Source organism: Diuraphis noxia, unplaced genomic scaffold, assembly GCF_037042655.1.
Source record: "Diuraphis noxia isolate RWA-SAM2 unplaced genomic scaffold, SU_Dnox_SAM2 contig0002, whole genome shotgun sequence".
Taxonomy (NCBI): domain Eukaryota; kingdom Metazoa; phylum Arthropoda; class Insecta; order Hemiptera; family Aphididae; genus Diuraphis; species Diuraphis noxia.
In genome coordinates this window covers 68,848,710-68,906,968 of record NW_028301712.1, presented here as the reverse complement: position 1 = coordinate 68,906,968, position 58,259 = coordinate 68,848,710, and the positions used below count along the sequence as shown (strand labels likewise).

The following is a 58,259-nucleotide window of genomic DNA, read 5'->3' as shown; positions in this document are numbered from 1 at the left end:
GTAACCTATTACATTTTCTCCAAGTAAAGAAAAACCATTCATTATAAAGTAATGTGAATTTTATATGAATCATTCCACAAATCAATTTACTAAACGTCTTCGGCAATCAGTTCAATTAAAAACGAATATAAATTTAGTTTTTGTAGTTCATGTTATAAAGTTTATATACATAAAGTCAAAATATTTAGAAAAATGTTATTGTTTTTATTATTTATTATAAAACCAACTCATGTACAATCAAAATGATTATTAAAATAAACATTTATTTGTACTACATTTTATATTATGAAATGGCTCAGATACAAGAAAACCTTTTATAAATTGTTGTATATATGGAACTAAGATGACAATAATTAGGAGTTAAAACCAAGTGACAGGTGCTTTCATTAAATCGAATGAGGCATATTGTATAATTGATTAATTTTGATTAGGTTTGGTAATTTATAAAGTGGCACTGTATTGAAGTGGTCAATTATTAAAATCAGTAATTTACTGCACGCTGAAATAGTGCAATACCATGTCATGTTTATTTAAAACTCATGATAGCATATAGACTCGAAATGAATTAAAGTATTATATTGAGTAATACAATCATTAAACGTATCAAGAGAAAACATTGGGCTACATGGAAACAATTTATCGTTGTACAAAGGCAATCAAAATACAACATTAATTAATTATAATTATAAGTTATTGGTTTCTGCTTTTATAAAACCGTCATGTTTTAAATTTTTAAATTTATATACATTTTGTGTTTATTTTTGATGAGTCAATAATTGACCAAATCTGGTAAACAGTGATCTACAGTACGTTTCAGTTGAACTTTTAGAACATAAATTATTAGGTAGTTAATAATGTTAGCCGTTAGGTAGGTAAGCAAAATGCTTTAAAAAATATTTGTTCACATTATTTGTTTAAAAACTTTCGAATTGTTTTGATAATAGTTAGAGTATAAATAAATCATTATTTTATTAGATTGCATGCCATGGACAAATATAGAACATAACTTCATATGCGATCAAAAAAATGTCAAATATAACATTTTCCGTTACATGTCAGCGACGGAGTTAAATATTTTTAACTTAAAACTTCTATGATGCTGTTAAAATGAACTTAATTTGCATAAATATTTCCTCTGCAAATCATATTCGTCGTGCACTTATGTGTTATGTGCAGTTTTATAGTACCTATATGTTTATTTATAAATTTTTAATACGTAGGTACACATTTATAATGTTGCATGTTGTATTGAGAAATACGGTCCATTACCATACCTTAAGTACAAAATAATATTAAGTTTCCACGTTTTCTCATGAATCGTTGATTTTGTATAGTATTTAGGTAGTTATCTTAAAACTGGTTATAAAAAATTATGATTATAGATATATGATTACAAGACGATAAATATTATCTATGTAAATTATTGTTGTTATTTGAGACGAAAAACCTAATAATAATAAAATATAATATAATAATATAACAATAATTATATTCTATAGCGGCAATTTAAAGCTATATTCTTCAGTTTTACATTAACCTATTTTCATCTTTGCTGATCGTTTATTTTTCTACAGTTTTTTTTATGATATAACTCGGTTATATAACTTTGGCAACAGCTAGTATAGTTAATGTATAAACTTTAATATGTATATTATATTTAAAATGTTTTATACTTTGTTGATAGAAACTTTAAAAAATAAATCTGTACAAATATTATTAGAAATTTAATTCAGTTTCTATTCTCTTTTAAAGCAAAATTATAAATGTTTTAAACTTTCTCAACAAACAAACAAAATAAAAACTATTATAACTTGTAAATCTGAATAAATTTATTGATTTTCGATAAATTACGATTTTCGGATTTTCTGTATGGTTTGACGTATTGAAACCATTAATCCTGTTTATCGATTAAATAAAAGAATAATAAGTTTAGATCAATATTACAATAGGAGTAGGTATATGTTAATACAATTTACATTAGGTACGATTTCGCAAACTATATTATCAGATTTATCAGATTAAAAGATATTCTTAGCAGAAAAAGTGTTGTTTGTTATCTGTATTCATTGTAATAATCATAATGATAATAATATGTAATCATAAGGCAAAAAATTATAAGAAGCATAGCTGATTTTCTTCATCGAAATTATTGAATGTTTTACAACATTTTTTTCTTAAATATTATTTATAAATTATAATAATGTTTGGACTTTGAATATTTGGAAAAAATACGTGTATTGTCATTTGTCAATATAAAATATACTAGTTTTCTTATAGATAATGCTTATGCACATATTATCCACGATTTTGATATCGCATCAATAAACTTTGAGACATCATTAATATATATAATATTGTATGTAAAATGTTTTGTTGTCCATTAGCTTACTAAATTATTTTGTTGCTTGTTTCTAATATGTCTTATAGCTTATTATAGGCGTCTTATCGTCGAAAGTCAATTTATATTCGCAATCAAATATTTTACTAAAAGACTTAATTTCAAAACTGATCTATTTTATTATATACAGTAGGTGGATAATAGTTGTATTCATATAATATAATTTATATTTTTTTAATAATATTTTTGTTAGACTTAATAAGATATATTATACGAGTAGCATGATTTTTTTTTTAAATTTGTTTTTCAAACTATGTATTGTACTCATTTACCTTTCAAATAATTTACGAATAATAAACATATGTGAATATAATTTAGCTTTACTTGATGTGTTTCGTAGAATTATATCATTAGTGAAAACATATTAAGTTGGTATTAGGTACTAATGGTACTATCCATGTTAAAATGATCCATACTTTAAGTGCACCTATTGTTTATAAAAAAATAAATATTTTAAAGACAAATTAATAATTACACAAAATGTATGTAGCAAAACTCATGTATAATACTTACAGAAAAAAAAAATTGTAACATTTAGTAATTTAGAGTTTAAACTGTTTAAAGTAGGGAATAAATGATATTTTTTCCGACACGTTTAGAAACAAAATTTTTAATATTTCATATTCATAAACAATTTTTTTTTTTGTATATTAATATTTTTCAATACATACTTTACCAGCTATTTTAAATCTCAAATAATTATTTTTATTTTTAATACTATTTCATTTTTGATTTTTAATTTATAGTATTTTAAGACGTCTAGATAATATACTTATCCAAAAGTTCAAATATTAGTTTATGATTAGTTTTGTTTGTGAACTGATATCTAAATTAAATACAAAACTATTTATTAGAACTCAAATCACTGTGGAATTTAGACATACCTAAACTACATTGCTATGTGTTAAATAAAGGCGTAAGTGTATAGCCTTGGTTGAAGTAACTTGGTAATATCCTTTGACATGTCAACTCCGTTTCATGCGAATTATACAAACATTTACTACCAAGTGCAGTTAATATTTTTTGGTAATACAAAATATAAAAATGCTTTTTAATTTTATCATGCCATTTTTTAATTCATAACTATTTTTATTTCTATTTGTCATTAGTACATTAAAAGTAGATATATATCTGGAAAAAGTTTTTGATGTCATAAAGAGTTTTTTACCATGGAATTGTAACTTAAATATATTTGTATAATTTTTGTTTGTACAAAAATAAAATACATAAAATATTGTCTTTGGTCATAGTAGATTACACTACAATAAGTACAATGGTATGATAAAGTAAACAATATCACCGACTCAGTATTATATTTAAATCGAGAACCATGATTATAAGCCTTGAGGCTTGCTTTTAAAATTTTTTATTTAAGTTAAAGCTTGAAAAACAATCGTATTAAAAGTTGATGTACAAGCATGTACATTTTTTGTTTTGTTTTGTTTTTTTTTTAAATTCAACAATGAATAATATAAAATGAAGTGATGTAATATTAATATTGTATATTTACAGTACACCTATATCTGTATAATTTCTAGATTTTTTTTAATTGCAACCATACAAAATGTAATCTGCATTACTTTTTTTTTAAACTGTAATCGCTACCAGCCATACTTACATTTCAACAAATTAAAATATTGAAAGTTTACTTTTAAAATAATTTTTACTCGTGGTTATTTAATTTTATATGTTCTTTAGTTATAAATTACAATTTACCTACAACAGTTAGAGTCTAAATAGTTTATAAAATGGTATAAATCAGTGCTTTATAAGTTTAATTAACACTAATCTATATTGATTCTACCAGTGAAAAAAACCAGACCAATGTAAAGAAAGTATGTGATCTAGCATTTATGCTGTGGTATTTTTTTTTTCGGTAAACCCAATCGCCTGAGTATGATTTATTTTGTATGAGTAAAAAAAAAAAAAACGAGCATTTATGTAAAATTATACAATTATATATTTCATACAAGATATTTAGTTAATTCTTGAACAAAAAAAATCTATATACTGAAAAAAAATTAATTTTCCTCTACAACTACATAGAGATAAAGTGCGATCAAGTTCAATTCTCGCCTAAAATTAGTTATTATATTGTTGTAGGTACGTGATTATAAATTAGTATTTTATCGCTATAATATGTTTTTACATAGGCTCCGATAGCATACCTGGACTGCAATCAATTTATATTATCGTTTTATGTGACAATTGAATGCATGTATGAATGTATGATGTGCATGTTTGTACAGGGTGTACAGGGTGAACAACTTTTCAACAGTTAGACTTTTTTAATAATCTCCCTTTGTCGATTGTTATGTTCAACACTTGTCAAGCGTTAATCTGTCTCGAGTGTTTATTTTACTTGGTTTTTGATTTATTACAAAGCTGATTACAAAATCAGTCGACCTCAAAAATACTCATTGTGATTGGTCATTCATTTCTGATTTCCGTTATCTCTCGGTTTACGTTTTGACGGTTACTGCTATGATAGAATCAAAAACCTAAAAAATCAAATTTTATCAGTTTTTTTTTCTTTTGAACAAGATAAAAATCGAGTGAAATAACTACCTATTACAAGTTTTGATTAAATAATGTAAAAATAAATTGTGAACTCTACTCTTCAAAAAGGAATGTACTAAAAAGTTTCGCAATCTAAAAATAAACCATCCTGTATATAGCTGTATTTCTATAAATATTACAACACAATGACCGAAAATTTATTAATTCCTACCTTACCACAGTTATTTTAAACACACATTAAATATACAATCATTTAAAATTTAAATTATTTATAGGTCAATAACACCCAACTTAAACTAAATTCGTTCCATTCCGCTTATTTGAAATACATAGATCTTTATCGACAATACATTTTTTGTTAAACGCCTTAAGAAGATTGGAAGCAGTGACTTTATGTCTTTGTATAGCTTCTAGCATACATACAACATAGGATTAAAGATGTGTTCTATTTCTAACGTACCGATTGATATAATAAAGTGATAAGAAATCTACGGGCAGATTTGAATTTGTCGTCAAGTCTTCACCAGACATTTATTGATATTATCCCTCAAAATCCTAAAACGATACAATAAAAAAGAGATATTAAAGAAATTACATATTTTAATTTTTGAATGAAGATTAAATTAAAAAATCAAAAACGCGAGAAAGTAGATCTCAATAAGGCTTGACAGCGAATTCAAATCTGTTTTCAGAATTCATATCACTTTATTATATCAATCGACACGTTGGAAATAAAACACGTCTATAATCCTATAATATGTACATTGTACGTGTGTTAGACAAATACACAAAATCACCGCTCCCAATCCCTTTAAGTGGTTTTTAATTTAAAATTAACAATAAATAAATAAAACCAAGAGGAGTATATTTGTGTATCTTACCACTGAGTTAAAACTAACTGTAACGGATGAATTTAATGATAAATCATTGAATACCTCAGTGGAGATGACTAGACAAGTCTCAGCCTTAATTACTGAAAATAAATATTTTATGATTTTCGTTTATAGTTTCTATTATTTGTATACGGAGAGTTGAATTAATTTTTACTCGTTTATATTTGATTTGATAATATTATATTATTACCTTAACTTTTTATAAACTTATTACTTATAACTCAATATACCAACAGCATGGGCATTTTTATCATGATTCATAAAAAACTAACAAAAAAGAAAAAATTTTAAAATTTTAAATGCTTATACATGGTTTAAAATGAGTGTGAATACTTCGAAATTTCTACGATCTATCGAACATGACAATTTTAGTTTCACGTAATGGAATGTTTCAAGTTATTACGATTAATATATTTTGAATCGCAACAAAATAATAAAATATGATGATTCACGAGAAATCGTTATTTTACGTTGAATTTCCAATTTCATCATAATTAAAATTTCAGTTGATCATGAGAAATGTATTTGTTTACGCCAAACTTGTTTTTAAAAGTCTTTTAAATTTTTTTAAAATCTTTAAATGTTTAAATAAAAAAAAAACATTTATGAAGAAAAAAATTGTGACTAAATGACGAAATTTTTTAATTATTGTAAAAACAACTTGTGATGTACATTATACCTACTAAATATTTAATCTTTTTAATTAATAAACAAAAATGTTTTTAACATACACTTGAAAAAGACGATATTATGTAGATTATAGGCACTATTTCTGTTTTTTTAAACGTACGATTTACAAACCTATATGTTCAAATAATTTTAGCTTATCAAATTAAGCCACAATTAGCTTCTGTACATAATATATTGCGCGTATACCCGAAACTGTTGAAACTGAATAACATTTTTAACTGTGTTTGACATAGCACATAGCTACATCAAAAAGTTATTAAAAAGTGCAAACTTATGAAGTTTAAAGATAAAAACTTTATCGCATTATACTAGCTCTTCGAAATGTAAATTTATATTTCTCAAAAATGATTTTAATATAATAATAAATTCAAAGAAACACAATTGATAATATATTTTTAATGTTATTGATGTCGATTTATTGAATATAAATTGTTTGATCATTAGTATAATTATCCAGGTAACAAATTTCAATATTTTTAAAATTCGTACAGTTGAAAAAATACGAATAATTCGTCCCACAACTTAGACATTTAAAAAAAATGTATTTATTAAGCTCTTAAATAAAATATCTCTACACAGAATATAAATAAATCTGCAGTACATTTTCTTTAATTTAAAAAAATATATCCAATTAGTTGTTTATAATCACTAAAGATTTCATTTACCAGTGTTTTATTTAAGAAAAGGCGGAGGTGTGAGTTACATTGTTTTGTTTTTAGTATTATCTTTCCAGGTGAACAATTTAATAATAGTTATTCGAAGGTATTTGATTGAGTTGGAAATTGGCAAAATGTTACTGCTTAAAATTAGTGTAGGACGAATAGTTAAATATATTATAATCAACTATTCTTAAACAGCGACGAATGAACAATAATTAATCGATTTTTTTTAACCAGTAGTACTTAAATTTAACTGATATTTGCAGACGACACATTTCTGTGTATTGAATACATATATTTTTTTTGAATTATCAAGTATAGATAATAGCCATATACAATATACATAGTATATTATCAAACATAATCATCGAGTTTAAATATGTTATCATAATATTTAAATGTATGGTTATAACTTATAATACATTAATACTGTCGAAGCACGTTTTACTAGCTGTAAATAATAATATTACGCTATGATATAAGAAAAATGATTTTGTAGACTAGATCACGGAATTTAAGCGTGATGGTCAAACCGAGGCCGTATGTATTTTAAACCGCGTTGGTACTTGGTAGTCCAGAAACAGTAGCTTTGATTCGCTGAAAAATATACGTTAATCGCAGAGTTTTAAAGTTCGTTTATTTCTTAGAAAAAAGTCATTCCAATGATAAGATATAGGTTTTTTTTAAATACTGTTGGAATTTCAAATTTGATTGTGCAGGAAAATGTATAAATAGATTAATGCATTATTTGTAATTTTAGATTCCGAATGTATCGATAAATGTATTGGATTTATTCAAAGATGTGTATTGCAGTAATTGCTTAGACTTTTAGGCTTCCGATATTTTCTTTATATTTTGCCTATTTTTTAATTATTTAGTATTAATATATATTTGAGGTATTTGACTTTTTCCAAGTAAAAAAGCTTGCAACTTAAAGTAGATTAAAAATATCGAAAATACAAATTTATATTTTTCTTATATTTGTGAAGTTATAATTTTGACAAAATTTGGTATTTTTTATTCACACTGTTCTACCTTCTACTTTTTGTTGGTGTCTATACAATAATTTTAATACAATAATATAATATATAATTTGATATTATAATAATAATTTGATAATAATAATTATTATATTTGATATTTTTTCAACATAAATACTATATACTACTAACTGTTATAAATTAAATTATAGAATGTTCTCAGAACTTATAGGCTTGACATCTCTGTTCAGAATCGTTACAAATACATACTTCGGTTGTATTGGTTTTTAATTTTAATTACTTACCTATATTTTTATTGTATTTATTAAAGTGATTTAATATTTAATTCTTATTTCAAATGTTTCAGTATTATCTGGATTTAATATGATATGTAATAGATTTTAAATTTTAGATTCTGAACGGAGTGATGAATGCATTGATTTTACAATGATGTGTGTTTATTTTTTGTGTCTGTGTACAGCATAATTAATCGAAATAATGCTTCAATTTCAAACTTTGGGGGTGGTTTCTGATGTAAAAGTGAATATCCTTGGTGCATAATAGAGGTCAAAAGTAAATATTTTCCAACAGTTTTCAAAAAAATCGAGAAAAACAAAAAAAAAATGACAGAAAAACGGGAATTTTTACACAAAACCAGTTTTTGACATAATCGATTTATTTATATGGTTGTAATTCAAAAACTAATCATTGTAAATACTTGGAATTTTCAGAAAATGTGTATGTTAGTGTTATATATAAACAGTTTAATTTTCAAAATTTTTTTACTTTTTTTGAGTTATTTATAGACCACTGAAATTTTCAATTTTTATGAGAATTTTTTTTGAAGTGTTGATAAAATAATTTTGGCCCAATCAAAATACTAGAAAATTTAATACAAGGTTTCTTATGAGTTTTTCTTATTGTAGCTAAAAAAAATTAAAAATCGTTAGTCACAATTTTTTTTTATAAGCGTTTATAGTTCAAATTTTTACGAAATCTGTCGAAAACGCGAAAATTTGCAAGTAATTTTGAAGTTCAAAAATCATAAACTTTTTTGTGTTTATATCTAAGGTTATAAAATTCAACACTAAGTTTTCCATAAGTTTTGGTTCAAAGAGCTATAGAGAAAATATGAAGCGTCATTATAGGAAAAATGTTTTGAGCGTTTGAGTTTTAAATTTTTATAAAATCGCGTAACGATAACGATTTATTCTCAAACCAGGTATATGTATATCTATGATAATATAAGGTAATATGAATTATGATAACTACATGCAATGTTTTTGGAAAAATTGATTAACCATGCCTTATTCAAAATGCGTCCTAATTGAAAAATGAAATATTTGTTTCAAAATAGAATATATTATGACAATATTTAAATATAATATATCCTAGACTGACAAATCATCTCCGTTCAAAATCATTTTTCGTATACAATGATACCTATCATTGCATTCAAATTTAACCTACCCTAGTCAGAGGTCCACCCCACCCCCTAATGTACAGCAGAGTGACATCCACTTGCCCGCTTTTTTACTTTGTTATTTTAGGAAAAGTTTTATAATGTTATGTCATATATGAATTAATTTATTGATACCAATACGACTATTGTCACTTATTTAGAAAATTAAAGTTTTTTGTTATTCCATTTAAAGTCAAAACTTTTAATGATGCTATTTTTAAGGTGCAATGCATACTATAATAGAATGATAAATATAAATTTGTAATAGAATTTAAAAAAAAATTTTCATCAGATATAAAAAGTGGGATAATTTAAATGTGCATGTTGTTGCCTATTAGTGTATAAACTTCAATATAAATTTAAAAGTATAATACTTGCAAATTATTTATGATTTCCGTGTAAGTCACTTCACTGATTTGAAATGTCTGAGTGGCGGATATACCAACTTTACGTATCCCAATTACTCCGTATATTAGTATATTTTTACAGAACTGAGAACACTATAAGCATGGGCGCAACTAGGGTAAAATTTATGGGAGTGCTAAAATCTAAAGCACAATACGAGAACCCCCCCCCCTTGTTTTAAAATTAGAAGTGTTACTGTCACCGATAATGTAAAAAATCGGTACAGAAAATTTGGGAGTGCTAATTTTGATTTTGGGAGTGCTAAGCACTCCCAAGCCCCCCCTCCTAGTTGCGCCCATGACTATAAGTACATGATATTTTAAGACAAGTAGGTACCCTTATTGTGTACGAACATTTTTTTCTCATTTTTACAAGAAGTATAGGTGTTATGCCTAAGACAAGGTAGGTAAGATACATTATTTTATATTAAAAAACAAAAATACATAGACAAATGAGAGAACAAAAGTTGATAAGCACTACCCAATGGTATAACCCTTCACTCAAAAGAAAAGAAGAAACAGTAATAAATAGACTACGGATAGGACACACTAGATTCACACATGGTTTCCTCATGGCCAAAGATGGATGAAATGAAATGTAATAAAAAAAATAATTAAAAAAAATAATAATAATAAAATAATAATAATAATAATAATAATTATAAAAACCAAATGCACAACCTGTGGAACAAATCTCACTGTCAAGCACATCATATCGGACTGCATGAAGTATAATCAAGAAAGGATCAAACACGGGATATCACACAACCTCGATGCAGCCCTTGGAGCCAATCACCAACTCAACGCAGATTTAATTAACTTCCTCAAGCAAACCAATATTTATAACCAAATCTAAACATGTAAGCAAACATAATGTAAAAAATAAAATAACTGATGGCCTTTGTTGCCGAAGTTGTAAACGATCAATAAAAAAAAAAAAGTTGATAAGCGAAGTCACTTATTAATGGCACTCGTAGATTCATTTATAAAACAATTCAATACATAATAAATTTATTTCCACATTGATTTATTTGCTCAAATTACCTAAAAAAAAATATCATTGTCAACTATTCATTTATAAAATTATGAAATTTAATCAAGCATTTAATTATAGTTTTTAATAGTTCATTGAATTGTTATCTACCAAGATATATGTGTGCAATGCGTATATTCATAGCAATATAAAAATATTAATTGTATTACAACTTTGTTATATGCTGCGTAATATACCTTTTGCATATCATTTTCAACAATTTATTGAGTTTATAATGACGCCATAATCGCATTTGGTGTATCCATCTTGCGTAGGTAACATATCAAATTGATGATTTAACAGTTCCAGTTTAATTTCGTTGGTTTTAATATTTCAATGGATAAATCTGTTATAAAATTTAGAGGTAACAATATTGCTGTGATTTATCATTGGTATTTTTTTATTATTTTAATTTTGAAGAGAGTTATGAGTATTTTTTATATATTTAACACATTTATAACTCGTTATAAAATTAAAGTATCGAAAAAAATGGCTCAAATAAAATACAGACAAGGCTGTCAGTCTTAAAGCTGCTTCGCTCTTAAAAACTTAATATGAAATCAGTTAAGATAGTGATAAAAATGTTATGTTACGAAACTAATTTGAAATAAAAACTATACGAATTCAATTCTCTAATATAATATTTTTGTTCATCAAATTTTCACTTCTAGGTACCTATATAATTGTATAGATAAAAGAAAATATTCCATTACATTATTATTTACCATATTTTTATGCTAGCAACATGAGTTGAATAATAGATTTTTTTTATAGAACATTAGGAAATCCATTATTAATTTTATTGTATACAATATCAGTATATCCATTGTTACAAATTTACAATATAAAATGCAGTAAAAACTATAAACACAAGTTTACAATTCTTAAATTAAAATATTTTTTTTGTTTTATTATTAAACGAAATATACCCTCGGGGACATAGGCCATTGGGTTACAAAATTTTTATTTCATTGGGTTAAAATATTTATTCGTTTTTGAATCTGACATTATTAGTGACATTTGAAACCTCTAAAATTGTTAATTTATAAATCTTATTTAACATAATATATCTCATTTGTTCTGGCTTATCGGCATATTTAGTTGTTAATACCTACTTTAAATTTATGATCAATATCAACAGCGTGGCACATGCCTGTTTTTAATTAATTTGTTTTGTTTTGTTCGAGGCTTTGCACCTAAATTAACCCATAACACCCGTATAAAACCCTCAAAAATCATAAATTCAAAACCCATATAACACAACCCGAGTGACTCGTAATACCCGAATTAACTGTATAAAGTCGTGTAAATTTTGACAAAATATTATTTTGTCAAAAGTTATATTCATATTTTGTTGTAATTTATTTCATTGTTAGATTTAAAACTATTATTACGTATCTCATTATACGACTTGCAACATTGAATTAAAATATTATGTGTTGATATTTAATAGATAATATTATATAATACATTTTTGATATTAATTCAACGGTCTATCTATTTTATGCAGAGACATTTTTAAACTGTAATGATATAAACATTATATTGTTTAATGATTGTTTATAATACAATATTATATAAGTGAAATACTAATTAGTGTTATACAACTTGAACGATATGTATCGTTTAAAATACAAGTAAAATGTATATAAATATATTGAATGCTGAATGTTCTACCTAAAAGGCTAAAAAGTAAAAAGTAATACCTAGGTATAATTGGTATGCATTTAGAATAATTAGTCATAAACTCAAAAAGTGTTAATTTAGTGGATTCAGTGATTTCTATTTTGTTATCTATTTACAATATTAGATTTCATAAAAATTAAAATAAGACAAATATATCATCCTCGAGATTAATTGTTTTTAACTAACTAATCTTTAATTGGTGAATTTATTTTATAAATGTTACGTAAGGAGAACAAAAAAAAAATGGACTCATTAAAGAAATATGCGAAATGCGATCAATTTCAAGGTAAAAATAAATAGTTAAAACTTAGAACACAACAAAAGAATATAAAATACATACATATATTTCTCGTGGAATGACTAAATAAAACTATTGAATTCATAGCCTATGTTTGTAATATCTGTTGACTGTTTTCTATATTTAGGGTAAAATGTTTACTATTAAAACGCTAATTTTCTATGTACGCGTTTATGTATGAAAAGATTTTAACCACCATCTTATTGTTCTTCAATTTTTGTCAAGAAAACTTAAATATAGAACTTTAATAAAATTAAGCTATATTAATTTTACCTTAAAAATGATGTTAAATATTTGTCTACAACATTGAATAATTACTTGTCGATTCCCTTTGAATAATTTAAATGCAATCCCTTCCACGCCAATATTTTAATTGCTTGAACAGATTGAACATTCTTAGATTTACCCTATAGTAGTTATACAGTTAAATTAAAAATATAAGTACCTATTAAAATAATTAATTAATTTAAAAGGTATAATATATTTTATTATAAAAATACATTATTATTACTTAGATAATTAAAAACGTAAAAACTGTGATCAAACTTATGTTTTTATACTTTATTAGGTATCTACTACCTACCGTAATAAATTAGATAAACATTTTTAATACATCATAAACTGTGGTTCTTATTGTTTTTAACTTTTATAGGCCATGAATCCTTATGGAGAGCTTTTGTAAGGTATAACTGAGAATTTCTTATCAGCATAAAAAATTTCAAACAAATAATACAAAGCAAATGTTCAAAGTTACACGATAAAAAGTTCTAAAGAACTATAGATAAAATTACTTTTAACTTTTAAATTTTATATTCAATTATAGACAATGGTAAATTCTTTAACTGGAAGTAAAACATGTTAAAATATAATAGAATTAGATTAGGTTTAAATTAAATAAGTTTGATGTACAGGATGATTCAACTAGAATATAAATTGTACGCATTTTTTTATTCTTAAATAAGACTTTTAGAGCGTAATTCTTATTTTTAAAGTTTTAGGTACTTATATGTATATATATATATACTTATATACTTATACTTATTTAAACATATTTAAAAACACATAAATTGTTATTTTATACCGTTTAAGAACTAAAAAAGAGTCCTTTGATAATATTTTTTTTAAAGAGTAATAGGTATTTAATTGTCGATTATTAATAGGCATTTTTTTTTTAAATGTGGTGCACATATAAATATAAATTTTAATAAATAGTTTCTGAATTATTAAATTGTGTGTGTTTAGTATAGATAATAATTCTGTATTGTAATTTACAATATCACCTGTGTTTCATAATGACTTAAAAGTTATAACGTCATATAAATGTATAGTAGCTATTGATACTTATAATTAATATTCAAAGTTAAATAATAATAAACAAATAAATCGATGTTTAAACTAATTTAACTAAATTTGAATTAAAAGTTATAAGAATACATGTAGCTAGTAGTTGATTAAGGCCACTGTTTCAGATGGTTTGGATTTTGACGTAAACATTTTTAATATTAAATCGAATACTTGTATTGCAGTAATAATTTCATGGTTTTTTTTAACAATTTCTAGAATACTACCGGGAAATCCAAAACTATTGATTTAAAAATAAACGTATATATTTAAATCTATTCAATTTTGAATTGTCGGAGTGCTTTATTATTTTAGAATAATTACTTTACCACAAACAGTTTTAATCAAAAAGCTGTATTTTGTTTAATTTTTAATTTTTAGTGAAAGCCGATATAATGAAGATTATAATATTAGTTTATCATATTTTATTCTATTTTAGGATTTATCATGCACTTTCTGGTAAAGCGTTTCTGGAAATGAGTTTCTATAGAGTAGATGAATATTGTATTACACAATAGTGTCCCAAAGTATAAAAACGTCTGTTTTCACATTCTCGGAATCACTATAGTCACTTTTATAATAAGTTTGATACTCTGTATATATATACGTTGTTGACAAATGATAAACTATATCGAGAGCAAATATGTGGTTATGACCAAACATAAGTTATTTAAATATAACTATTCTTTAGAGATAATAATGTTTTTTATTACATCACAGAAGAAACAGAAACAAAAATTGACAAAGTTCATTGGCAACACTTTTTTCCAAAACGGTTTATATAATTCAAAATATGATATCTAAAATACTATAGTTGTAATGCGTCATCTGTGTATAACTTTAGAAACCTTGGCAAACAGATGTTTATTTTGAAAGTTTAGGTGTTGTCATAATATAATGTATAATTATTAATTTATTATTAAAATTCATAACTACTGCACGTGTTTTCCGCCACGGGGCACGTATAAACACAAATCAAATCGTGCAAAACGAATCTAATACACTTCCAGACAGAACATATTTTTTCACCATCGTTTACATGTTTATTATAATACGTTATCAAATAGTATCAATCAAATATAATATACATGCAAAAAACCGTGCGAGATCTGTCAATAAATTGTGCGTTGGTAGACGAACAATACATAATAATGTATATTTATTTTCATCCAATCGTCCGAATCTTATTTCGTTTGCCGTTATTGTAGACTGTTTTTTTAACGTTTTATTTTTCTATCTCGTTGTGTCTGCGGTGAAACGTAAACGGTGTGGCGGTGGCAGCGATTCGGCCCGGAAAAGCAATTTACCAAGAAGAATAGCGAAGAGAAATAGTTTTTGTTTCCTCTCTCTGTTTGGTGTATTTGGTTTCTCGTCCTCCGCCGCCATAGGACGGTTGAAATATGATCATAGTTGCGTCACGGGTCGGCTGCTTCGACGACCCACACACACACACACATACACACACATACACTGAGCCACTCAGGTATATTATATCTTAAGATTGACGAGTACACGAGTCGGACGGGGGATGAAACATTTCGTCATGAATTACCAATCGCATTATTTTTAATATCGAATTTGTTGTTATTATATTGTTTCAATGTTCAATTCACGTAGGCGCCATGCGTAATAGGCACCTACTCCAAATATTATGTTGTTGGAGAATAACCATATTTTTTAAATATACACTATTTAACAATAATACTAGAATAATGTAGGTAATTCACTGTAATTGTATGACTTGTTGCCCGTAGAGTTTGGTGTGATGCGAAACTGCAATGATTATTGAGGGCGGGGGGGGGGGTTGTGTGGGAACGAGTAGGGGTGAAAATACCTTCAAGTCTATAGTGTTGCAATAGAGATCACGTAAAATATGCATAATATTATCACACACAAACATCGAAAGCAGATACGAGTGATCCAGCGGCAGTGGCGCCAAATGAAATTAAGACTTACAGTTCAAATAGTTCGATTGACTCACCCACTCTTTCAATCGACTGAGAAACATGCTTAACTAATTACATATTATCCATGATTTAACGACATTCTTGTTTTTAATAAAATTATAGCAGCAAGAATACGAAGTATACTCTTTTATTATACCCACCATCTACTGATCTACTCAATTTTGTAAGCAGTTCAATTGAATTATTATACTTGAGGTACGTGTTCGGCGCCACTGCATGTCCTGCGGTGATTTGTTTATGTTTTCCTGTAGAGAACGTTGACACCGTGCGAACTGCACGTACCAAGATTTACGATTTTCATATAAGTACTGTATATATGCCCTATGCGCAGTGATGTATTCCTAATTTTTTTCTAGGGTATACGCTCAGCACATAGACGTATATTGTGGGGAGAGGGGTGGGGAGCTTTAACCTCTCTCTCTCAATAAAAAAAAAATTTCTCACCAAACCTAAAATTAACTTATGGTGGGTCTTGGGCGTATACCACTGTGTTTTTATATTTAAATTTATTTACCTATCCCCTCCCCCCCCCAAAAAAAAAGATTATTAGACATATTTACGCCATGCAATAGGATAAGATGGAGTTAGAACTTACTTTTTATCACATAATTTAGTTCTGTTTGACATGTATGCGGTAAAAAAAAATTGATCTTATGCATTTTTTCTAACGATTATAACTATAAGACAATTGGTTATTCAATAACAATTTTTTGAAGGTATACGTGGGTATACGCGCGTATACCTGCGTATCTATAGTCATTTTACAGGGTATACGCTAAATCAGTAAACTGGTGGTAGGTTATACGCCGTAAACCCACGTATACCCTCCATACACCACTGCCTATGCGAAACGGACAGCTCAACAGCGTATCAATAATAGCAAAAGCCAAAAATGTAAATATTATGGTCGCTCCACCGTTTCATGTCCTTTGTAATTTGTAATCTGCGGGAAACGGTCATCTGCTGCAGTTGTTAGCACGTGGCGGTGGCGGTACAATCGATTTTCCGACCACCCTGTATGACGGTGGTGGTGGCGGCAGCAAAAGGGTCGAGCGGGACATTCCGGCGGCGGCGGTGGTGGTTGCGGCGAAGGGCTCGCGCCGCCGCCGGTTCGTCCATGTGCGCAGGTACAACCGCACCCGGTAATATCGAACCCTCTCGGCGAGGCCGAAGGAATCGAGCTGGCGTCGTCGTCGTCGTCGTCGCCATCGCCATCACCGCCACCGACGTCGTCGTCGTCACCGCCGCCACTGCCACCACCGTCGACGTCGTTGTCGTCGTCGTCATCATCATCGCCGCCGTTGCCGCCGTTGTAGTCGCCACCGTCGCTGGCGCCGCCGTGCTGTATATCATATATTCCGTATCCCGCCGGACGACCGACCGGAGAGTGTTCCCGGCGATCGCGCTCGACACACGCACCAGCAGCACGACCGCGACGAGCGCCCGCAGCAGTCGTCAACCACAGGGTCCTGTACGGTGGCCGCCACCTAAGGTAAGAGCCGACAACGATAATATATTTTATATATAGCTTTAACAATAATTTTCTATTTTTGTATTGTTATATCGTTCTCCGCTGTGTACATACATTGAATAAGTTTTTTTATGGGGGAGGGGTACAGAAAGCAAACGATTTACTAAAAATCGTTTACTGATTACTAAAACTTTCACTTCTATCACTAACAATCAGCTTTTCTCCATAGTAGTTATTAGTTTTCTGGTATCTGGCCAATCTCGACCACGATATTTATATCATTAATCATTTTAACAATAATTTCTTATTTTTATATCGTTATCGTTCCGCTGTGTTCATCGACCAAGTTTTTGTGGCGGTGCAGATAACAAATGGTTTACTAAAAACATTTGCTGATAAGTAAAATTATCACTCCATCACTCATAATCAGCTTTTTTTCCACGGTAGCTTAGTTAGTTTTTCGATACTACGTAGGCCTATTGTAGACCTTTGAGGTTTATATTTTCATTTTTTTAGATTTATAATAATAATATAATCCAGAGTATATCAGCGTCTGTTGTTCTCATCGTGCCTTCGCAAAAAACCAGCTTATTATTATCACACATAATATCGCGTAACATCGTCGATCACCGGAGATGTCACGATATACTGCAATGATGTCCTCCTCCTCCTACCACCTAAACATATGGTTTACAATATATTGCCATTAATAATAGCCGGTGATAATATAATAAATCAACCAGCAGTCAGCACCATTTCCTCGCGATCGGTCGTGACTTTATCGTCGATCGTCGACTTGTTATCTCCGTTACACTCGCACGATAGATAGGAAATACGTAAGCACTCACGTCAAGTCCCGACGATGATACGATAATATTATGATAACAATATCAGTGCCATAGCCAGAGGGGCACTTGGGTGTTTAATCGCCCCCCCCCTAAAAAAAGTCATTTTTTCTCCTGATAAAATATGTATCATGTACATTATTTGTATACGAAAACTGTAAAAAACTTGGTTTAATTTATACTGAACCTCTCCCGTTTCATAATCCTGGCTAAGCTACTGATTACGATATAGTTCGTATACATTATACTCGTTACTCGTATACGATCTAACGGTGGGTAGGTGCACTTGCCGTAGATCAGACGTGTTGGCTGTCGGGTATAAATCTAACGTAATATTAATTATAATATTAATGCAAATTATAGGTAGTTATAAATTTATAATAATAAAATCAGATGACGTCCCACGCGACCGTGAAACCTACTCTACGGGTGTCTAATAAAAGTCATCGTAATTTTTTTTTCCCATTTCGATTCGCCTCCGCTATGTTGTACTGCATAATACAATATCATACATGTATAATATAATATTACATTGAATATACAACAATTATATCTGTATCGTATATGGACTCGACTTAGAGACTACAATTATTAAATAGGTAAATCCGATAACACGCATAACGTCTGACGGAATTTTTCAAGAAAATTATCTGCTGATAATTTAACGACGTCGTGTGTTTACACGCCATTATGTCACGATTATGTCATTGTTACAATTTACGAGTATACTCGTTTATGGTTTTTTTTTTTTTTTTTTTTTTTATTGAAACTTTGTGGTTTTACAATTTATTTCAACATTTACATATAATAATATTTTTACAATTAAATTTATGAATTATTATATCTGTACAATTAAAATAGAAAAAAAAATGTACCTATATCATTTAATATAATATATCGACATAATTTGAAATAAAAGTATTACATAATTTTAAGGAGAAGATATAGAAAGAGAAGATGGAAGTAGATGATTGACAACTGTTGTTAATAAAGGTAATAAAGGGTTGATTGTGGCTTTAAAGTCCTCGAAAAATTTGGAGATCAAACTTTCAGGCGTAACTATTGGGGGAGAAGTGTTGGCAGTAACATTGGCGTATGAACGTTTTTGTTTCTGGTTGGAGCTGGAGGTTTATTTGTTTATAGCCGGTGTGGTGTGATTGAGCGTCGAATAACGATAAGGTTTAAACGTTAAAATAATTTACCTAATATTAAAAAATTCGGTTAAATGGCTAACGTTAAGGCAATTTAAATAATCGAATCTGTATGACGTATACTTAAATAGCTGCTTAAATACCTAACAAAATATATCATAGCAATCATTCTCAGATATAAATACGTAATAATCAAATCTAAAGTTTACACCATTCAACTTTTAAATATTAAGCCTGAGTGAATGCGACATAAAGTAAGTAAACAGTGTTTGTAAGTACTTTAACTTAGAACACGCCACCGTTGTTTTTCAATTACCATTTTATTGCAGTCAAATAATTTATTATGTTAGTATTATGTTAATGTATTCAATTTTAACTTGGGCTTGAAACAACTAGGGCTTATTGATTTTCATATATTTTTTGAAAATAATTTTCATGTTTTATTTTCAGCAAGACTTGTAACTCGTGACAGTTTTATTGCTTTTACTGATTCTTCAAACAAATTCTATCATAGTCTTTATGACTTAGATCTTTGTTTGAGTTTTTTTTTTAGGAGAGGTAGTTATAGTTTATTTAATTTAATTTTAATTTTGATTTCTTGTTTGAAGGAAAATTTTTAATTTTAAATTTAAATTTATGATTATCAGAAACATATTAACGTATATCCTTATACATTACATACATTGTGAAAAACAAACAAGTCACAGTAAATACTCACAACTACACTATGTATATTAATATATTACTTACATATCATGTGTATTTTTCTTTATGGCTCATATAACAGGAATCATTTTTTTCATTCTTAGTAGTTTACCAAAACAATTATTCAACTCCTCGATATTAAACGTTTTCCCATGTATTTCTTACCAAGCCATTTATCTTTGATAATGTTTCAAGCATTTTTTTCTTGCTGTTTGTCTTTAATTGTAAATGTTTACCGATTATCAGTTACACCACATATTTATCTGTGTTTTTCGTTTATTTTACATTCTCATTTTGTAGAAACTAAATGTGATGACTAAAACTCTCTACCACCAATAAATCTAAATAAAATATTTATGAAATAAAAATAAGCTGAGAATCTTTAAAACAAATTCGATAATTTATGACAATATTTCTTTGTATTAATTAGGCACTAATTTATAATTATTTTTATTTTCATATATTATACAATAGTACTTAATACCTATTATATCTTAAAACATAATTATGAAGAAATTGTAAAAAAAGTATAATATTACGTCTATTATGTACAACACGCAGATACCATTCGATTAATCTTAAACCTTAACTTTATTTTATTTCTTACGTTGGCGCATTAAATAATGGTTTATCAATATGAGTAATTCCCAATCGCGATATAAATTTAATTTATTTAAAAACTGACATTGATCGACTCATCCGGAATTACAAAATCCAGCCTTATCCTTAACGACGTCGCCAAAATCTGGGACATAATTCATGATAACATTTAAATGTGTCTTTTATTTATTATATGGATTATATTTTATAGGCAGGTATATAACATTTTCGTTATATTCATACAGTTATTACTGTTAAGTATTTTCAAAACGATGATCAGAAATCATATAATAAACGACGTCATCATATTTTGACACTTCGCTATTCTAATAAACCTGTCTTTATTTATTTTATTTTTTGATGGCAAAACTTTTATACATACCTACATTTGAATACCGATTTAGTATTTATAATTAGCAATTGCAATCATAAAATATAAACATAATAAATTGAAGTAATATGAATTTCTTTTGTTTTCATAAAGTACTATTATCGAACAAAAAATATAACTAAAATAACTAAAATTTAGTATTTAAAGAAATTTAGAAATGTATATTGATTTAAACAACATTTCAATTAAATTTCATTGTTCTTGTTGTTTTTGTACTTAACTTTTTGTTTACATGTCAAAAAAGTTTGTAATAATGTTGTATAACAAAGTTTATGAAATATTAATTGATTACGCCCAAACAATGAATCATCAAAGTAAATTATAATGGAAAAGTTTTAATTTTCGGTAATATTTCTTTTCGACAAACAACATAATTTTAATAAAACTAATCATTTCAAACTGATTTTACAATACATTACTCTTTTATATGTGGACCATTATTTATTAGTATTATTTGACGTTGTACCCTAAATGTAAATTAAAAAAAATACATGCGTAATATTTGTGCAAATGTACACTAAATCCGTTTGACCGGATCTCATTTTTCACAAGGGTTAGAGTTCAAAGTGTTCGGTTTTCCTGACCTTTTTTTCGAATCGGCTGCTGGTCAGTGAAATATGTTACTTTTCCTAAAATGAAGAGAGAAAAAAATTATATGGAACCGCATAAATTATTCTAATACGGGAAAATTCTCCGGGGATAGTATAACGATAAATAACAGTCCTGAGGTAATTTGCAGCCAGTAAAATTTTTAAATTTATGAAGCAACATCCAACTGCATGTCAACGACATCGCAACTAATTTTTTAACGAAACCATAAAAACTAATACATATACCTGTCAAGAGTACAAGATTCTGCAACTTGGTTTATAATATGTGTTTGGCTATGTTCCAATGCTGCAAAGACGATAAAAACCCACTAAAGTATACAAAATGATATTATTTACCATATTATAAAGTTGATAGTTGTTATATAGATAGAAAAAAATTAATAATGTTATCGTGGGAAAGTATAAAGAAATATAAAACCACACAATACAGAAATGGATGCAGTGTAAAATGAACTCGGTTAAATGGTAAGTTAAACTGAAAGATAAGTAGGTACCTAAATAACTGACAAGACCATTCCGTATCTCTATATCAAGTTTATATGTGTTTTCTATTTTCCTTGAACTCATTGAGTTTGTTTGAAATTTACATAAAACTAAATTTGCAATTAATTTAAAATAAATACATAAATAATTCTTAAGTTTAACGTACTATTTTATATTCATTTTATAATTAACAAATTACGAAACAATGAAAATTGTAAATACCTAATAATTTAAGTGGATACGTATTTTTCCATGAGTACGCAACAACGCGAATTGTGCTGTATTTTCTTTTATCCCTCTACTAACCTCAGTGTTTGTAAAGAAAGAGTATAATAAATACCCCAATGCCACATATTATCAAAAACTCATAGTGACTTACCTGCGTTATAACTTTAATAAAATGATTATTAGGATATAATTTAATAAAGAGTATAAATAAAAGTACCAATAAAATAGGTCTAAAGTGACTTAACGTAACCGTTCCTGAAATATTAAACATTATAAAGCGTTTCCATAAAAAATTCTTGATTACCTTTATATTAAATATCCAGACAAGGATGTGATATTATTATTGTTTTTTAATCTAAGGTGTACAACTGTACAGTATTCGTGTACAACTGTGTTTTGTTTAAATATAGCTAATTTGAATTGTATTAAAATAATAACAGTACCGAGTCATTGGTCATAGTATATAATTGGTCGTCATAATAAAAAAATTATCATAACGAACCCGCGTGTTAAGATATATACCTATATACCAATAATTCTTACACTCGCACGTGATATTAAATTTATGTTGATAAATATTATTATATGACGTAGATGTACAATGTTAATCACAAACCATAGTTAATATTTTACTGTATGTACCTACACAGCGTATATAATATATTATAATTGACTATTTGGTGATATTGACATATCAAAACATTTATATCATTATAAAATTACATAATATTATTATTAATTATTTATTGTAATGTTATTGATTGACATACTTCTATTATGTTATCGGTTTGATATTAATAGATACTATAATAGAACAAATTACCTAATAGTGATCGTAAAAGAGAAATAGGACACGAGCGCAAGTGTTTACCACCTACAAGTTATTGACAAAATTAATTTGAATTCATGCCTACTATATTATATAATATTAAAATAACAAAACGTTTTATAGGAAAGATAAAAGCGACGTTAAACCGAATAATACATGAAACCTTAACACATGACATATGACACGGATTTATAGATTCACATAAAATAGAACGAGAAAAAATGAAAGAGAGAAGCTTATCTACCTCAGTGATAAATGAACGTGAGATTGGACGAAAAGCGAGAGAGGAACCAAAATTATTTGGACCCAGGTCCCAGAGAATAAGGGATGTATTGTGTGGCCAGTGCCCATTGCGTTAAAACGGTTCTACAACCCTGAGTCAACGATTTTGCCAACAATGCGTATTGTCCGCAGAATACCACACATGTTGTATTATAATATAACCAATTATTTTCTGAATAAATAATATCTCCAAAACCTTTTTATCGTACGGCTATGTCATAATAATGGGCTATAGGATTTATACGCCATCCGCATGTTCACTATTCTCTAGCTTTTGTGCTAACATATTTCATGTAGGAATCCTATATATATATATATATATATATATAAATATATGCTATTATTTGATTTTTGACAAACGAAACGGACATTATATGGATGAAGTTTATATTATAATATTCGTGTATGGATATCATTGATATCCTGTATAACCCGTGCTCATTTTAAACGACTCAACAATGAGTACACACTAGTTATCTATAATGACAAAATTCCAAAATAGAGTGGTACCGACTAGGTACTAAAATGTTTAACGTCAGAAATATTATTAATAACATAATTATTATTAATTATTAAACAAAAAAAAATGTGTATAGTATACCTATTTATATGAATAATGATCAGTACAAAAGATAAAAAAAAACTTTTCTCAGCCCAATTTTTTTGTTTTAAACAAATTAAATTATAATTTTGTAGGTAACAAATAAATTAAAGTAAGCTGCAATACAAATTACAAGCAAACTTGCATAAAGACTGTGTTAACACTATATGGTATAAAATATTTCCCTAAAATAGCTTTCATTTCTTATTTTCAATTTTGTTTTATACATTTTATTTGAAAATTAATTATTTAAAGAGAATTTATTGTTAGAAATTCTATTATATTAGGAATGGTATCAATTACTTTTAATATCAATATATTTAGTTTAATATACATAATACATAACACAAACATGATTTTACTATTTAAGTTATAACAAAGAAAATAAATTGAAAGAAATCAAACCTTTTCATTTAAGATATCCATTGGCATCGTGGCCATTAGGAGAATTTTTTTTACATATATATATGGAAATATTACATAATAATAAAATAATCATACCATAAATATTGAATAGGCTATATGAGCTTAAATATTAAAATATTTTAAATACAATTTGTATTACCTACCTCAATTGAAATAAAATAATTTAATACATTTAAAAACTAATACTAATTTTTACTTTTCTTTTTGGTTTTAAATATACCTATAATGCAACAACAATGAAATGGATAGCCCCTTTCGTCGTTTGATTTTGTTGTTACTATTATTATTTAATGCCTATAATCATGATTCATCGTTATTATCGATTAGAATATTATTGACTATCGAGTTATAAATGTAAAATGTATAAATATTAAATAGATATGAAAATTAAAAATCTCTTCAGTTTTAAATTATTTTAAAAATATAATATCAGTATGATAAATAAAATTGATGACTTAAATAGTCTTAACACTTGTACTCAAATACAAAGACTTAAAATTTAAACGTGAAAAGAAACATTAAAAAATCGGGTAAGTAGTAGATGTCGCTCTGCAGTACATGCAATAGGTTACAAGTGGGTTACTGTAATGGATGGAATTAAATTTGAACCCAATGATACTATATCATTGTATACGAAAAACGATTCTGAGCGGAAACGGTTTATCTGTCTAGGATATATTATAGATTATTAAAAAAAGAAAAATTTTTATGAATTTTCTAGCTTAAAATAATTTGCGAATTTTAGTGATTTTTAAGTATGTTGTCAAAATTAAAATTTGAATGATTGTAAAAAAAATTGTGACTCTATATTTCTTTTATTTTTCAACTGCTATTGTATAAATATGTTAAGAGCCTTGTATTAAATTTTCAAATCTTAGATCTAAAAAGAAAAACATTTATGAATTTCTATCTATGATAATTTGAGCATTGCCGTAATTTTTACGTATTTAGTCAAAATTTGAACTTTTAATGCTTATAAAAAAAATCGTGCCTATATATTTTTAATATTTTTCAACTTCTATTGTTACAATGTGTTAGAAGCCTTGTATTAAATTTTCAAGCTTTTCTACCCAACAAATAAATTTGTATCAATACTTATAGAAAAAAAAACCAAAAAAGTTGAAAAATTAAAATGTCAGTAAACAGCTCAATTCAAATTAAAATATTTTGAAAATTGTATCAAATATAAAAAATGCCTATATAAGCAATCAGTGAAAATTTCAAATATATGCGGTCATTTTTTTTAGAGTTACACCAAAATAAGGAAATCGCTAAAAGTGAAAATCCAATGTTGTAAAAATTTAAATTTCAAATGCTCATAAAAATTTAATTTGAATTTCCGGTGGACATTTTTTTTGTGATAAAGTTTGACAAACTTATAGCGAATCTTGTATAAAATTTTAAAATCTTGGATTTGAAAATAAATTTTTTTTATGAATATCTAGCATAAAATAATTTGCGAATTTTCGTGATTTTTCCGTATTTTGTCGAAATTCAAACTTTGAATGCTTATAAAAAAAAAATTGTGACTATGAATTTCTTTAATTTTTCAACTGCTATTGTAACAATATGTTTAAAATCTTATATTACATTTTCAAGATTTTTTACCCAAAAAATAAATTTTTATCGATATTTATTTTAAAAAAACTAATAATTATCGAAAATTGTATATGCCTATAGCCTATGAATAGTTCAGCTTAAGTCAAACATTTTTGAAAATTGTATGGTGGATAGAATGTATTTATATAAACATTTAATGAAAATTTCATGTATCTATGGTAATTTGTTATAAAGTTACATCAAAAACCAAAATTGGATTTTGTTGAAAATTGATTGTGCGTAAAATTTCTCGTTTTCCCCTTAAGTTTTAGTTTGTTTATCCCGATTATTTAGAACAATATTAAGAATTTTCTGATCGAACGAGGTAATGAAGTCAAAAATCGAAGCACTTTTATTGCCCCAAAACGTGATGACAGACACAAAAAAAAAAATAAAAAATATAAACACACATCATGGTGAAATCAATACATTCATCGCTCCGCTCAGAATCTAAAATTTACAAAAATAATTTTCATGTTTCAACACGGGAATGTAATACTAAGAAACTAATATTAAATTAAGTGTAGTTAAAATATATTTTATGGAATGAGAACACTTGAAATAAGATTACGAGTACTGTTTTAAAATATAACCACCGTAAATGAAAATAGATATTTGTGAAGTATGAACCAGCAATTATTTAGGTAACTATAAAGAATTTTCAACGCAAACCAAGTATGATATACATTATTTATGAATTTATTTATTTTTTATTAAAATACAAGTAAACATTTTCACATGTTCTTGAATGTTGAACTATCCGTAAGTGTGCTTCAGTGGTTATTATTCTAATAAATTATAAATGGGGAGTTTCCACCTACTTAATATATTAAAATATAGTATATCATATTTTCGTCATATTATTAAGATATCAGTTATATTTTGCGATTATGTACCATAAACAAAATCACGTACTTATCTCGAACACCTTATTTTAATATCTTCAGATAATTTATGGTGCACAATATACATTATAAATTATATAAAAACTATATTATTATAGTCAATTTTAGCGAGTTTATTGGGAGGTGTAAATGTTAAAATAAAGATAATTTAATATAATAAACAGATGAACTGCAAATAATATTATAGACGATGCAGATATAAGGAGTTCGTCTCACTTTGATAACCTTGGAGACTTCCAGTTAATATCCGTATATTTGAATGATAATAATTATAAATTCAGAGATGTGATAAAAAGTCATATTTTTAAAGAGATTCTGATAAAATGTGTCCATTGGATGATTTCAAAGTTGATAAAAATTGAATAAATAAATAAAAATTGTGGAAGTTTATTTGGTATGGAAATGTAATAATAAACATGATAATTATACTATCTCAATACTGTAATTAATATCTTGTTTCCTGGTATCTAACATCAACATTTAAAATTTTTTTTTTTTTATTAATGAATACCCTCGGCAACATGGGCCATTGGGTTTAACGTGAGAAATTATTAATATAAAGGGGGGAAAAAAATTACATGAATTGTATCTATATCTAAATTAAACTAAATTTTGGTAAGAAGATTGGCTGTGAGAAGGCGGCTGTGATGAATCATTTAAAATTTATAATTGAATAAAGACTAAAAACAATAGTTTTGTCAATTGGTATGTTAGATTTGGTTATCAAAAAGTTGTAAAATAATTGTTTAAACTGATTGTTCTTATTATAATATATTAAAGTTTACAGATTTTTTTAATTCATTAAAAATGTGAATAAAAAATATGGAAAATTAAAAATAATATATTCGTATAAAAGCATAGCAGTTTTAAACACAATTTAAAATGATTTGTTTTTAATTTTGATTATATATTTTTTTTAATTTCAACTAAACTTGCTATTTTATCTGTATTTTCATCACTACTCTAACTGTTAATTATTATTTTTTTATTTTTTGTGTTTATAAGATATGATGAATTTCAAAAGTCTAATTCTATAGTAATTTGCATACGTATGGTGCATGGTCTACTCTCTAGTTCACTTATCTCAACTTTAAATACTTATTTCTAATTAACTGTTCTTTCAAAAATTTATTTTGCATGTACCAAAAATCAAAATATTTCAAAAAATACTCTTCATTGGAATATGGAAATAAAAATTATGTTGCCAGTATGAAAATAAATAACTTTCAATATCATAATAGTAAGAGATTACAATTTTGAATTTTTTTTTTCCTAAATATTGTTTTTATGAGCGTTTGATGTTCGAATTTCTACTAAATTGGACATTTACTCGATTTCTCAAGGAACGAATATTTCTATTTTATTGTAATTCAAAAACGAACGACTGTAGATATCTACTTGACAAATTACATCTTGAATAATTACTTGGTAAATATATCAAATGTTTATTCAATCATCCCTTATAATTTTTAAAATATGTTGGACTTGTTTTGAGTTGTTAACTTACATTTCCAGTTTCAGCGCATTCCTTAAATGGTACTTCAAAAAACCTAAATAAATCTGTTTAATTATTTAAAACTATATTCTTTAAGTATATTTTAAAATTCCAAAAATCAGATTTTGAATAACGGCACCTTTAAATAAAAGAAGATGATGAGCATGTTTCTATTTATGTTTTTACCCTGTATATTCTGAACCATTTTATTTTTTAACAAGATTATAAGTTTTATTTTCCGAATGACTACATAAAAACTTGAACACTAGCTGAAATCCACGCAAATGGAAATATCCCTTCGAAATATGTCAACCTGTCATACCAGTGACAAGAAATACCACTAATATCCCTCCTTGTCATAACAACAATAACAATTGAATTTAGAGAAAAAATACAATTTGTAATCCTTAGGGACATCATTATGTATACAGCTCTCTGATACTTGTATTTGAAGCATTATAAAAACAATTATACCAATTATTCGCTCATATAATTTCATAAACTTTCGTTAAATCAAATCAAAGTATATAACACAATATCATAATAAATAAATAAACTTAACAAATGGTACTTTATAAGATTTAAAAAATTACCAAATTTCAACATTTAAATTAAGATTATAGTTTTTTGATATTTTTAAAGTTACAATACTGGGCACTAATTTAAAAGGATAGGTATCTTTTAGATAATTCGAATAGCACAAATAACAACAGTACATTTAATTGTAAATTTAGATAAAAAAAATTCGCTAACTCCTGAACAATTTAATATTTTCCTAACAGATTAAAATGTTGTAGTTATATCTAATAATTGTTGGTATTAATAATATCGTATTATACTATGATAAGTCCAAAAATTAAAATTCTAGTAAAACCTGAAAACAACATATATTAACAGTACCTAATAACAAAACTCCATTTCAACATTTTTAAACCATATAAGTTATAAGATATAGTTAATATTAGTGAATAAAAAACATGAGAAATATCAATCATAAAAAAATCATTTTAGTTTTAAATTACTTACTTTTATAGTTTTATTGTATTGATTTTACAAATTTTTATGGAATAGTCTTCATTTATTTGTTTACAAAATTTTTCAAGAACTGAGAAATACTATAAAATGTATATTTTTAGAATAGAATATACATATTTATGTAGTTATAAAAATTAATTTACTGTATCGTATCTATTGACCTCATATGGAAAATATTATATATTATAAAGAAATTTATTTCCAAACAAAAACAAACATCATGACAAACTGACAACATAAGTATTACTTTTTGGTATAATGCTCGACATATGTTATCAGCATAAAAAAAAAATTGCAATAAAAATAACAACAATGACAACGACGACAAAGAAATGGTGCAGATATTATGCATTAAAAATAAAGGTATGTAAAATCTTTAAAAATGCTATATGCTTATAATGTCAGCCGTCAAGAAACAGCAAGGTTTCAGAAGAAAGAAAAAATAATTACAATTTCAACTGAAAAATAAATATTCAACTCACAAATTTCTAATCAGATTTTATAAGTAATTAAAATCTCAAATACTGAGTAAACTTTTGACGTCTTCTTACACTCATTGAGATATAAATAAATCAATCAATGATAGCAATTTTAACGCCGATTACATTTCGTGGTAAATAAAAATATATGTGACATGAAAAGTTAATTAATCGAAGTGTTGATAGTTGGTTTTAAAATTTCTAGTGTAGTTTTATTTTATTTTAATCTTTGTTTGCGTTTTATTTTGTATTCATGATAAAAGGACAGTTTATCAAAAAAGAATGATGGTGATAATTTTAATACTGTTTTATGTGTTATTGATAGTTTGCATCTAAAGCCTTACTAAATAACATTTACTCGACGAGAAAAGTAATTGCCTATTTAAAATACCAACATTATTCTACTTTATTAAATTAAATATTGATATTTTGTATGGGAAAAGATTAATGGTTAGCTTTTAGTGCAAATAGTCCTATTAAAAAAAACAGCTGTGGATAATAATATATCAAATGTGCTTAAACTGTTTTATATATTTTTTTCGAATAATCATGTTTGATTAGTTTCAAACACACAACACGACAGTAAAATATTATTAGTCAAATTTATCTTGGTATAACTTTTGTGGATCAAAATATACCATATAATGTCAATGTTTGTATAAAAAGTATACATACACATATACATTCATATTATACTCATAAAAAAATATCTAAAAATAAAATATACTATGGGGTACACTCAATTTATTTTATCATGTTTTTTTTTTATAAATAAATAAATAAATACATAAAGATATTTATGGATTTATTTATAGATATTATTTATTAGCTTTGATCAAATTATAAACAGTCCATGCATAAGTATTGGAATGGATTGAATATTGGATTTATTTTATATTTGTATTTTTTTTTTCTATAGCAACTACATAAAAAAGTTGAAATAACCACGTTATTAATTATTTGAAGCATTCCACAAAATATTCGATGTTATTATTAGATTATTTAAAACAACCTGGGTTTTATTTATTAGTATATATCATAAATTATAATAAACCTAACTAAGACCAAACCCACAGGACGTTAAAAGCTTAATCTTATTCTTAAAAAAAACAGAATTGTACAAATTAATTTAATGTAATCATGTAAATACTAAAATACTAACAATGTAATCAAAAATTCGTGTACTAATGGCCTAGTTGTAGATGTATATTTCAGATCAATAAAAAAAAACCTAACTAAATTAGTAAAATAAATATTTCAATTAAGTATAAAATATACATACATATAATATTATTAAACCAACTTTTATGTCATTGGACCTGTGGACTGGATGTAATACTTAAAAAATATATATACATAATATATAAGAATTGATATGTATATGAAATAAAAAGTAAAACAATCAAGTATAACTGAGCATTATATACCAGCATTATATAATTTTTTATTAATTAAAAAATTGTCCTTAATTTTTTTAGGCAATCATTGTTTTAGGTGTACCTAAATTGCCTATACATATCGCCGTGTTAAAAAATTTGTTATAATACGAATTGTATCTACAGTAACATTTGAAACGTTAAATACATATTTACACGTTTCATTAATTTTATATTTTTTAGATTTAACTGTTGGAAATCTATTCTAAAATATCACACACAATTTAAATCAATATTATTTTATTTTAGAATAAAATTTCACTTACAGAATTATCATATAAATAATCACTACCTTTATAATATTATCTATGTTTAGTTTTTAATTATTTATGTATGATAATAATATACATTTAATTCAAGCGCTATCTTATTTTTCTAAGATCTTAAGTGTTATTTATTTTAATCATTTTTCGCACGAAAAAAATTCGTTTAAGATTGTACCATAACACTATAATAGCAGGAGGTATTGATAGGTTAGACTTTGATTGAAGAGAATTTTTGTTTGGAACAGTAGAAATTTTATAATTCTTGGATATTTTGAAGAAAATACTTGTACGTTCTTCATCGTTATATTATATTGATTTATAAAGCTAATGAATCTATCGATTTTCTGTCACACGCTAAAAACATATTAATTATATTTCATGTTTAATTTTTTTTCCTAATTCAAAATGTAATTGACAGTCTCAAAAAAACGTGATCATAAAAAAATAGCTTTTGTAGTTTTTCGTAACGGATATATATATTTTTCTTTTCAAAAAGTTAATTAAAAACCAAAGTGTTGATAATTGGAAAACGAATCGTGGGAAACCAATTTCTACGAGTTACATTTTGTTTGTAAATTAAAACGGAAAGCGCTTAATTATAAATACTATACGGACTCGTTTTAGGCTTTAATTATTATTCTTTACGCGTTTTATATAGCACAGAAGACAACCCGCGTAAAACGATTGAAATACTCATTAGTTTACATCGGTGTTTTCACATTGCACATAATATAAATTACAACATTAATTATTATTCGGTATATGTACTCAAAATTCCACACGGATGCACAGTGAATCGACCTATACACGGCGATATTGTCAAGATAAAATTCCACTGTGGTATAGTATCTAGCATCTAAAATTTCTTATTATTGAAATAATGAAACTTAAATTGTAATTTATTCATGGTACACATCGAATCGTTGTTCTAATCGAATTAGTCTCGCATTCACAATGATTATATTATTTATACGCGTTTTTAGCCCCAGACATAATTGGTGACAATCAATTGGATCAACGACTAGTTACACGTCACACAATAATAATAATAATAATCATAATATATATTACAGAAACTCGGCACGTCAAAGTTCCAACGAACTTGATTGTTATTCAACGGATGACGGTGGCTGGCTATGCACGCGACGAGCGTGTTAGCGCGAGTATAATAATATTTTCAAAAGCGCGATACGCCAGACGAATACCGATCGTCGAAAGTTAGTAGTTTGATACTAACAGTAATCATGTTTTATTTATTATTACTATAAATTATTGAAAAAAAAACTGTCAATGTTTCACGGTGACAGGCCCACGGCAAACATTTATAAACGAGGTCACCGAGTAGTAGCACGAAACCGTTGGAATAGGTGCAGTGTGCAGTTGTTTCAAAAAACATATTATATATGCAGAGTGATCCTTTTCAAATGTAGATACCACTATCTTCATCTCTGTTAGTTTTTGTTTTTAGAAAAAGAAGTCTTACTACCACTGTATTTTTGTGAAAACAATTTATTTTGAAGTCGTGGAGATGTGATGATCTAATTACTTATGGATCCTTTGTTATCTAATAATATGAACTAAAAATCTTTACAGTTAAATACAATAAGTTCAATTTTCGTAGATTACCGGAATTTCCATAAAAATGTTCTGCTTCAAAGTAGGTACTCTGAAAATAAAAACAATATATAATTTAAAAAACCAAACCTCCTCCGCCCAAAACATATAAAAAATAGTGCTTAAAATATTTCAATTTTTTGTAACTGTAAACTATAATCTGTAAGTCTATATAAACGAATGGTATAATTCTTTTTATTTCTACCGGTTTTCCGAGTCAACCAACAATTGCATGTGCAGAAGCTTACACCAACTGTACCTACACGACGCGTTAGGCGTCACCTATACTTCGTCGCGATCATCCGTCGCCGTTTATACTATTCCCATCAGCACTCTAGCAGTATACACCACGTGCAGGTCGATCGTGACAGATTAAAAAAATTACAATTACATTTCGTCATTTTTAAAAAAAAAATACATAAAATTATGTATATCTAGCAATAATGATAATAATATACGGACGCAACGTGCCATAAAACATGTTCCTATCGATTTTGACGGTCCCCATAGTAACGAAGTAATTCGCATTTTCACTGGGATTATTATCTGGTGCTCACGGCAGCAGCAGCTCCATCACCATGTAAAATATTATATATTATATATTATTATTATTATTAGGCGTGCCTCCACATCGCTCTCTAGGCAACACGCACTCGAGTCAAACGGACCGTGTGGGTTTTAATCGACCTATACCTGTGCACGCACGCACGCACACACTTTGCACTCACACTACCGTCATTGACACTCGCGTTATAATATAGTTCAACAAATTAATATAAAACAATGGCGGAAATGTGCCTACATAATATAATATCGTACGGCTTATTATAGGTGAGCTAATACCATAGAGTGTTGAGTCCGAGTACAGCCTATAATATTGTACATAATATACATGGTATAAATAGTGAGCTCGTATTGTGTAGGCACCTACATAATATTATATACCTACTACGATAGTCGCGGGTACTTGTTTGCCGTGCGTACCCGAATCCCGAATGTCCGTATAAACACGCCGTTGTCTCATCTATCTGCGCCTATGAATATGATGTTATAATATAATAAGTATTATTATATATGGTGTGATGGATAGACACGTTGTCTCTTAGTGTTTGATGTGCACCGAGAAAACGTTAGATGATACTACATAAAGTACATCTTTTTATTTTAATCGGGTATATTATCATCAGTAGTAGAGTACGTCATGTGGTTGAGACTTTGTAATAAGTTGCCTCGTTCGTGATTAGATTTCCTCTGATGTTTACATTATAAAATCCCTCTATTCTCAAGTTGTAATATTTAGGTACCCGTGCAGATAATCTGAAATAAATATCTTAATTACATGCATATTATTTTACATAATTACGTTTTAGTATTTGAAAATATTCAACTAACAGCACACGCGTATTATAACAATTATTTATAATTATTACAGTTGGACTGTTTCAATTAATTTGAGTATGAATTATGCGCGTACTCGTATACACTAAAACAGGCATAATATAGTGAATTATATTATTATAGTACATCAAAAATGTTAAATTAAGTTATTAAAATGTTCATGATTTTGGGTTCGTTTTTTTTTAATCATTTATAACGAATTGGCACGGAACTAACTATGTGCATGTTAACTGTGTTTAAAGAACCATAAGGTCGTAATAGTTAACATTCAAAGCTTTGGGAATTGAGTTAGACCATTGCAGGTTATTGTTATTATTTAGATATCCAGTAATTATCAACTAGGTACTATATTATTATGTAAATTTGTTCATAAGTTGACAATTCAGCATATATTTATAAATTTATAATATATACATAGTAGTTACCTACTCAGTAGTATTCACGGTGTTTTCTTTCATCAAGTCAATTTCTAATAATTAAACTTTATTAAATTTTCCTATTTTGTTATAAAACTCACTCAAATAACAAAATGTGTACAAATGTCACACGATCATTCATTAATTTATTCAAATACAAATAAGTACCAAAATAAAATACTAAATAATAGATTGAACTATCTAGGTAAATATAAAAATTATTTTTCAGTACCGATCATAAGAAATTCCTCTTCTTTTAAAGTTAGACAAATTATACGGTATTCAAGTAGAAAAACGTCTGAACGAGATGAAAACACGGAATTTAACACGTTTTCGTCTCAAGTGCGATCGTTATTTTTAATTTTATAAATTATATTTTACCTGCTCGTAAAGATTACAGACAATATTTTAACAGCAGTGGGCATTGTACAAAATTTGTTACTTTTGAGAAAATATTAGTTTACAGCCCAAACCTATGCTTAAAAACTTTATGCATGTCCTTGTTGATACATAAAAAAAACACAATGCTCGCTTTCTTCGGTGTTGTGTTATTATTTATTGTTATGTCTACGCACGTGACAGACTATACTAAAAAGAAAAATAATAATAAACAAATAAATAAAAATAATAATGACAAAAAACATAGTTAAGAGATAAAATAAATTATGCGAAAACAGAATCATCACAAATAAGCGCGTTACACATTTGGGCACATAATATTATACACATATATAATATATATTGCATTATTGAATATACGTACCTATAATATTGTTAATTTTTAAAATGTCTATAAACACGTTTGGTGATTAACTATAACTCATAACTCATAACGCTCGCCATATTATAATATTATATTCTTTAACGGAATAATAGAATTATGATGACAGAGTATGTATAGTAACCCAACCACAAAATATAATATAGCGAAAATGTTTACGTTACTATCATACTACGCAGTGTATTATAGTGCCACTATGAAACTATGTACGTACCACATGTGTGTATATATATACATATATAGCCATTAAAAAATAATAATATTCATTAGTTTTGAATGTTGTTATAATATAACACATCGGTGGTTAACAATGCAATTCAAAAACGTTAACTCCATGGTAATAACTAATAGGTAATATATTATCCCGGCATAGCGTTACAAATAAGTCACATTCTCCAAAGGCACGTCAATGTGTTGTTGTGTACAGGTTGTATATTATTATAAATCATTACGTTAACCCCCCCCCCCCCCCCCAGATATGCAGGTAGCGCTTGGCTGAGCACAAGCTGAAATACTGATTATGTACATATTTTATAACGGATTTATTAATGTGTATAATATCAAATTTAGTGATGCAAAATACGATATATATTTTATTTTTATTTTTTGTATTTTACGTAAAATAAACCTTGTCTAATACCGTATTACCGTGTGTATTAACCAGAGTATAATTAATATTTTTATTATACCTTTGCATTATAACATACACAATTTATACGGTGGATTATGCGATATTATAAAAAAGTTCCATTATTTGAAAAATTACACAAATTACATTAACATCGCTTGTTCAAATGCAAATGGATTAACGTTTAACAACGTTAAGAAAAAAATGACGGTTAATTTTGTATTCAGTAAATGTGTAAAGTAATAACTTTAAATAACCAAGAAATTAGAACATTAACAAAATAGTTAATGATTGATAATCAACACCAAATTTAAGATAAATATTAACATGCCGAGATCAATAGTACTAAAGGTATAATTTTATTAAAAATAAATCACAATAGGTAGACACTTTTGTTTAAAATAATTGTATTCATCATGAATAAATAATACCATTTGATACATGTGTATGTCATACTAATTCACATCACTAATATACCCTCAGTTTAATAGTTGTATATATTGTAATATCGAACTTAATATATGCTACAAAAAAAATAATATTTTAAAAGCTATTATGTGATTTTTAAATATACTAAATTAATGTATTCACACCATCAAAATAATATCATATAACAATCTTTCTATATATTAATGTAAAATGTAATATTTAATGCATTTTTTATTACATTGGTGGATAATGAAGATGGAAATTTTTATATTTTAAAATCCAATTCATATTATAAAACTGTCACTAATTATATAATATTTTCATCCCTTTTCGTTTTATTAATCGAAATTAATGAGTAATAAAACCAGCTCCTGCTGACTTGCTATACAAACAATAACTGCAGTTTAATATTAAATTTAATATAAATTAGGTAATAGGGCATACAAAATAATGGTTACAGTGTTACAAATCAACATTTAACATTAAATTAAATTTAAAATTTGTATTAAATAAGTCTAAAACTCTTAAAATAAGAAACAGCTTTAAACATAGTTCTATAAAACATTATTTTATTAAACGCAGTAGAACCTATTAAACCTAACCTACTTAATTTAATTTCAACATAAATAAATTATAATACAAAAATCTAAACTAATTTGTATTTTAAAACTAGGTAGTTTCTTTTTTTATACTAATTATTCATTAAAAGTATAGTTGAACTAAAGGATCATTGAGTAAAACTTTTAAGCTTTACCTGTGAAATTTGCAATATATTAATTACAAAAAGAGTCAAAAAACTTATATGGATATTTAGTGTAGGTGCCTACTTAGTGAACTTAATAGTCGTAATGGTTACACAATGAAACTTTTCGTTATACCTAGCATATTTTACGTGTTCTGAACATTTTAAATTTATACTTGAATTCATTTTCAAGCAATTTATAATTAATTGTTTTCATTAAAATCCACCAAGAAGGCAAGAACTGTGTGTAATATTAAATTATGTTAACCATAATGTATAACCTACTTAAAATCAATTATTAACCGTTAATATTATATCCTAATTAAACTTAAAATTGCGGTTTTATTGAATTAGGATATGAAATGCCTCAAATTATCTTCATGGATAATATGACCTATAATCAGTCACTAAACGCATAGGTTCGTTCACCTCAATACAAATATACTATCTTCAAAAATTCTGATTAAAATCTATTAAAATCTATTAGATAAGTTTTTTGTAATTTCCAAACGTATAAGTGAATCTTTTATTAAAATAAAAAAAAAAAAATATTGACTCTATAACATAATCAAGTTTCTATCAAAAAAAGGGAACCAAATGTAAACATTTTAACTTTAAAACTCACGCCTAATTGAATGAATTTAACCAACAGTATTCAACTTTTATATTTGAACTTTGAACAGCTTTCAACTAGGATGTATTCATGTGATGTATCGCTCTTTGTCCAGAATACGAAAATGAATTATATTTCTTTGTATACCTCCAAGATCGAAAGTAAAAGCATTTTGTGTGATAATGGATATACGCGTTCGCGCACAGGAAATAAAAGAGATGACTATTTCTCTTTTATCGTACGCGGGTGTGTGTGCTTTGGAAATATAACAAAAGATCGACCTTATGTATATATCATATATACACAGAAACTGTATCCGTATGTCCATTTATGGCCATAAACAAGGAATAGTGATTTATTATTGCAAACGTATTCTCACCAGAAATAATATTGAATATATTGAGCATATCGTATCTTAGAAAACACGCAATGTGGAGCTTAAATCCACAAACTTATAGACGGCAACGATATCATTATATCTTCTATTATATATGACACCAAACATAACCATTTGTTCGACAATTTCATGGTATGGTAAAAATAATGTCTTATTTAAAAAAATATATTGGCTTATTCCACACCATACTATTTCCACCATAGAAAAAAAACCACTCTATCTAAAATTGAGTAAGTAAAGCCATAAAACTATTACCTTTTTATTTAGGCCATTGTTATTAACTATCAATAAAAATACTGTTTTGAAATGGGATGAGTTGATGATCTGGTAAAAAGTTGAGTGTTATACGTAGTTAATTGGGGACATTTTTATCATTTTTTTTTTTTTTGCTTTTGTAGGGGTTATGAACTATGGTAAGGGTAAGGTTTTGGTACTGTAGGTTGTTTTTACGGTTGTTACGGTAGGTAGCAAACACGTGTATGTGTGGCAAGGTTTTTAACTACTATGAACCCGGGTGGTTCACCATCCCGAAGCTAGTATAGCTGTGGTCGTTACTTATTTTCCAGTCACATTCCGCGATTGGTAGCAGCCAACGCGCCACGCCAAGCCACATTTTTATCTTATTTATATGTATTTAATCATAACCATCAATAATAACTTTGCAATGTCACATATCATCATATTAAAAGTGGTGTCACACTACGACGGTATTATGCCACACGGCGAGAACCGTAGTACGATCTTACATTTCACCAAAAATGCATAATTTTGACGTTTAGTGTCACACTTAAGTACTGAAAAATACATTTAAAACTAAATATTATGAAAACAGAAATTTTGTTGCAGCAATATAATTTTATTTGTCTAGACATTAGTAGAAAATAATTGATATTATACTACTTAATTACAAAAATTAGAATAGGTTGATTCAGGGTCGTATTTATATAAATTATAAAGCTATATTTTTTTTAACTGCCGTGGTTTAAATCGTCTCCTAACTGCATTCATTTATTTTATACATTTAAAATTTTATTTTATATTTTTAAACTCGTTATCATAATTTATAATATTAATCATTGTTATCAATCAACATTGCAACATGGAAAGTGATCCAACATTCACCATTTCTATTAAGAATTTTTCCGAGTCACCACCTTGAAGACAATCGACATTTTTATTTGTTATTTTTTTAAAGCACTTGGGTTCATTTTATTGAAACTAATAATTTTTTTGTTTTGTATAATTGGGTGGTTATTTTTGACGCCCCTTTATGGCCGAGCATATGAATAATGATTGCATGCCATACAAATTTAGTAGATATTGAATGATTTTAAACAATAAATCATAATTGAAAATTGAAAATTACGATTAACGAACGCACGTTATGATTTTAAAATTATAATATAATTATTATTCATGTTAAAATATTTAAAAAAAAAAAAGATATAAAAAAATTATGTTATAGGTATTAATAGTAATTTTTATTCGTATAAAACTTACATATTATTTTAAAAATTATTGAGTATCTTACAAAATCCTTCGGAAATGTTAGCAGTATAATTTTCCGCTATTGGTAAAATAAACAGGTATCTATCTACTTAAATAGATAAAAAAATGTGTTGTATTACACATTCTAAAGTTATTTTCTTATGGAGCGCGTAGAAATATTTAAAGATTATATCATGAATGTATATTTTGTTTTAGATGTAACGTGGCGAGAACAAAACGCGGAACAAAGAAGCAATACAGTATTACAATACAATAAAAAAATGAAGGGAACCAAATGCTTAATGCAGACATGTTCTCGCCAGCAATCATTTCATCATGCTGGCGTCGCGATGTATTTAATTTATGCGCAACTGATGATGTCCATTGATTCCGCAGCTCTTGGTTCGTATTCAAAAATGCATCTCGTTTAATACGCACATTTAGTCTATAGTTTATGGTACACATTATGCAAATTTCATCGTGTAATACTGTTCATACGCACATGTACGGCACTGTACTCGTGTGTCAGTGGATCGTAATATAATAATATTTAATCATAACAATATTATATAATAATATGAGGTTGAATAATAATTATCGTCATTTATCCCACACACGTTCTTCTACTGGTGTCTGGTTATCTATAGGATGTGTAATTATTTCGCCAGTTTTTCATAATATCCATATCACGCAATAATTATGAACATTGCATCAGAAAAGCATAACGAAATACATAACAGTATTTATTATATCATACTAAACATAAAGAGAGTCTATTACTGTAGGGAATGATAACAATTTGAAATTTATACTAAAAACTCTATAGAAAAACACAACATAAAAATAAAATAAACACAAGTAAAAAATATTTATATATTAAAAAGTATAATTTTTTATATTATATAATAATTATAATATCATCAAGTTGGAAATAAAATTATTTGAAATATTATCACTTCTTTAATACTGTATTGTTAATAATTATTGAACACTTAAACTTTCTGTGTTATTATTTCCCAAATTGTAGGAAAATAAACAACATTTTGTTGTAAGAGAAAAAGAATATAGCGTAAATGTTGCACTTTTGTGGTTTCCTAGCTACATGGTTTCAAAAGCGTACGGTATTTCGGTATATTTGCTGTAAAGCTACTGAAAAATTACTTCTCAGAAGACTAAAGTATTTTCTATGTTCAATTTTCAATTTATTGATTAGACTACATGAACTTTTAAAGCTACTATACAAAAAGTGATAACATACTTTAAAAAATGAAAACTCTTTTTTATATAAAATCAATACATTCTTCTATTTGTTTAGTAACTTAAATAAAGAAACACAAAATCTACATCATCATCATCATTAACTTATCACACGCTGTAGTAACTAATTTTAATTTATTAGAAGTTAGTAGATAGACATAAAATCAAAAATATTATTTTGATATCAAACTCTTAATAAATCCATTGAGAAAAAATAATTAGCTACTTAAAACGAATTTAAACGACTATAGAGGTTGTTTAGTATAGGTACCTATGTAGATGGAAGATTGGTCGACCACTTTTCCGGTTGTCTTAACATTTTACAGTAGTGATAAATAATTGTTTATGAATTCAGAGCGCATTCAGGATTTATGCGGCATAACCTCATTAAGTAAGGGCGTCGTTTAAAATTTGTTTGAGATGAATTGTGCGTGATTACAGTTTGTGTATGGAACTGATGATAAAATATAATTATATAGAAATGAGTGTCTGCTAAAATTAAAATAAGTATTTTTAGGATTTTTGTTGTGTTTTATTCAAATATAATTTAACATATCCACAAGTACTCGAATTAAATTAAAAATTAATTAAAACAGCTTTTTGTTTTCTAAAAATATACCATAACATTATTAAGAATCTTTGAATAAACTTTTGTAAAAGCGTAAGAAAAACTTTTGAAAACACGTCTTTTAGAGAAAATTCATTTTTTAAATATTCTGAAATGCTTTAAAAAGTGTCGTTAATATTCTGAAAATAAACCAAAGTTATAAAGTTCTCGTTATTTAAAGTGTGTGAAAACTGAAAGAATTGTAAGCGACAGTTACTTTTCCAAAATATATTATTACATTTAAAATTACAAAAAAAATAAATAAATTTAAACTGCTCAGACTGAAAATGTATTATTATTTTTTCGTAGTTTACTCAAATCATATTTTTACAGAAAAAACTCTTAGAAAGACAATAATACTAAAAAATAAAAGTAAATAGAAAGAAGTTTAAACATATAGACGGTAAAACTATTGTTAACGGTAAGCTCATTCACGTGAATAATAATAACAATTTATTTCAATTTAATATCAACAAAAGAAACAAAAACTTGCAAAACTCCATCATCACAAGAACCAAAAAAAATTTTACTTGAAAGTTGAAATACATTTTATATTTGTTCACATAATAATAATATCGTCTCGATCAGATTATAATCTAATATATTATTTTTTCGTCGGTTGGTTGATAAAAAATACTATTTATTATATAATATAATTTTCTAATCACTTATCGGAGTGACTAATAAATAATAATATAGTTTATAATTATTGATTGTTGATTGTTCACCATTGTATTAAAATATCAACTGAGAAAATAATAATAGTATTTATTTTGTCAATGGCTAGGTTTATTTAATTCACATATTATAATTATAAACACACTCGGCACTGAAATGTAAATAATATTTTTATACAATTGCACCATTATCGAGCATTGTCGTTTTTTTATATAACAATTTAACGCATCTGTGTATGGCAACTGTTTCATATCGAATAAAAAACGTGGGTCATTTCGTATATTTATTTTAGATTTAATTTTGCAATTTTAAATTGTTCATAGTAATTATTGATGATTACAGTCATTACAGATCAAATATTATTGTACCAAAAACAATTCTATTTTCTAAAATCATTGATGGAAGATCATAAAAATTATAAAAATGTTACGAAATTGAAAAATAACAGTAGCAATATTCTTTAATGTACTTACCTACGTATGATGTTTTATCCATGTATATAAATATCATGCGTGTTCTCAAAAACCACTTATAAGATTATCTTGATTTGAAATGAAAGTGTACACTGCAAAGCAGATTTTAAGCTTAATTTCTATTCTATAAGTACATTAACAATTTATTGAGTAATTAATTATTATAAATAATGGTAAGATAATAAGCAACGCGTTTGAGATCAACAGATGGCAAGCCATCAGTTAGTAGCGGTTATAAAATTGTTATAAGTCATAAGTTTATCCTCAAACATTTCAAATTTCTAATAAGCCTGATGAATGGCTTTGTGAAAGTGTTATTCTGGCCCCAAAAAATGACACTGTCAAAGTGTCAACATCGTAGACGAAAATATCATTCTATGTTTGAAGCTAATAGAAAAACCTATATTTCTATTGATACATTTTCTGATAAAATTCATGTTGTAGATATTCCTACCGAATTCTTTAATTCTTAAAATTCATCAGGTCTACCACCACACAAATGTAATTTAAAAATAGGTTCTTCTATTATTCTTATATGAAATTTAAATGCTTCCAAAATGTTCAATGAAACCAGATTAAGAGTCTTATCTTTAAAAATAATATTATCAAAACCAAAATTCTTACTGGTGTAGAGAGTGATCAAATCGTAAAATTTTATACATTCCAAGAAAATGAATGATTAAAAATAAATATCCATTCGAGTTCAAACGAGTACAATTTCCCATTAAACTTTATTTTGTAATTTCATCAACAAGAAAACAAAGCACAAGGGCTGCAGTCAGTGAAAGTTGCAGAAATCGACAACGCAGACCCTTGCTTTACTCATGGAAAATTGTATGTTGCTGGCTCCCGTTTGGCTCATAAAAAACTTATTTATGTAAACCCCTAGACAAAAAAATTAATATTATTGTTTGTAGATAAATTTTTAGAAACCCATAAATTAAGTAGTACCTATAAAATAAACAAAATAAGTAAATCTTCTTCATGGGAAACGCCTCGCGGGACAGCTAGATATTGTAATAAGACCAGTTTTTGAACACTTACATTGAAATAGATTTTAAAAATAGGACTTACTACCAAAATTTTATTATAGGCTACGAAGACGGTTGAAAATTTTTAAAATACTTAGTTAATTTGGTCCAGTCATTCACGCATGATGATTATACCTGGTAAATAGTGATTAATTTTTATACGTAAGATAATATTCAAGTACCTAATAATAACAAATTATTTGATAAACTAAAATTTAAATCACAACATAAACCATTGTACCAGTGAACGTAAAAATTATTAAAATAAATATAATTAAATTTGAGATATTTATTAATATTGCTCTAATTTAAAAATTAATGTAAAAATAATAAATATAAAATGAAGATTTACCGAATTTGATCAAAATACAATTTCAAGTCTTTGAAAACCAAAAGTCTCGATACACAATAAACATAGGCATCCATACACGTTAAGCAAACTGTGAGTCCACGATTGCGATAAAATTTTATAATCTCATGTTTGTTTCTTGTTAACAGTGGACGCTGCGGCCGTCGGAGTGGCCGTCGAGGACAAAGTAACGTTATCGTCGAGAAACGAAGCGACAAACCCGTTAAAAGAACCGACGCCCAGTACGCTACAAGGAGCTTTCTTAAGTTCTAACCTGACAGACATTACCAATGGTAGCACCAGCACCCCACCGGCCGAGGTGTCCATCACGTGCACGACCGCGGCTGCACCCCCCGAAACGGTTTGGAACGTGCAGACGGCTGCCGTGGCCACCCTGCCGGTCGATGGACGCAACTTGTCGGTCATCGCCACCAAATCGGAGCCGGCTACTTCTAACAAACCACTGGAATCGTGGACGGACGTCGTTTACACAAGCACCGAACAATCTTCGTCATCGAAGTCATCGCCGTCGTCCGTGGATGACACGACCACTGAAGAAGTGATCGGCGGTGGCGATTACGATCACGACCTGAATAACAAGAATATTGTAGCCAACATGCTAAAGAGCTGGTTTAACCACAAAGACGACCCGACCACGCCAGATGTGGCCACCAACAAGGGATATTATACAATGGCCACAAAATATTTAACCAAGGACGCCGGTAAAGAGAAGGAAAAAGGACCAACGGGTAACAGCATTGCAGAAGAGGAGCCAGGTGCAGCCGCGGTACCGTCGTCCAAGGCGGTTACGGTGGCCGTCGTGGCCGGTAACAAGAGCCTGTTCGAGCGGTGGGACGAGGCGAGTGAGGAACAAGAACGCGTGCTGGAGGACGCTATGCGTTCCGAAGGATCTATGATGGATGACGGTGATGGCGGAGGCAACGGTGGCGGCTCATCGTCGTCAGTGTTGGCCGCCGATCAAAACACGCCCAGCCGGTGGTTCGTGTTACTGTTGTCCGGCAATTCGACCGTGGCGCAGATGCGGCGCACCGATTTCGCAAAGTACCTCAAGCTGAACCTCGCGGCCAGACTGTCATTGGAATACGACGAGATCAAGATAAATCGCGTGTTGGTCGTCCCTCCCCGTCTCATGGTCAACGTAAGCGTCGTACCCGTCTCAGAACGGACCTCGTCAGCCGCTTCTGCGGCCGCTATCGCCGCTGCTGCGTCGTCCTCTTTATCGTCCTGGTCGCCGTCGGCCTCCGACAAGACCGTTGCGGCCATCTCTGATCGGGCGGTCGAGGATGACGACCCTCTGCACAATCTGGTTGAAACCAACGCCACGCTCATGGAACTGTCAGGAGAAGAATATCGGGTTAGTAGAATACAGTTGTACACGCCCCAAATTATACTAGGTAATTGCTGACCAAGGTTGTAACTGAGGGGGGGGGGAGTCTAAGGGTGCGGAATCTCTACGAAATGTCTAAAAGTTAAGTAAAAAATTTTATATTTTTAACGTAAACATATGATAAATGTCCAATATCCAAAAAATAAGTTTTCAATTACGGCCTTGGTCATTAGTTCATTACGTTGATACATTTTAAGAGCATTTGTAGCCTGTTGTTGAAAAGTACATTTTAAAAAATATATTTATTTTATCTGTATAAAATATAATATTATCATATTTTACTGTATTTCTAATAAGAAACGCCCATGGCGGATACCAGTTTTCGTCGGTAAAGTGTCTGGCAACATCTGTTTACCCCCCCCCCCCCCCTAAAGTCCAACAACTGAGTGGTTAAGCCACGCTATTGCGCACAAACGGCCGCCGCGGGCGTTTCTTATTATTTGGAATAAAATATCACATAAAAATATATTTAAATATATTTTACGATGGAATTGTTGAATTCGGACAAAAATAGCCAGTCGGATGTAGATTGTAGAATTTAAATCGACCAGATTATTGTACCATAGGTTTGAAACTGTTTGCGGGTGAATATGCTTAAGGTGGTCTAACTGAATGTGGACTTGTCACGATAAAAGAAAAAAATACAATAGCCTAATACGGTAGGTAGTGTTGCTTTTGGTTGGCATTTACGCCATCGTGAATAACACAACTACCTATGGTATTATAATAGTATATAGATTATTAAGATCGCTAATGTTGTCGCTACATTAAAATTGCTTCCCCCAAAAGTGGTCAGTGACACATTATTTATTTATTTATCCGGAATATACAGCCTTATTTTAGTTAAAATATATTTGTAAGTTACAAATTGTAACTTTAAAACATGCTGTAATATGTGAAGTAGATTCTTTTTCTACGAATTCTGTTCTGAAAAAGTTGTCCAGATTATTTACCCCCGTTGAGCTAGCTTTAACCTAACCTAACCTAGCCAAAAACTATATGTAAAATCTACAAATCTGCCCTTTAAATACAAACATTATAACATCATAATATTATTTTACTGCACTTGCCCTCCAACACTTATACCAACTACAATAATAATTACATTCGAAAGACAAACAAAACTGATTGAAATAAAACTATTTCTATGGTACCGTGAAACTATCGATTTTATTTTTTAACGTGTGTATAATTGTCGTGCATTACGCTTCACTGCTAGCCAATTATTTCGCCGAATTCGAGTCCGCGCCGGCTCGAACGCTGCAGTTAATAATATATATTAAGGTATGTGTGCGTTTGGTTAATACGATTCGGTGTAGTCTTTCTGATCAATACTGCTCGTTTACGCCATCGCCCTGTCTGGCATAGTTATTTTTGATGGAAAAAAAAACTACGATTCTAGACAATTATTATGGCCCAACAAAACACGTTCTATTCCATAAATTTAGAATTTCAAAATATTTTTTGAATAAATATTAATATCAGGTAGTAAAAATTAAAATATTTTATTTTTATGAGAAGAAAAAAATTCACATCGTTAAAATAGATTTAAAAATCGTAACATTTCATTTTAAAGACGGGCCTCATTATGTACAGCAACAACTCCCGCTGTACACAACATAGGATTTTTTTAAAGAATGATATAACATACGATGACGACAATTATAGTGATCCAAAAAACACGTTTGATTCTATACATTTAGAATTTCAAAATTGTTGTATATGATTAAATGTAATTATCAGAAAATTTGTAGTGACAAATATTTCATTTTTATGAGAACAAAAAATATCACATCGTTCAAATAGAATTTTTTTTTTATAATTAAGAAACTTGGTTAGAACCATTATAGTTTCAACAATTCTAAAAAATAGATTTTAAAACCGTAATATTTAATTTAAAAGACGGACCTTTTATACAACAACAACAACTCTTGTCATTTACGCATTCATTTTTTGAAGTGTAATATAATATGATGACGACATTCATACGAACACAACATTCCTAAAATTAAACTATGTATAATATATATGGTATACGCTAATGACGTCATAATATGCAAATTCATTTTTCACCATTGCATTTTCATCATATCGTACTCTATTAAAAAAATAAAATGAAGTGAAATTAAAAACAGTCAACAAGTTAAAAAAAAAAATTATAATATTTATATAAACGTTTAAATAATAATTAACCCTCAAAGGTTTTATGAAGTAGACAGGCTAAAATTAAAACTCGCATTTTAGCTATATGCTAAAAAAAACATAAAAGCGTCCCAAGCATATACATATTATACTGATATTAAAATTATCCGCAGAATTATCTTTTCGAGTACATATACTATACTGCATAGTCAACTGTATTTTATTATAATTTATTCGTAGCTGTATATTTTAATAATTTCATATTTAATCAGTGGGCCCTGGCCCCTGAGTATGTCATTCACTATGGTCAAGTGTTCAGAAACAAATATGCAACCTCCTTAATTCATTTTCAATGTTTTTAATTTAAAAAATAATCTTGACTTATACACAATAAATTCCTTCATCGTAGAACGCCTTAAAAAATGATGAATACATGGAAGTAGGTACTTATATTATTTGTTCCTTAACGACTACGTGTATTATACGTATTAAAGAATTTGCAGTGCCTACGCCAGAAAATGTCCTCACCCCGAATTTGTTTTTTTTTTTTTTAATTTTTGGTAATTTAGATTATAAAAACATTTTCTTTCAAGTATAACTATGATAAATTATTATCTAAGCTGTAATTACAACAAACTTTTTTTTTTGTATAAAGATTTTAAATCCCAGGGTGGTTGGTTACTTTTTAGTACACATTACTTTTTTATACACTTTTTATACATTCCGGCGGAGCGCTAGGCGATATATGCCTGTCATATTCTTAGAAACGTATAAGTGTATAACAATACATTATATAACATTTTAAAATGCTTGTCAATGACGATCATCAGTAATACAATAAAGTAAGTTTTAGTTTGATAAATCTTAGTTAGTTAATTTCAATTTCGAATACATACACCGTTTTTGGTAGGTAGCATTTTACAATGGACTTTTTGAGGGTTTACAGGTTTACTAAAAAGCGTCAAATACATTTGTTTTAATTTGATGGAACACAACAATTCCTGTTTCAATAAAATATATCGCATGTGAACGTACTGCAACAGCCGTCGTGGCCGTTGTGGGACCTAACCTAACCAACTATATACGCACCAGTATTTGTTCGATGAACAAAAGCGTCTAGGATTTGTCAAGTACTATGTACATATATTATAATATATACATATATACGTTTTATGTATTATATACATTATACACGTAGTCTGTTCCGCACTCGACAAATTAATGCTCTCGCTGAGTTATTCGAAATCAACCGACGCGAGCGACCTACTTTACAAAACGGTCCATCTCCACCCTTAATGTGAAAACGCATTATTTTGTCGTGTCACTGGCGCCCGCCATACCGGGATCATACTTCATGTCACTGGCACTGATGTTGCTGACAAAAACAAGAGGACTATAATAATAGTGAGTTGGAAAGGGAGATAGATATAGAGAGAAAGAAAGACAAAGCGAAAGAGAGTGGGAAGAGGGAGTAGACGGGTAGATAGAAAATGAGAAACGAAGGGAGACAGACGGCAAATTGATATAAAGACCACTGCCGTTCCGCTGCTAATGCGTGCCGAGCGTGTACTTGATGGAAATCGAATAAGAAGAACTGCTGCAGAGGGACGACAGAAGCTTCACGGCGAAATCATTTATTTTATTATCGTAGTCTTTTTTTTTTCAAACACCAACGACAGTACTAATAACAATATACAGGGTGACTCGTTGTTCACCTCCATTTTTCTATCTATAATAAATTTATTCAAATTCAAATTTTTAGTAATTTTAAGTACTTATACCTATACTGACTACGCTCTAAAGGAAAATATTTTCAATTGTTTAGGTTTTTATTATTTTTGTGTTATGTATTCGAAATGACTATACAGAGTTTTAAATCATTAAATTCGAATAAATCGGGGGGCTTAAGGCTTTATAGGGTAGTATTTATAATTATGTGTATCGTTTAAACTCTAAACTCCAAAGGTTGCAATATATCGTTAAAATACAATTTCGCAAATATGGTGAAGGTATTCCGAACAAATATAACATTATTCAATCTAATATTATAATATCTGTATAATATAAGCCAAGGCCCGAGGGTAAAGATAATTACTAACATCCGTTTATTAATAAAGTTCCTAACGACAGATGACTTTCAGACAACAGAAATAGTATAATATTAAAAAACGTTTTCGTGTTAATATTAATATCTGAGTCTTAGATAGCTGGATATGTGTTTTATTATTCATAATTCCATACATAAAATATATGATTTTCGTAGAATATCCATCTGAATAAATAAAACATAAAAAAAAAGTTCATATAAATCATATATTTTGCCAAAAATTAGTTGAGATTAATTTTTAACTTACCGACAAATTATTATGTTGTAAAATAATTTAATGCTCCAGAACAGAAGTGTTAACACAAAAATATAACTCTACCGGATATTAAAAAATAAGGTAAATCTAGATTAAAAATATAAACCAATTTAAACCCTCAATAATTTATTTATCTTGAATTAAATTTTATAATACGTTTAAATATTATTTGGATTAATCGTAATATTATTATTGTAGGTATCGTTTATTCGTTTTATATTCTTAAATCAGTATCCGACGTAAATTAAATTGTAATATTAATACAAATTTAAAACCGTGCTATACTAGCTGGTAGCATATGGTGTAATACTACAATGTTACATTATGGTAAATACATTTTATATTATGGTACCTGCTATACGTAGAATATTTAAAATTATTTTTTAATATTTCTGAAATACAAAAGGCATTATTAAAATACTATTTGTATGACGATATACTAAGGCATGTCAGAAAGATTTTATTAAAAACAGAATATAATTCCTCTTGTAATCTGTAGAAAATGCTTGTGCACCGCTGTTTTGTCTATTATACCTCATCACTCTTATAGGTACAAACAAATATACTTATAATAGTGTGTTAAAAATATAGGACTTGAATTTAATTTACAATTTAAAATTATGTCTTATTTAAACGTACATATTATGTAGCTATAGTCTGTATAAAAATTTTAAATTTGTAAATAATAAAAAGATATCCATACCTACTAACTTCATTGAGTTTATATTATTTAAACACAAACATTATAAATTATACATTTCGTAATATCTAGCGCTGTTTCACAAATCACAAAAGATTCATTCAAAATCAGAACAAACAAGAATATATATATATATATTATATATACATATAAAATCTGTAATAAAAATGTATCAATTAGTATTAAGAGGAGGGGGGGGGGTAAATTTGTTGGATTTTTCTTTTTTGTATTTGTATTTTTTTTAATCTTGATGAGATCTCTGGGCCAATTTTGCTTAAGTCAGCGTGGTGGGTTATCAGGAAGTTTTCGGGAGGAGAGGTTTAAATTAGGGGATTTAATGGATTTAATGTGTTTTTGTGAAATGGTTTATAATATTGAGAATCTAGTGAATGAATGGTTGGGATTTTTCGAGATCAGACTGAGGGGAGGATTACTAGCGTATCAGAGGGATTTGTAATGAGGCAAAGGCTAATTGACTGGAATGATTGGAATATTTTAATAATGGATGTATTGGCCATTCCCCATATAAGTGTACTACATTTTTTTTTAAGGATTATGTTGTTTAACTTTCAGGACTTAATCACTGAAATTGACTTTTAATCTTAAATGTATTTTCATATTTTATTTGTTAGGCAATTGGCTATATTGTTGTAAGTATTATGACAATTAGTCTGTTTAGGTATGTGCTTACTATACCTAGTAAAAAGATCAAAATAGTAATACCTAATGTTAAAATATTATTCGGCGCACTTTTAATAGTTATATTTTATGTCTTTGTCGATCACCCAAAAACAAAACAAATAATATGAGAAATAAAGGAGCAAAATCTCTACTGCACTACCGAAACGCTTTGTATTTTAAATTTATTATTTATTTGACTTTGAAAAAACCTTGCAGTAAACATTGTAATATTTCATTCTGAAGTATAGCCAGTATAGATAGGTACTACATATTATTTTTGTTGTACAAGATGATATTATTACAGTGAAACTTCAATTTAACGAAATTTTCAGTTTAACAAATTATTTTAGAGAACCATGAACTTCATTATAAATCATGTGGAAATTCTATTAAATGGATCTCTTTATATTACGTTTTTTTTATTTGTTCTCCATGTGACTTCGTTACACGAAAGGTTCACGGTATATGAGTAAACTCAGAAAGCACCTCGAGAATTGAGCAGACGTCTTTAAACAATTTTAGAGATCATAAATATAAATATAAATATATATAATAATGTATAATATATTATATTATTATTATTATTATATTAATATATATATATTATTCTATATTATATATAATATATAAATATATATATAAAATATAAATATATATATAAATTTTATAAATCATAGACTATATTCTCTATCTATCTTTAAAAATATTTTTTTCTCAAATTAAAATGTTTGTTTAAAATTTCCAATTTCTTGTATACCTATCATTTAACACCGTAAAAATGTAAAAAACATTACTACATTATTTTAATTTTTTGTTTTTAAATTCCATACAATAAATATTACTGAGCCCACCGAGAAAACTGGTAATTAAAAACAATACCCGAGGAAAAAATAACCATGGAAAAACTATCCTGTATACCCACTGATAAAAATACCCGTGGAAATAATACCCATGAAAATAATATAATAATATAATAATTTTATTATTATAAATTATATAAAATTATAGGTGATAATTTGTATTCAGAAAAATTACATAATAATGGTTAAAAAAGATCAGACTTATATAGAGGTATATTATATTATATTTATAATTATTATTTACAGTTAAAATTCTAACTCGTAAAAAAAAAAACTGGTACCTATTATTCAAATAATACATAACCATTGCAAATAATATTATCGGGTCACTTTAGGCCTATGTTGTCGTGGGTATATGTACAATTAAAAAAAATATATAATATATATTATGGGAATTCAATTAACGATAATTGATCACTTACGACAGCATACACGACATTTTAGTACGTTTTTTAAAATTGATTATAATATTAATAATTATTAACATTCGTTTATTATTTTATAAAAGTTGCCAAATTATTATTACTTTTACTATGACAAATGTTATTTTATACAACTGAATTCAATTTTTTTAATTCACTCAAAATAATATCAAATATGAATATAGGTAGGTACTTTTTATTTAAATGTACCTGTTAATATGTTGTTTATAATAATAATTATTATTTTTTAATGTATTATTTCCTTGGATATTTTTTCTATCGGGTATTATTTCCTAGGGTATTTTTTCTATCGAGTATTACTTCCTAGGGTATTTTTTCTTTCGGGTATTATTTGCTCCTTGCTCGGGCATTTTTTTCGTGGGTATTTCTTCCCCGGGTAATTTTTCCTAGATTCGAGAAAACTCGTGCGAGGATCCAGGAGTTCCTACCATATTATAAATTAAATATTTATAATTATAATTAATTACATGCTAGGACATTGATTGTAGCAAAAAAGTTTAAATTAATTATAAGTCATAATAGTTATAACATAATGCAGATATGATGACATCTGTGTTATCGTATATTCTCGTACTTTAATAATTTGATGATAAAAATAACAATGTTTATTTATTTTTTCGGTGGATCACGCTGTCTGTAGGTGGAGAGATTCATGTCACTGAAATCGCAAAAGCCACAATCGATGGAAGAGACGTCGGCCGTGGTGAGTGACCGGCACGCGGACATCGACTTCTTCATATACGCCACAGTGGGCCCGCTGTGCTTCATCGTCGTGCTCGGATTCTTGTTGCTGACGCTGTACAAGTACGTGCGCAAACATCCGGTCCAGTGGCCGTGGACACGCAAGTTCCGGCAACCGTCGTTCTGGCCTGGTGGTGAACATCAGCACCGCCACCGTCGGATGACGGACGAGTGCGGCGGCAGCGGATGCGATTTTGGAGCGTCGTCTTCGATCGACGACCAAACGTCCGGCGGTGGTGGCTCGGTGAACGTCATCTATTCGGGCGAGTTTGAGCAGAGCCAACAGCAACAGCTGTCCGGTTCGTGGTTGGACGACGCTAGTTTCGTGCCTGACGATAGTCTAGACAGGATACGCACACCTACGCTGCGGCGGACGGTCCCGCCCAAGAATAAGACGTTCACGGACATGCTACAGCAGTGTAGCGACGGTGACGGCGGTGACATCACTGGCGTCGGTGTTGGTGCCACGGGCGGCGGTGGAGGCATCGATGGAGGCCCCGGCCAACATCTGCACCGTCACCGGTCGTCGCGGGATGGACAGTGCGCGGCCGCCGTGCATCACGCGCAGAGTCCCCGCCTCAGCCGGGACAACAAGCTGCGCATTTTGGGATGTAAACAGTCATGTCTGCTGCTCCCCGCCGTACAACCGGTGGCCGCCGAAAAAATGACGGCGACGACAACAACAACAACAACGACAATGTCAACTCCATCGCCGCCTCCACCACTGTTGGCACCGCTGTCCCCGCCCCAACCGCCGGCGTCACCGGTCGCAGGAGGCCGACAGCCCTGAACGCGTACCCGCTGAACAACATCAGGGTATACAACAACACGCGTGTATTCAGGGCGTTTATAGAATGTCGGTCGGGATAAAATGGATCCTGATAACAACCTAACCGTGGTTAAGTGCTCGTTTTTCCACACACTCTTTCCGAAAATTTACAAAACGCATAAACGTGTGTTTATTAAAACATACATGTATACATAAAAAATGGTTAGGGGTTAGTCGTTTTTGATTCTTACACACACACTCGAGAAACGTCTCGAATATATTTCAGTCGTCAGAGGACAATATTATAAATATATATGATAAACTATTTTAATATAATAATATTATTTTTGATGTTTTTGGTGACATTAGGTATACGTCGTATTATGCAATGGCACTGAATTCCGTTATCCGCACGAATGCAATAATTTTATAATACCCTACCTAAAATATAAGTGCATTTAATATTTTATTGTCATATACCATATTACTATGTGTACATTATAATTGTTGTGACGTAACCACGTAACATAATATTAATATAATATTCATATTTTCATGATTATTTTTATTATAATTGCTATTATTGGTAGAGTCACTAAAATCGAAAAATGCACCTGAGACGAAACGTAAATATATATATATATAATATAAATAATAATTATAATAATTGATTTTCGTACGATATCGACCATATAATATTATAAATGCTAATAGCATTTAATGTGGAATCATAAATTATTAAGAATTTCAAGACAAATAAAAAAAAAAATTATAAATACCAACATACCACACAGTTTATATATATAAATATAGTAAACAATACATTACCTATATGTACTTATTAATTATAATTACTCTGTTTTATTACGATTATTACATAATATTTTATACATCAATGGTCTATAATAATATGATGTGTATACAATATATAATTAATGACTCGCGTTAGATTCGTTTCGATTTTTACTTTTTAGCTACCTACCCGTTTATGATAATCTCCCCGATACCACAAAATTAAATTTACTATATGCTGCAGCTTATAATAACGTGTGCGTACGACTAAAATTGTATGCTCGTCGTTAAGACATAGACTGTATTGTCTGTATACGTTTGGCGTACTATTGTTGTAATGATATTATTGTCTTGTCCAGATAAATTAGTTTTGCATTATAAATAAGCCAGAAAAAATAAATGCTTCGTAATAGGTATTTATATTACACTCAGATATATATATATATATATATATAGTAAACTTAAGGCTGTATAATAATCGGTACATATAGAGAGTCACCATAATATAATATAATTATTAAGTCTTCGTCAATATTTTTAGAATATAATTAGTAATGAGCCAAAAACAATTATAAGCCATTATTACTATACTTGGTATTCACTGACTTGTTTTCTTTATTGTACATATATCGAGCAATAAACACATATTATCTAGTTAGATTATTATAAATAATTATCTGTACTCAATCTTGTGCAATATTTCTTTTATCATTGAAGATGCATCGTGACAAAGAGTGCGTAGATCGTATAAAAAAATGAATACGATAGTTTTTTTTTCTTATTTGTTAGATAAATTCGATGTGTATAGAGCGATACCAAAACCGTTTACAAAAAGAATTAGAGCAAATAACAGTATTACTATCAACTAAAACGTACCCCTAGACTTAACGTTATACCTACTAAAACATAACATTATAATATTATTCAATTTACATAATAATATTTATATTTATTTACTGATAATAGGTATTTATATGAATTGAGTAAGAATTAAGTATTAGTTATCTAAACTATTTAACTATGTGTATAGTGTATACCTTTACTAGCTTTAGCTAACGAAAATCAGACAATATTCACACAATAATCATTAATAACGATTTCGATGTTGTATCGTTTCAATTGTGTAGTATAAAATAGAAAAAGTAGTTGTGTCTGCACGTTAAATTAATTTGTATAACAATGATATTATAACACATACAGTCGAGTACTCAATTTTTTTTTTTTGTATACCTATGTGTAAGAATATTTCTATTTTTTTGTTTCGTTTTGTAAATGTGATTTGATTTATAATTCGATGAACGCTAAATAATATATTATATATTGATTAGTGATAAATACAATGTATATAAAAACTTATTTATACATTATTGTAGTTGAGAACTCGTTAAGAATTTAAACTTCTTATACTTCTATACGTCGAGATAAGTCTTAAAATATTCTATAATTTTTTTTCCATCTCATGATTATTAGTTCAATAGACGATTTATACCATAAAACATTGTATCTGTCTTCCTCCTCTTTTTTGTTTGATAATAAAATCTATAATTTTAATAATTTTTAATCGTATAGAGTGTAATATTATTATACAGTGGTTGCCAAGAGCTACGCGTACCTATTTGTAGTTTTGATATTATAATATACAAATTATTATATTCCTGGACGATGTGAACGATTTTTATTGTGTATGTTTTCATCATCCGTGTTGTTTTAATTTTTAAATTTTATTAGTTAATTTTATTAGTTAATATATTTTAAATTTATAAATTTTATGTAAACATTATACATAGTTAGTTGTGATTTGTTTCCGCAGATTAATCATAAATGTATTAAACTATTATATTATAATCAATAAAATCGATATTAATAATATTGAATTGTCTATTAACTAAACGTGTATAGAGTATAGAATAATTACGAATTATATGGTTGATAATACTCGTACAATATATTGTGTGTGATGAGTCATCGCTCACATCATTAATTACTATTACAGAAGTACTAATAAGTACTATTATTAACTTATTATTTATATAATTTAATTTTATAAATGTATAATAGGAGTTAATAAATTTCCTATACACACATTAAACTCTGCAGGTACGAATTGTTTCAAAAAACCTAAATTGTTTGATACTCATCCAGATCGAGTCTTGACAAAACGAAAAATATCACTCAACGGGACATCGCTTGTATTTTAGTAATTTGTTTATCTTCCCGTACATAGAGTGGATAGAAACTAACTAAGGAACTATATTATAGTATGCATTACTATTAGTAGTGTGCATTACCA

At 28.1% G+C, this 58,259-nt stretch overlaps 1 protein-coding gene across 1 annotated transcript; it reads left to right on the top strand.

Moving 5' to 3' along the window:
• Positions 1-17,537: 17,537 nt before the first annotated feature.
• Positions 17,538-57,838, top strand: LOC107172797 (uncharacterized). Its single transcript, XM_089219515.1, has 4 exons — positions 17,538-17,823; positions 40,892-41,077; positions 45,220-46,445; positions 54,308-57,838. The coding sequence occupies exons 2-4, from the start codon at positions 40,957-40,959 to the stop codon at positions 55,196-55,198; spliced, it is 2,238 nt and encodes a 745-aa protein (XP_089075641.1). The 5' UTR covers positions 17,538-17,823; positions 40,892-40,956; the 3' UTR covers positions 55,199-57,838.
• The last annotated feature ends 421 nt before the right edge of the window (positions 57,839-58,259 follow it).

Excerpts from the sequence above, each read along its gene's own strand:
- LOC107172797 (XM_089219515.1), top strand. The coding sequence starts at position 40,957 with ATGAAGGGAACCAAATGCTTAATGCAGACATGTTCTCGCCAGCAATCA. Across the intron at positions 41,078-45,219 it reads CATTGATTCCGCAGCTCTTG|TGGACGCTGCGGCCGTCGGA; the intron begins GTTCGTATTCAA and ends TCTTGTTAACAG. Across the intron at positions 46,446-54,307 it reads TGTCAGGAGAAGAATATCGG|GTGGAGAGATTCATGTCACT; the intron begins GTTAGTAGAATA and ends CGCTGTCTGTAG.